Here is a 72089-nt window from a genome sequence, read left to right as displayed (position 1 = left end):
CAATGAAGAGGAAGTTCAAAATTCCTCCAGGGCTTCTTTTGTTTCATTTTTTTTTTACAGTGGGCAATTAATGGCTTGTCTTCACATTGCACAGTTATGGACAAAAAAGCAACAGAAATGCGTAGTGAGTCTGCTTGCCCAGGTCGACAGACGAATGCATGTTCTGCAGTTTGTTTCTATGTACAGTGACTATTGCCTGATTCATTTAGGCTAGTTCCTTGCTGGATTAAACTCATCCCCTTCTTGGAGTTTATCAGTGTCATGATGTATGGCTGAGATGCCTTTTTGATTCCAGGACACTTATCCAGGACTCATCCTTTTCATAAATATTTTCTTCAGGGTGCGGATTCCAGGTATTAAAAAAACGCCCCCTGAGCCAGCTCCACACAACACTTTCCTTAGTCACCATAGATTTTTAATTGGAGGGGTTATTTACATTTTACAGGTTATACCAGCAACACTCGTCGCATTGGTTTAAAGCTGACACACTTCTCTTTAGGGAATACTGTTTGTGATGATGAATATGGACACTAACAATCCAATATTGGGGAGAATGTTTTCCAGGACAAGTAAAAAGAATAGCCAGTTTGGCGGAGTAGAAAAAGATTCGCCAATAGACCACATTTTAGGCCTGGTGTATGAAAATTCTACGAATTACAAATGGTTGCAAACTTGTTTGCGACTTCGAAATATATCCTTTTTTGATGCACAATGAGAAATAAGGATTGCTTGACTCATCACAGTATACAAACACAATAATGATAGAAATTCACAAAACGTATGAATGGATCTCTAATTTCTAAAAGTCATGACCAAGAACAGAATCTCTACTCCTATGTAGTAACGAATTCAAAATTGAAAATATTTGTAAAACCAACTTTCTGCACTTGCATTTTACCATCCAGCGTTAGCAGGCGGTAATAAAATGCAATGTAGTTAAAAAAAGAATTACATCAGAGCCTTGAAAATTTCACAACAGAAGATCACTAAGATTCACTTGCTCATTGCATTGATTTGGTCAAGCCCTCCCATTTCACTGTTTTAAGGCAAACATCCGTCATCCCTAGCAATATGAGTGTTGAAGATTACACATTAAGAAATGAGACACGATCCAGGGCGTCGTCCTGAGGACAGTACCATTTTCTAAAATAATGTATGTCTCGCATCCTTGGTTACCTAGAGGTCCACATAGTGCACATTAGCTAGTACTCCAGCTTAATGTTGAATGGAACTAATTAATTCATTCTACACACATAGGTAATATAATCACACCATCGTGTATTGTGCCAGGGAGCATGCATAGCAAAGTAAAATCACAGCAAGGTGTCTATCTCAACTTTGGTGAACTGTACATGGTATTGTGGTATACCAATGTCACATGTAATAATGCACAGCTCTATTTCCGTGAGGGGCTGCCACCTGTAACATGCAACGATTAACCAAGTGAGGAGCACCCTGCCGCAGGAACCAGTTTCCAGAAGAGAATCCGTGACTACAAAGCTCGTCTGATTTGACTGAAACACACGGGCTCATATTTATACTTTTTTAGCGCCGCCTTTGCGTCACTTTTTGACGCAAAAGCGGCGCAAACTTACAAAATACAACTGTATTTTGTACGTTTGTACCGCTTTTGCATCAAAAAGTGATGCAAATACGGCGCTAAAAAAGTATAAATGTGGGCCATGGAGTCCAAATAAATGAACAGGGACAAACGCTTGAAAGGTTGTAGTTATGTTTTCTGTTTATTCGCAGAGTGTGAAAACAAACATTTTACCATCACTACAAGCCAGGAATAAGACTTAACAACTTAAAACAGAAAAGAACCTTGCCATTGAAGTACAGAACAAATTGATGCACAATGGATATAATGGATTTTCCGATCTCCTCCCTCTAGGGATCTCAGTGCACACCTCGGTCGGTCGTTGTTGCTGCATATCCCTCAGAATGACTTCTGGTGTGGTGTCCCCTCCACAACTGAAGTGCTGCTTAGGCTTGAAGCCTACTCACTCTCCTCAAGTGCAATTGCCAACTTAATTGTGGAATTAGAAATCTGGAGTTTTTCTGAAAGAACTTACCTGAACTATCCCATTAGAAACATCTCTAGGACAGCGGACAATCTCAAATTGTGTATTTAGATTGAGTCTGCACAGATTAGTCGTTGGGCCTGCTAGCATGTCTACTGATTAGCAAAAGGTCTGAAAACTGGTTTCAACATGGCGTTGGTGATGTCTGTGCACAGTAGAGGCATCATGCACAACCGCACATACACAAATGACAGCCTCAGACATTTCACTGTCAGTGTTACCCTCTCTGATATTTCACTGCCAGAACGTCTCAGTGACTCAGGTCCATCACTAATACTATTGTTCACATCAAACACTGTTCTGCACATTGATTGAATAGCTCTCATTTATCTCTACTGGACTCTCAGCACTGAGCGTTCAAGTTTCCTGAATTGCAAGGCACTACTGGTTGCCTGATGGTTAGCTTGGGCCTCCTAGTTGAAGGTTGTTGTTAGGGAGTTGACATGATTGGAGGCTCTGTAGCTTGAGTAACTGTAGGTGATGTTACAGCTGAGGTGACTGGGGTATCCTGGACAGTTTGCACTGTTGCTTCTGATGAACTTATTTTGAAGTAGGCAGTCGCCTCATTTTCACTTCGAACTAAAGCGTCCGTGTACTCCTCTTCAGTCTGCGTTTCCACTGCGTCCTAGGGTTTTAATACCATGCTTCGAACTATGAGAAGGTAGAGAGGAAAAAGTCTAAGGCAGTTCAGGCAGTACAATCCCCCTTTTATCTCTGCTCCTGTTAGTTCAAGTAGGACTTCCTGGCATGTCTCTATGCATATCTCTCAAATCTTCATAAAGCATGTCAGGGGTGATATTGGTATTGATGCTATTGAACGTAATGAGGAATGAAACATTTTTTTTTACAGAAAGAGCAAAATATTCAGGGCGAAGGATTGCACTGAAATTTATCCAGGGCATATATACTACAAGAAGCAGTTAGGCTGACAAATGATTTACTCAGTAGTTGTCTGCGCCACTAGAAATAGTTTGCACTTGTCTACAGGTGTACTGCCCTTGTCTACAAGAGAGGATGCATTTTCAAATGACTCATGTATAACTCTAACTTGGTATACATTGAAAACTATGAGCCGAAGGATGCAGTAGGTCTGTGTGTTGCATGCTCATTTTGAAGGCTTGCTCTGCATGACCTGCAGTTTAGTGCCTGCCTGATGTATGGTGAGTGTACCTTTCTTGTCCACATCATAAGCATACCTAACCAGCATTGGCATAGCCAATAGGGCTTAACTTTGAGACCTATTGGCTTTGATAAAGGCTTTTCCGATGCTATACAGCATCAGCAAGATTCTGTGCATCATGGCCAAAAGTATTTTTTTTTTTAAAGAAGAAGACAGGGCTGCATCTCTGTTAGAAATTGGGTCTCTAGTTGGCAGAGGTATACATCCATCCTAGGGGCCACAATCCTAGTCAGGGTAAATCACAACACAATCAAAATTATCCTGTGCCCCCCTCCTCTGGTAGCTTGGCACTGAGCAGTCAGGCTTAACTTAGAAGGCAATGTGTAAAGTATTTGTGCAATAAATCATACAATAACACAGTGAAAAATAGATAATATTTATTTGAATAAAATAAGGTCAAAACGACAAAAATCCAATAAGTACAAGTTGAAATATCACTTTTAAAAGGTTTAAAAGAGTCTTAATCCTTAAAAATGAACAGTTGTTTCTTTGTTATGTACAGTACCTGGGATAAGTCAAAAATAACAACGCAAAGAGTCCGTAGAGGAGGAGATGTGTGGAAAAATAAGGTGTTGCGTCTTATTTTCTGGCACGGCACAGACAATGCGTTGTTACTTTCCACACTGCACGGGTTTGCGTTGTTTTTCAGGCATGCTGTCTTGGTTCCTCAATGTGATGCGGGACTATTTTGACGCCCAGAGATGATGAATTGAAAATACTTGACACGCTGGTAGAAGGAGCAGATGCTGTGTTGTTCTGATTGGAAGTGAGGCGATTTCCCAGGCTTTGCATCGATTTCTGCAGGTGTTGCATCATTTTTTTGACACACAAGGAGTTTCTTGAAGAGGCGAAGTCTTTATTGGCCCTGAGACTTCAGAAACAGGAGGCAAGCTTCATCCAAGCCCTTGCAAAGCACTTCAGGAAGAAGGCAGAATCCTACCAACAGAGTCAGAGGCCAGCAGGACAGCAGAACAACAAGCAGGGCAGCAGTCCTCTCAGCAAAGCAGTCCAGATGAGTCCTTTGGTCAGCCAGGCAGTTCCTCTGACAGATGCAGGTGTAGGCCCATAAGTGTCTGATTTGGTGGGGGCAAAGACCCAGTTCATATGTATAAAAAAGCTTTTGAAGTGGGGGAAACTTCAAAGAGTGGTTTTGAAGAGCAAAAGGTCCCCTTTCAGCCCAGTCTTGTCTGCCAGGATCCCTGTGGTGGGTCATCAGTCCTTTGTGTGGGGGCAGGCTAATGGCCTTTGAAATGTAAGTGTGAGCCTCTCCACCCTTCCTACCCAGGAAGACCCATTCCGTATCCAGACAAATGTAGATGTGACTGAGTGTCCTGTGTTTGTGGTTGTCTTGGTGGAATGCACAAGGGGAGCTGTCAACCAGCACAGACCAGACATGGATTGGAGACCGGCTGTAAGGCACAGATGGCAGTAAGTGCAGAGAAATGCCTACTTTCTAAAAGTGGCTTTTCTAAAATAGTAATATTAAATACAACTTCACCAGTGAGCAGGATTTTCTATTATCATTCTGGCAATACTAAACATGACAGGGCCTCTCCTTCCATATCAGAATCTACTACTCAAAAGCATATGAGGGCAGTTCTAATGCTAGTCTATGAGAGGAGCAGGCCTAACTGTAGTGGAAAACAAATGTATGTGTTTTTCACTAGCAGGACATGAAACACACATAAGTACATGTCTTGCCTTTTACCTACATAGCACCCTGCCCCATGGGTTACCTAGGGCCTACCTTAGGGGTGATGTATATGTAGAAAAAGGTGAGTTTAAGGTTTGGCAAATAGTTTTAAAATGCCAAGTGGAAGTGACAGTGAAACTGCACACACAGGCCTTGCAATGGCAGGCCTGAGGCATGGTTAAGGGGCTACTTATGTGGGTGGCACAATCAGTGCTGCAGGACTACTAGTAGCATTTAATTTACAGGCCCTGGACACATGTAGTGCACTTTACTAGGGACTTACACGTAAATTAAATATGCCATTTGGGTATGAGACAATGTTATCATGTTATTTAGGGAGAGAGCACATGCACTTTAGCACTGGTTAGCAGTGGTAAAGTGCCCAGACTCCTAAAGTCAGCAAAAATGAGGTCAGAAAAAGAAGGAGGGGAAGATAAAAAAGTTTTGGGTGACCCTTCAGAGAGGCCATTTTGCAACAATCTTTTTGTAAGTACCCGCATGTGTGATAATGTGTATGTGTTTTTTTTACTTACGGGACCAAAATGGATTGGTAAAAAAAATGAAAAAAGCGTAGCCTGAATCTGTTTTTTTAAAGTTGAGGCAGCGATTTGTTTAATCACCCTCCCTTTCCCCCCCAAAAATAAATAATTAAACAAAGATTGTGTGCAATGGAGGAGCGTGTGGGAGAAGAAGCAACAGGGAGTGGGTGGGGCTTTGGGCGGCATATGAGGGTGTGCAACATGGCAGCAGGTGGCGAAGCATATGAGCAACAAAGCAACACAGAGCACTGGAAAGGCAGAGAGTTTGGTGGGGGAGAAGGACAGAAGACAGAGATTTAAGCACAAGGGAGACTACAACATGGAGAACAGTGGGGCTGGAATTTGGCAAGAAGAGGGGCATAGGAGTAAGGGAGCTGGAAAAAACACGCACCATCATGGAGTGCTTAAGTAAAAACAAAGAGATAGAGACTAAAAGTGAGCAGTGGAAGGATAGAAGACACCAATCAGAGAAATGGAAAGCTATGCTCCCAGACAGGGACAAACACAAGTAGGATGTGCTAGGTTATTGGAATCTATTAGAAAAGAAGCAAGAAAATGTGAGTGGCAAGGAAGCCAACCAATAGTAAGGAACGGCTTGGTTTAAAACCCCTGTACTTCGTAAGCCCACAATAAGCTTTTTGCAACCCCAGAAATGTCATGCTGTCTGGTAGGCTCACTACAAAAAAGGACTGTCATCTGGCACAGTGAGAACCAGTGCAGAACTGCTAATAACATCTGTTGCTTCAGACTAGAACATTGTCTCTGTCATTTGCTCAAGGGATGTGAGTAGAGGTTTTCTACTTGTTCCACCACCTGTTACAAATGCCTCCTGTCTTCTGGTGGGCAGTTGCGCTTTCTCTTCATTTGTAGGTTGCAGCCTACCAGACGGACCAGCAGTCTGGTTTGCTAAAGACATCTTGGGGACTTTAAGAAGGTTGACCTAGGAATGCATTCTGCTCATTGATTACCATTGGTTTGGTGGTTTATAACTCTCACTTTCTGGCCTTCTGTTTACTGGCTTTCTTTGCTTCAGGCTCTCCACAGTTAGTTTGTCCCTCTGTTGTCTAAACCGTGTTTTCTGTATTCTTCCATAAACTCACTTTCTGTTAACAGGCCTTTAAATCTTGTTCTTATCTTGTCAAATTTGCTGTGCATTTAAAGACCAAGGTCAAATGTCAGGCGCTGTCTTCCAAGGGCGCCTGTTTACTTTTCTTCCTCTGACTTCAAAGTGAGAGGATTTATGTGATAATCTTGCTGGATACTGGTGGTAGGAATGATTTTTTATAGCTCATGACGACATTTCAATGAACTGTGTAAGTATTTCTGAATATATTAGAATTATGAACTCACAAATGAAGCACATTTTTTGTTATTTCTGAAGTGTGTTGGAAACAAATACTTTAATATAATCAAAACACAGAAGTATCCCAGTAGGCAGACAGTACCACCATGGCTAACGTAGTAGTGTGCCCCATTCCACCCTCGGGTGTGACTTCTGTTCTCAACCCAATGGCAAATCTGCCCACAAGGACAGCAGCCCACATTGACCACTGACAGCTGTCAGTGATGAGAGCCAGGCCTCAGCCCTCCCAGGGCTCTCTAACATTTGTGGTTTCTCGGAGTGGGGGCTGTAGCCCCAAGTGACTGGCACCCTTTGACACTCTCCCTCCCATCATTCAGCGGTGGTATCCTGAGACTGGTATTCCAGCCCAGACAGGAGTCAGGGATGAATCCTTCGACCCCCTCTCCTCCTTCCCAGGGCTCTGTACCCTCCTTTTGGGCGTGGTAACCTCAGACTCCAGGACTGTTAGGGTGCTTGTGGCAGCTGTCCTGTGCAACTCTCCCACCAGTTCAGAGGTACTAACCTGCAACTGGTCCCCCACCCCAATGGGGACTGTCTCTCGTTCTCACCATCCCATCTGGACTGCTGCACCCTCCCCTCCCCTCCGGAATGGTGCTGTCAGACAACAGAACTGGTGGGACTCTTCCGACTGCCACCCCCACCTCAAGTTCTCCTAACACTATGTGACTCCTAACAGTGGACTTGCCTGTGCCCCCTCTGAGAGCAATCCAAGCACTGGGGCTGGAGATAGGGCACCCGGGGACTCTGCCCACTCCCACCCCTTCTCCTACTCTTGGAAAGGTCTTGGGCACCTCCCCCCCCCCCCCACTACACTGGGACCTGTCTGGGTCACTGCAGCCCTCCCCCTTACTCCGGTGGAGGTAATACCGAGCCATCCTCCTTGCGATCACTTTCAAATGCCATCCCAGACACTCTGGCTCAGATGTCTTCCTCCAGTGTAAGCTCTCTGGGGTCAGAGAACTCACACTCCTCCAGGTGTTGGCGTGGCTCTGGAAAACTGTGACTAAACATATGCTCTCCAGCAATCAAATTGTACAGCATGTACACATGTGTTAACCATACTACCCTTCACCCAACCACCCAGTGCCTTCAAAAAGTACCCCACATCTTCCCCCTCTGGTGATACAGTATTTGACTGCCCTTCAAACTAAACCTACCCTTCTCTGGGGTGACTCCATACTCCCTAACTAGGGATTCCTCTGTGGGGGTACACCTCTCCCTGTCACTCCCTTCTAATACCAGTAGAGTGTCTGCCCATCACCAGGAATGACTCCCGTGCCAGTTCCCCAGTTCTCCTCAGGGAACCTGGCACCTCTGGGGTGACCTGATATGCCTGATCCTACTGGTGCATGTCACCGCCTCCTTAGAAACAAAGTCTCTGGGTATGTGAACCTTTTCTTCATTAATGGACATGGTACTTTCGCTGCCACCATCTGAGCTGGAGTCAGTCCTCCTGGCTTTCAGATCCAGCTCTCTCACTTTCAGCTCATCAGCTAAGATCATTTTCCTTTCATCCATGGCCAGTTTCTTTGCCTCTGTTTCCAGCCTGGCTAGTTCAAACTGGACCTTCCTAGCTCTCCACCTGTTCTCCAGCTCCTCTGGGATCGGACTCTTTAAAAACACTGCTGCCTGCCCTGGAGTGTGCCTTTCCCCAGACACATCCTGGGTATCCATAAAATCATCATTCAGGCTCCACTCCACTCTATCCACAAAAGCGTTTTCTTTCTCTGTGTACTCACCAGTCTCCTTTGCTGCCAACCAGGCCCTCAGCGCCTTTTGAAGCTCCTCCCTTTTTAGTGGAGGCTTTTAAAGGACATTTGAGCTCCTTGCAGAAGTTTTTGAGCTGAAGCACTGAATAGGTCTCAAACCTGTCCTGCTCAAACACCAAATCTGCAGCTCCAACTAATGGCTCACCAGACTGAGACATGATTGTGAATAAAACCCTAAAGTTGCAAAGTTTCCAAAAGGCAAAAAGGCCCAAAAAGAAAAAGGAAAAACAGTATGTGGTCACATAGTGGTCTACGATATGGAAGTAGTGTACACCAATCACTGTGTGTCAAGTACAAATGCAAGTCCTATACTCACCGCTGATCACCAATGTTAAAAATGGGGTCTCTAGTTGGCAGTGTTTTGCCCCCTTTCCAAGCGGCGACCCTCACTCTAGTCAGGATGTGAGAGTCACACAGCTAAGATAATCCCTACTCACCCCCTTGGTAGCTTGGCTCAAGCAGTCAGGCTTATCTCAGAGGCAATATGTAAAGTACGCACACACAATACCACATTGAAAACACCAAAAAAGTACTCCACACCAGTTTAGCAAAGTAGCCAATATTTATCTGAGTAAAACAATACCAAAACAGCAAAAATCCAACAAGTAAAGTTGTGAATTTTCAAAGATTAAATCTTAGTATAGCACTTAGAAACACTACAGCTCCAACTGAGGCTATCACAGCTTCTTGGCGAAGTCATCTCCAATAGTCCGATGCCACTCACGAGGGAGTGCGGGCCGGTTACGGAATCGTACAGACCCTGGTTACAGTACCTTGGAAAACAATGAGTAAACAAAGACGCTGCATGGAGTCTAGGAGGCGAGGAGGCGCTGGAGCAGGTGTGGCGTCAGTTCCTTACTGCCATTGGGGAGGTGAGGACTCGGTTCCTTACTGCTAAGCAGGGGAGGTGAGACTTTGGCTCGTTACAGTTGCAGGGGAGGTGAAGCGGCGTTGGCAGCAAGGTGTTGGTTCCTTACGACAAGGACGGGTCGATGGATCTAGCAGGTCAAGACGTGAGTTGTCAACTTGGTGGTGTCACAATCACACCACGGGGCCACAGGTAGTGTGTTGGAGTAGGGTGACACGGACGTCAGTGACACAGTACTCTGGACTCGCACTATTCCGGGACTTTGGGAGCGCTGTGGCAGTGTTGGGCCTGCAGCGCTGGTCGTGGTTGTTGCTCTCAGTGGGGACCATGGCTTTGCGACAGGCAGCGGAACATGGTCGGAGAACTGCACCAGTTCTGAAGTCGTTCTGGAGGTCGATGCAATTGTTTCTTCCTTGTTAAACCAGAACTCACACCCAAGGGCCCAGGAACTGGATTTGGCACCACTTGGCAGGTCAAGACACTCAGCAAGAGAGCCCAAGCGCTGGCAGGTGAAGTCTTTGATGTCCCTGAGACTTCTTAACAGGAGGCTAGCTCAGTCCAAGCCCTTGGAGAACCTTTGGAAGCAGGATGTAGAAAGCAAGGTTCAGTCCTCTCACTCCCAGGACAGAAGCAGGAAGCAGCAGGCAGCAGGCCAGCACAGCAAAGCAACTGGCAGAGTGGCAGTCCCTCCTACAGCATCCAGCTCTTCTTCCTGGCAGAATGTACTTAGTCCAGAAGGATTCTAACTATGTGGTGTCAGAGGTCACGTACTTAAAACCATTTCTGTCTTTGAAGTAGGCATACTTCAAAGAGAAGTCTTTGTAGTGCACAAGACCCTGCCCAGGCACCAGACACAGTCTAGGGGGTTGAAGACTGCATTGTGTGAGGGCAGGCACAGCCCTATTCAGGTGCAGGTGTTAGCTCCTCCCACCGCTCTAGCTCAGGAAGACCCATCAGCGTGGTGATGGGCCATCAGGATATGCAGGGCACACCTCAACTCCCTTTGTGTGACTGTCTAGAGTGAATATGCAAACAACCCAACTGTCATTTTGACCCAGATGTGTATTCAGCAAACAGGAAGAGGAACAAAATGGTTTAGCAAGAAAATGCCCACTTTCTAAAAGTGGCATTTTCAAACTTAGAATCAAAAAACCAACATCACCAAAAGATGTATTTTTAAATTGTGAGTTCAGAGACCCCAAACTCAATGGGACCTATTTACAAAGGTAAACTTAGACCATAAATCTTTTAGTTTAGGCCAAAAGTCCAAGTTTAGAACTAAAGTCTATCTTTACTAGTAGTAAATTTAGACTTTTTTTTATAAGTTTAGACTTTTGGTCCAAGTTTAGACCAAAAGTCTAAACTTAGACCTAAAGTGTAACTTTTCTATTAGTAAAGTTAGACTTTAGGTCTATGTTTAGACTTTTGATCTAAGTTTAGACCAACAGTTTAAACTGAGACCAAAAGTGTAACTTTACCACTTGTCTAGACTACTCCACTACATAACACACCACAACACAAAATAACATTTCACATGATTACACTCCATGACACACAATCCCACTCCTCATAATTCCAGTACACTCAATTCCACATAATTACTATCCACATAATTCAACTGCATAGTTCCACTGCACATCACACAATTCCACAACTAACAATTACTATCCAACCCACATAATTCCACTCCACACCACATACATTCACTCCATTCCATAATACGCGGGTAAAAGAAAATGTCATTTCCAACGCCAGTAGCTCTAACTCTCCCAAAAGCGAGACCTATTGGCTTTGCCAATGCTTGTTTTCAGGGGGCCATCAAGCATACATAACAGTACCGTTATGTAACCGATATGGTATGGCATGCTGCAAACCAGAAGGCCTCTTTTTCACTTCAAGACTTTGATACATTTTTATTTGTGTATTTCTCAAATTAATTTACCCAAAACATCGCCTATGAACCCAAGCCTAACAACCGTCAGGATTGTCTTTGTTTTGAACTTCTTATAAGAATATAAAATCTCTACATTATCAGACGTGAGATAAAGCCATTGTATAAACCTAATGAGCTAGATATTTGGATTATTAAAATTCTTTACAAATTGAGACTGACTTTGGAGGAATGCGGATTTTGCTTGGATGTCGTACGAAAGCACAGTTGTGCCTCAAGTACCCTGTCTACGCCTAGAAACATTCAGATGCAATACAGAGTCGCCTATTGAGAAACCTTGCCTATAATCGACCTTTTCTTGTCAAGGCTCAGAAGGTAACCCCCAGGCGTGCCCTGTGCAGTTGGTTGCATGATGTGTAAAAGTAGCAGCGAAATTGCAAACTTCCCTTCAACTCACAAAGGGTTCTGAGGCTTAGGGCTGCAACCAGCGTAATGAAAGAGCCCAAAAAGGTCTGTCGGTCCTGCAATGGGAAGGTTAAGGGACAGAGCGGATGCAATCTGCGGTCTTTTATGCCATAAATGTTTCTAATTCAGCCCAAAGCAGGAGTTCATGATTGGGATGCATCGCTCAGGTAACTTAGGTGGACAGCGCTCACTCTTTTTCCTGTGACTATATTTACTGAATGTGTGAATCGTTACCACATGTCAAAAAACTCTGAAGTGCCAAGGCACCGAAATGGTGCTTTATCAAAACCTGAGTAAATCACTTACCTTGAAAGGAGTTTGGATGCCACTGCGGCTCTCAAAACCCAACTCCTCCTTCAACCACTCGATGACTGTGTCTTTGCCTATGTCCTGTTCTGCGCTCCCCTGCCTTATGGGTGGGTTTGTGCCATACAAATACCCCATACACACATTCATACGTACATAAAAACTCAGAAGAAAGTTTTCTGTCACATCCAGAAGAATATTTGAACAACTCATGCCAGGTTTATTCCAGTTTATTAAGAGCTTTTCTGAAAGACAATACATGTTTGTATAGAGCAAGTGACAGAGTTTATTTAGAACAATAAAGCAAGATGCAATAAGTGGCTTTTCTTTATCAGACCTCATCAAAAAAGCTGCATTCAGGTTTAGACAGATAGGTCAACGAGAGCAGTCAAAGATCAACTGAGCACCTTAACTTTGTCATAAATGTAAGCAGTTGACATGCCTTTATTTTTTTCAAGACAAACTTTCTTGGTGAAAATGATGGCCTCAGATTAATAGATAAAGTAAAGCGATTTAGAGGTCAGGGGAAAAAGCCAGAAGAGCGAGTGCAGAGTGACCCCAGCAACATATCAGTTTCCAGAACATGTAGTTGGGATATTTTCCACGTAACAAATGAGACACTATAAAGGGACTGATAGATTGAAAGATTAAAAATCTTTACAAACAGCACATTACTAACATTGAACAAGCTTTTATTAAGAAAGAAAGGGTTGTATATTTTTTTCCCTCACACAATTTACTGTTTGTGGAATTCTGTTATTTCTTATACATAGATGTAAGGCTTTGATACCTGGTATTTTATTATTTCATTTACAGCTGCCTGTTATTTAAGCTAGTTTACAATCCTCTTTGGTGTGATAGAAATCTGATAGAGGAATGGATGGCACAGGTATTGGATTACCCTGCCAATGGCTGACACAAACACCATCGTTTTATCACTTAATTCATCTAATTGTACAAGAGAAAGGGGATTATTATGGACCCTGCTGGTTCCTGATGTTTTTCCTACAGTGTGTGAACTGCTGCCCGCTCATCTTAGCAATGATGATTTTGGAAATTCAGCTCAAAATTTTAATACTTTCTGGAGCTTTGTGAGGACGAGGTTGTTGATATGATTTTGACGTTTGAGCTTCCACTGCCTCCAGTGCTGTACCCCCCGGAACTGTAACCACCGCCGGAACTGTATCCTCCTCCAAATCTTCCACTTCCGGAGCTGAAATTTCCGACTCCAACACCAAGCCCGCCTCCAAATCCATGGCCGACCCCAAGACCGCCTCCAACACCTTGTGCGTGTCCGCCTCCTAGTCCACCGCCGACTCCGTATGCACCTCCACTGCTAGAGCTGACCACAGCTGCAAAAAAAGATTTGTGATTAGATCGAAAAACGAAAACGGTGTACAGCTGAAGTAGCAACTAGAGAGCACACAAGCAATTCACAAATGACAAGGAACAGCACTTACAGATGTTCACAGCCCCAACACCTTCTCCTGCGAACCTGTTAAGAAAACATAAAAAGTGATTTGAGACACTGACGTTCAAACATTTATTTTATCTATGTGTATATGACTTTACTATCATGAGTGCAAACGATTAATAATGAAATATAGACATTTCTACAAAGTGTTTTGCACCTAGGAAAGAGGCACACGTCTGGAAAAGCAAATGGATGGGGTGAAGGCAGGTGTTAGAAAGACATAAAGAACTGGCTTATGAAAGAATGTTGAGAGAGACAAAAAGGTGTCTTAAAGACTGAGCACGGCTGGACTAATGAATAGGTACCAATGCGCAGTTTTCTGACATAAATGAGTCTATTTCTACAGGCAATATAACATGGTAAACTAAAATAAAGTGAGTTCCTTCGATTTCCGAATAATCTGGGTTTGTTCTGAAGTAACAAAATAAAGTGAGCAAGATAAAAGAAACAAATTGGTAGTATCAGAACTAGCAAATTTTCTATATAAATGTTTGAAAACTGTCCTAGAATGGGGATGGCACGTGGAATGTAAACATATGATGTTTCTTCATCATTACTGACCTCTGGAAATACAGTATAGTTTAAAGTTTTGTGAATAGGAGGCATTGTCCTACTTTGTAAAGATGCAAGGGATTTCAGTTCACATGCCCCTATAGACAGTCGTATCTGGTGGAGGAATTTATTTCTGATCCTATGTCAAGAATTATATTGTTAAACTGAAATCATTTATTAGAATTTAAGTAATAAGGTAATTATGGAACACAAGCCAGATATTTTAGTTTTTATTAGATGAACTAATGTTTCAACGAAGGAGACCTAGATATTGCCCAATTATCCAGTAGAGGAAAAGTGTTATTACATATATAGTTTATGGAGTTAGTTGATGTCATAAGGACACCTTACAATTAAGGTTGTCCTGGTGGGCTAGAAGTACGTGAGGTGTTTGAATGGTTTTGCCTGGCCCACTTGATGCTCCCAGGGTATCACTATGAATCTATTTTGGTGATTCTACGTAGACATCTGCTTACTCTTTCTTACACACTGTAAGGGAATTCTTAAGATAAGGTATATTTAGGATATGTGCTACCACCTCAAATTAAATAGGTAGATCTCCCTCTTTCTTTAATATATAATTGAGATGTGTGCAAGTATGTCTTGTTTGCACAGTGAGACTGATACAGGGTGTCACTTTGTGACATAGTGGTGTAAATGAGAGTGACCCCGTTGACTATTTCCCTCACACGTTACTCAAGTGTTCCAGTGAAGGGAGACAGAGCTTTGATTTAGGTCCAACTTTCATAAGTGTTTGCACAGATTTGCTAATACCAACGGTTGACTGTATGGTGATTTGAAAGCAACAAATGCAAGACATAAACTATTTTGTGTTTTCTTGTTGTAACCATTTAATTTGCCAAAGTTCTTCTGTCAAAGTTTAAAATATGAGTTACCATGAAGAGCTGTTTTCAAGGAAATTCCCTAGAGCCCATACTTGGTAGCTTCTTATTAGATACGTATTACCCATTTTGCAAAGGGTAGATATTGATGAGGAATTGGACTTGGAAACAGTTTTATATTTTTTCTTGGGTCTATATTGAGGTTATTCATTTTGGTTATGAACATTTGCAGAAATAACAACAGTTACATAGTATAGTTTTTGCATGAGAAAGGGCAGCTGACATGCAAAGTGCAGTAAGGCTCCTTACTGTGTGACTTGAGCATAACATTTCTGTGCCTTTATATGCAACTTGGTTGACTCTTTTGGGGAGATTTAGTTTTGCAAATGGCATTGAGCTTTAAAACATATTTATCATTTCAGAGGTAGAGAAATACAGTTTAAAAAAATCTTGAAGTGCCAAAAGGAAGCTCCCTCTATCTAGAGTGATAAATAGGAAGGATTATAATTTCTTCAGTAATTATCCAGCTTTGAATATTCCAGGACGTCTCTTTTAGTCTCTTCTACTTCTGCTTAACCCTTTAGCCACTGTGCTACTTTTGAATCACCTTGGTCATAGTTTCAACCACACAGAAAGAAAGATAACCTAAAGTAACCACTGATCTCTTTCATGTGTCTGAAACTACATTGCCTTTGTGACAGCCAGGTTTCTCTAATTTATTTGGAAAAGTGTATAAAAGCAAAATTAATCATAGGAGTTTGTTAGTAGTCGACTAATGCCAGCATTATTTTTTTAAAGTACACAATCTATTGCTATGCCATAACTTCTTTATTTTATTGAGTTTTCAGACTACAGCTTCATACATTTTTGAAAAGAATAGATTTCAGACTTCAACTTCTCCTGGTTTTCTTACGATGCATGTTATCATTACCTTACGCATTTTTACACTCATAATTGTGTGCGTATGTCGGTTGTTTTAGGCTGTCTTATTAGGTGCAGTGAAGTTTGTTGGTGAAGTAAAATTTGTATGAGTCTAACAATATAAAAGGTAGTCCTTTCCTCACCTATTCTCCTCTCCCTCCAGGAGTTTCCTGTAGGTGGCGATCTCAATATCCAAGGCCAGCTTGACGTTCATCAATTCCTGATAATCCCGTGCCTGGCGAGCCATGTCCTCTTTGGCCTTCTGCAGAGCAGCTTCCAATTCGGTCAGTTTTTTCCGCGCATCATTCACAGCGAGCTCTCCTTTCTCTTCGGCCTCAGCTATGGCGCTTTGTAATTTTCCACACTGCAATTGCATAATACAATTATCAATGAGATTTACCATACATAAACTTGTTTCTGTGATCAAAATGATCCCCCGTCATTTAGTTCAGTTTAAGTTTGGTTTACCCCAATCCTGTTAAACAACTAAAATGTTTCTGTGCTACAATTGATTTTAAAAAGAATGTGGGGTCTACCAGACTACTCTTAATGTGCAGTAAATGGGTTATTTTTCAATATATGCTTGAACTCAGATTCCATCATCACAGCTAGGCTAATTTCCAACCCATCTTCAGCAACTCCTTAGTTAAACTCTCTGAATCTTTCAGAGCTGCTGTGCACATAGTGAGTATAGTACATTAGAAAGGGATTTTTTTTTTACCCAGGTACTTTTAGTTGTTTCTTATTTATAGGTCAAAACCTCAATATTAGAATATCTGTGATTAGAGTTGGATAATTTTATAATCAAGTCATTCAACAGAATCAAGGACGAAACGCCTCTCTTTTATTTGGCAACAGAATGTTCATGCTCAATATGTGTCCTCTATCATATGGAGTAAGAAGTATGAGCCTGATTTAGACCTTGGATCATTTATTCCTAACCAACGGTGAAGGATATCCCGTCCGCCAAAATATAAATCCCAATTTTATCCTATAGGGTTTATATTTCGGCGGACGGGATGTTGTAAAAATCATGATAAGAAGTCCAACTACGTGTTCACCTGGGTGGTATTCTGAGAATGGTTTTACAAAGTGAAAAACTTTCAGAGATAGCTGTTCAGCTCAAACATGCACACACATAGGCAGACATTTCTGAAATGACTTTGTGAATCTTAACTACCAAAAACATTGCAATATGGCTTCACTGTTGTGTGCATGAATCAGTGGCCATTTTTGTTATGATTTTTTGTAAAAAATTTTTACAAAAACTGTAACAAAAAGCAAGCACTGGCAAAGCCAAAAGATTGCCAGCTAACGACAGTTGATGACACCTTAAATGGAAGCAAAGCCCTGTAACAATATTTTAGAAAGCATCCAAAGCTAGGCCAGCTTTGCGGAGAGGACAGAATAGGCTAATGAGATTGCTCAGTCAATGGAACCCCCAACCCCACGGCTACATGAACCTAGTGACTTCGGTTCTAGCCTTCTCATACGGTCTACTTCCACTCTTCTAATTTATATTGAAATCAGACCAATTCTCTTGGGTTACAGTAATCATTGTCTGAAGTCATACCTACAAAGCACATTGAATACTCCGTTTTAATGAACTGCTCTTTGAATGTTACATTTCATCTTAACTTCTCTGCCTCACTTTGGTAAACTTATTAATGTCAGTTTTACGAAGAGCAGAGAATCTGTCCACTCTACGCTGCTGCATTCACGGGCATTGTGTAGCAGAAGCATATACATTACCTGTTTCTTCACGTTTTCGATTTCAGACTTCAGCCTCTGGATCATACGATTCAGCTCTGAAATCTCGGTCTTAGTACTGCGCAGGTCCTCCCCATGTCTGCCTGCAGAAACCTGGAGCTCTTCATACTTTTAGCCAAAAGTGAAAAACAGAGGGATTAGACTCACTCACTTTGCCTGGTTTTACATTCGGTGGGTATCAGACAACACCAAATGATGATTTCTTCCTTATTCTTTGTGAGGTTGTGCATGCTAATCACTGCATGACATAATCTAAACAGCAATGCATCATTTATAAATGATAGCACAAAACATACTTTTTCCAAAGTTACATGTATCATGTATCTTTAATTTGAGTTCTAAAAAAAGTATGCATTGTGTCTCATTCTTTCATAAGCCCACCATTTTCCCTGTCAACAACATGAGTTTAAAAGTGAAAGTCTAACAAAGACATTGCTCATATCTTGTAAATAAGTTGCTGATCAACCATCTCCCAGACATTTCATTGCTGCTCCCAATTTTATGAAGAGTACCTTTCAGCTAGTACTGCTGCCCTCACATTGCGGCTCTCAGGTTTCTACTTCTGACTTTGTAGGGATGACATACCAAGGTATGTGCACTTGTGCACTACACTGTCCTGTTAACCACCAGCAATGCTCCTTATGCAATACTATTGTAATTCACTTTCAACAGAATCAAATGAGGCTTTCAAATCCGACATACCAAATACAGAATCATGACTCCTGTCCTTAGGTTATGATAAGATACCACTATATCACACTAGAAATGCCATTGTTGCATCGCTGGCTACTGGCAAGCACATGCTTTTCCCTTAAACTGTTCCAATGAGCCATGTTAGTGGTGAAGAATACACTCTACAAGTCCACTGGACATACATATGTGTGTGACACACACACACACACACACAAACATATATATATATATTCATATATATATATTTATATATATATTAAATCTTCTGACAAACTTTCAGACAAATGATGGGTTACTTCAAAATGAACATCTAATGCTGGCATATTGGGCAGCAGTTTCACAGTTTCCATTTTAATGCTCAAGTGTGGTTGTGTTTTCCAAAACAGTGAAGTTAAGGGGTTGAGCAGGGCTTCTTTAAGGCCCTTTTTAAGGGAAATCCTTTGATTAGACTTGTTTGGTGAAGCTTATGAGATTTCGGATAGCCACAATGTATATGAGGTATTTGTTTGTGTCGTGCTCTTATTTGGATGTTCCAGGTTGGTACAGGAACAACATTCTTTGAACTTGCCTATAGAGTCGGGGAGGAGGGGAGTGATCTACGTTTAGTGAAGATGTACTGCAGCAAGAGTGCTAAACAAACTTTAAATTCAATAACTTTTTCCTCTGAAAAAAATAGATTTGTATGCTGACTTCTGACTTTATTATTAAATGCTTTCAGCTGTGTAGAGGTTCATCATTCCGCATGGATTCTTTGTGAACACTGACTGTGTTGATGTGACTTTGTGAAGAATTAGGTATTGGAATCAATTCTGATAACTTACCTTAGTTTGGTACCATGATTCAGCTTCAATGCGACTTCTGTTTGCAATGTCCTCATACTGAGCCTTGACTTCAGCGATGATGCTGTTAAGGTCCAAAGATCGGTTGTTGTCCATGGAGAGAATAACAGAGGTGTCTGTAATCTGGGATTGCATTGAAGCAAGTTCCTGTAATATTTTAAAAGGTATGTTAGATGCGTGATTCTTCAGTGACTAATTGCCCTTTTTTCAAAATTAAGGTCCCCATGTTCACATTCCTACTGCAGACACTCTTATTTCCCATAGTTATTAAAAAAAAGAAATTCCTTATCGCACTACAGTGAGGTATGGATGATTGAGACACTTAAATGTTTTGAAGATCACATTCTGTTCCCCCAAACAACTGTAACAGGTCGTTAAGGGACAACTGGAATAGGAAATTATCAAGTCATGTTGTCTTTGTCTACAGTTGAAACTTGAGGTTTCATTTTCAGTTCTTCCATTATAAATTCACATCTGCTGACAAATGTGTTTGTGGCCATCCAGCCCCAAATGATGGCAGTTAGGGCTCATACCTTCTGTAATCATGGTTTGTGAAGTGCTTGGAACATCAGATAATTGGTCCTAGAACTCCGTTAAAAGCCAAAGAGAAGCTGATCAGCTGGGATCAGCGGATTTACTTAGATTTATTTAGGTTTAGTAGAACTGGTAGGTCAGGGGTATTTCTGGTCCAGAGGAAAATCATAGCCCTTCCTACGTATATCACGGAATGGATAAAAAATAAAGAAGTCTTTCTTGAGTCATTGTATGCTGTCTGTTATGGGAATTAACATTATGCTGAAATAGACAAAACCCAGAAAATGTGTACAATTTATGGACTCAATCGAAACAGCAATCATGTGCACTTTGGTCTACTTTGGGGTGTGTGTTTGTCTGCGTGTGTTTCCATTGCCAAATTGACAACGTTGAAGCCTTTGCATCCCTCATGTCGCATGTGTGTTACCTAGCTGTTTAAATGTTAGAGAACATTTCTTTTGGCACGGCGCTGGATAGATGTCTCAGTTAGTCAAACACTCGCTACTGACATCTGCTGGGGTCTGCTACAGGGCAAGAATCGCACTTCCGACCAGGCAAACTAACCATATTTATACTTTTTTAGTGCCGGATTTGCACCGCTTTTTGACGCAAAAACGGCGCAAACGTACAAAATACAATTGGGCCGTATTTATACTTTTTGGCGCACAACTGCGCCAACGCAGTTGTGCGTCTAAAAATTTAACGCCGGCTAACGCCATTCCAAAGCGCCATGCGGGCGCCGTATTTATGGAATGACGTTAGCCGGCAGAGCTGCCTGGTGTGCGTCAAAAATATTACTTACACCAGGCAGCGCCGGCGTAGGGGAAAATGGAGCTTGGGCGCCAAAAAATATGGCAAGTCAGGCTGAGGCAAAATTTTCGCCTCAACCCGATTAGCGCCATTTTTTTTGACTCCCAACCCCCATTGAAATGACTCCTGTCTTAGCAAAGACAGGAGTCATGCCCCCTTGCCCAATGGCCATGCCCAGGGGACTTCTGTCCCCTGGGCATGGTCATTGGGCATAGTGGCATGTAGGGGGGCACAAATCTGGCCCCCCTATGCCACAATTTTTTTTAAAAAAAAATACTTACCTGAACTTACCTTAAGTTCCCTGGGATGGGTCCCTCCATCCTTGGGTGTCCTCCTGGGGTGGGCAAGGGTGGCAGGGGGTGTCCCTGGGGGCATGGGAGGGCACCCCTGGGCTCCTTCCGAGCCCACAGGTCCCTTAACGCCTGCCCTGACCAGGCGTTAAAAAATGACGCTAAAACGGCTGAACGTCATTTTTTTTACCCGCCCACTCCCGGGCGTCATTTTTGCCCAGGAGTGTAAATACGGCGCACATGCCTCGGAGTCATTTTTTAGACGGGAACGCCTACCTTGCATATCATTAACGCAAGGTAGGTGTCCACGCTAAAAAATGACGCAAACTCCAAGATCTTTGGCGCTAGACGGGTCTAACGCCAAAGTATAAATATGGAGTTAGTTTTGCATAGGAATTGCGTAAAAAAAAACAACGCAATTCCGGCGCAAACAGAGTATAAATATGCCCCAATTGTATTTTGCATGTCTGCGCCGCTTTTGCGTAAAAAAATGACGCAAATGCGGCGCTAAGCCTCTCATCCTTCTGAGGTTTCGAAATTAAATACCATCTGTTATTTAAACCACTGAGAAACGGGTTACATGGTATAAGCACAAAATAAAAGCAAGTTATTTTGTATCGAGTGAGGATTTTTAGTGCTACAGGCAAAATAGCATTTTTGTCTGCTGAAGCATTCCCGTACTATGGGAAAAGGCCTTTTATAGGTCGAGCATAGCAGGGCGCAAGCGCTGCTTTTCCGACGTGTTATCTGGTCTGTTCTAACGGTTATTTGGGGACAGCAATAGATGTTGCTGTAAAGCTGCTGCCTTACCAAAGTCAAACTGATCGCCCTGTACCGCATAGGGTTTACATGATTACTCTCAGAAAACATACAGTTCTCTTCGAAAAAGTGAAAGAGAATTTGCGAACTACTTGAGGAGGGGAGGAACCATCTTCCAAGTGGTATTTTTGATTTAAAAGTTAATTTACCTCTTCATAGAGAGCGTGGAGGAATTTTAGCTCATCAATAAGAGCATCCACTTTGCTCTCCAACTCCACTTTATTCATGTAGGCCGCGTCCACATCCTACAAATACAAATGCACGTATTAACACACAATACCATAAAACAAGCCCAATTTAGCCTCAGTAGCGCCCATTACAAATGCCTACTTAAAAAACCATTTTTCATCAGCTTTAAACGTATTAAAACCTCTGAATCATTATGCATATTTTTAAGTGCAGTGGTACTGATGGAATTCTTCACTGTGTCAATTGTTTAATCTTCATGTTTGTGCATGTTGGTAATGATATCACTCACTTTCTTGAGAACCACAAAGTCATTCTCAGCCGCTGTGCGTTTGTTGATTTCATCTTCATACCTGTGAAAGAGAAATGTCATTAGTGGTTTTCACTTTATGTAATGTAGGCTATTCATGTGGTTATTACGTTAAAAGCCAATACTCTTTGTGTGACCTTATTTAACCCTAGAAACTGGAAAATACTTAATTGAGGCTTATGGTCCATTGTCTTCCAGAAAGAACTATACCTTTGGGCTAACAGACCTGTTTTGATGGCTGTGCTAAAATAACATTCATATCACAGCAATGTGTCACTTTTCATCTCCTCTTCATGTTGTGTGACTTACCCTCATTCTCAAAGCGACAACAGTATTCACAGTTTTCCAAATGCAACTTTATTTTGGGATCCAAGAAAATTTGCAACAGGGTGTTACCCTCACTGAGTTCATTGTGTGTCATGTGTGCAACTGCTTCTAGTTACTTATCGATTGCTACCCTCAACTTTGAAACCATAGCATTATTGCTAATTGCAGCATCCTGCACCAGTACTAGAGCTCTGCCCAGACAACTCTTACGCACACCTAGATACTGTAGGCCTGTTTTCTACTGACCACCAACCCTTCTATCACGGTGAATAGAAAGCCTTCCGCAATCTCGGTTTCTTACCGGAGATTTACAGTCGTGCTGCTCTTGTGCTACTCTCATAAAAGGCCAACTCCTTTTACCAATTTTTCAGGTCATCAGTTTTCATATCTTTCGCAACTTTCAGGGTCCAAGCTCGTTAACCTCTAGTATTGAGCTAAAGGTGCAGATTCTCTTACCATCTACAGGGCTACTTGATCTGTATTCTACCAAAGGACCACATTCTCTTTGCATGTCTCCCACCACAGTGAAAGAACACTTTCCAGTGCCAGTCACCCTACATCTATTGATCAACCTTACTGCTCATCTACAAGAGCAAGATGAGTAGATCGCTCCCAGTTTCCTCTGATTAAGAGATTAAATTAATAAACAAATTCAGAATCAATGCTCAGGGTATGAATAAACAGTGTAGACTAAAACATGATAGGTTTGTAAACATTTAGGGCCTGAGTACTACCTTGGCAGAGGGGATTACTCTGTCCCAAATGTGACGGATATCCCTCCTGCCGCATTACAAGTTCCATTATATCCTGTGGAACTTGTAACACGGGGGATGGGAAATCCGTGTCATTTGGGATTGAGTAATTCCCTCCGCCAAGGTCGTAATCCGGCCTTTAATCTGTGATAGGCTAATGGCTCCGTTTTCCAACCACATTCTCGGCTCTTAACACTCTACTCTGTGGCCAGTCCTGTAGCTTTCCAAGTCAACTCTTTAGCCATCTACAGTCACATCCTGCTGAGATAAAGGGACAACTTCCATAACCACTCTGCTCTGTGGCAAAGCAGCATCTCTTAGGAGCATCCCTCAGGCTACCAATTATACTTTACAATAGGCTAGAAGATTAATGTAGTGATTAATCCCCTGGCTACTCCTCGAAACAGGGGTTAATTATCTTAAAGAAAATAGCCTTTACCATTTCTCTAGGCTCGCGGATTTTGTTGAACGAAGATAAATATACAGCTTTTCCAGGGATTATTCAGGCTGGTAACTGATTGGAGAGCTGCTGCACTAATCGGTGCTCAGTGTATTCACAACGATGACGTTTCTGAGTTGAAGGATCACATATTTAATGGCTAAACGTCTAAATACCCTTTAGTTTAAAATTGTGTACACACGGAGCTGTATGGACCTTGAAAACACACACACGTGCACACACACACACATGCATACCCTATTTGAATGTAATCAATCTACACAGACATATAATTAATATGAAAGACATTCTTAATCTGAACAATGAATCTAGACCATAGTTCTAAGGAGTGGCACTCCTTAATACCCATGCTCCAAACTACCACTGAGGTGCCAGTGAAGAATCTGAACAATTAGTATTGCATTTGATGAAGGGTAAACTTGGCTGTTTCATACACGGTCTCTATAAAAAAACAGCAGTGAACAAGAAACAGGTCTCACAATGAATTTTCACTCATATGAAGTATCTGCTCACTAATGAGCAGGGCCTTTGAACATCTACCTGGCTCATTGTCATTAGCCCTAAACATGTGGTTGAAGAGCTGCTTGTATTGGTTTCTGGATTCTCATTAACTGTTTAATTAATCACCGCTCATCTACGTTTTTAGTCGTGCATGAAAATAAATGCACATAGCAATTGGCACACATTTACCTGCATGTTCATTTTGTTGCTTCACAGTCTCTATAAAGGAGTTTTGGAAGTAGCATAGTTTTTTGCATACAACTGACATTGCTTCTGCATAATTACTTTAAAATGTGGTGCACATATCTGATATTAAATGAAGAATATACAACATGCACTTTTGTGTTACATTTAATGTCTTACTTGTTTTTGAAATCTTCAACCATGTCTTGCATGTTTCTTAGTTCTGCATCCAGTTTATGTCGCTCATTGCCCAAACCATCAAGCTGTCTTCTTAAGTTGGTAATGTAAGCTTCAAACATGGGCTCAATGGTACTCCTGGTCTTCTGGTGACCTTGCTCTTGTAATAGTCTCCACTTTGTCTCCAATACTTTGTTCTGTTGCTCCAGAAATCGTACCTGTAACCCAAAGGACAGAAATAATTTGCTTCATCATGCCACTTTTACTTACTGGTTGCAAAGCATCTGTACCCATCACCACATCATAATGACAAGTAAAGGACAACTCATGTGGTACCTATCGCAGTTGTGTGATGGCTCAATACACACCACCATCCTGACATATGAGTGCACTGAAGCTGCTCTTGGCCCTAACCTGCACTATTTAAGGAACGAGTGAACCAATGGCCAAAAATGGTTTTCTTCCTCAAACACTATCATTCACTGTCTGGTAAATGTAAGTGCCCAGTGTCACAGGCTAAGTTCCAGCACAGTAGATCACATGTGGTACTCATCTAAGATGCCTGATGACTCACGTCTCACAATCAACCTAGTGGACTATCCTGAAACTGCTCGTGGAAACACATTTAACTATGCAAATACCCGATGACATAACTCTGGGGCTGGTTACAGTTGATAATTTCATCTAAAGACTACTAATGTGTGCAGAGAGTTGATGGAGTTAATATGCAGAGTGGTTAGTCATAGAATCTTGAACAATGCGAACAAATATTGTAAAGATTGATATGCCCACATTCCATCAACTGATAAACTGCACTCTCTACTGTTTATCAGGAACCTTTGCGATCACCATTAATAGATTTTAGTTAAGAAAGAGCAATGCCTGTCAATACCGATCTCTTCAATAAAATATTTGTTTTCAAGTATAACAGTAAAAGCTTACCTTATCAATGAAGGAGGCAAATTTGTTGTTGAGTGTCTTGATCTGCTCCCTTTCTTCAGTTCGTACTTTCTGGATGGTGGGATCCATCTCCAGGTTGAGGGGTGAGAGAAGGCTTTGGTTGATGGTCACCTCTTGGATTCCACCGGGTGGGCACACTGGGAATCCAGCACCACCACCCATCCCAAAGGATCCTCCACCAAACCCATAGCCACTCCCTGCACCGAATGAACCACCAGCACCTCCAAAAGATCCATATCGCTGACTGCTGCCACCTCCAAATGAAATTCTTTTACTCCCACCTAGATTGTGCAGGCTTCTGCTGCCAAAGCCCCCACCACCGGCACGTGCAGACCCTCCAACCCCGGCTCCAGACCGAGACACAGAGACTGAACTGAAAGAGTGGGCTGGCGGAATAATAGCAGAAGAAGCACTGAAGCCACTTCTCCTGCCAACAGACTGCACGCTGCTTTGCTGTTTAAATGCCATGATGTCTGGGAAAGGAGAGAAATTGTTGTCAAGCTGTGATGGTGCAAGTGTGAGCGGAAAAGAGGAGTGCATCTGCCGTCGCTGGAGCTGTCCCTTTTATGTGCTTGAATTAGTGGGTTTGGTCAAGGAGGGGAAGAGATATCATCTTACTTCATCATGGGCTCGGCATGCCTGGCAGCAGTTTACAGAAACACTGAGTTCATCAACACACCTACAATGAAATAGGAAATGCAAAAATGTGCATTCTTGGCAGCCTGCAGTGATTTGGAAATTACTGTAGACTTCGCTCATGTTTTTATAGAGATTGCTCGATATTAAAACTTCCATGGCTTTACGGTTCGTGGTAATTCCTTTGACAAAGCAAACAAGTTTCTGCAATATGTGTTTATACAACATACATAATTGCTCGTTGCAGAAAGCCAATCCTTTTTTCCCTCATGAATAGCTCCGACAATCTTAGAGAAACCTAGTAGGTTTATTTTTATTTAAATAAATGTTATGGGCCACTCTCGGATTGTTCGAGAGAATCAAGGGATTTAGGAGAGGCTGAGATTTTTATCAGGCTTTCTTGCTAATTGTGCAGCTTGAGCTTCATTAGAAGGCCAACTTGTCACATATCTGTTCCTACACGTGTATAAGTTCCCCAGATGGGACTGGTAGACCTAAGGCATATTACCTCTGTTTTGCAAAAGGTCAGTGGGCATGGCTAAATATGAAGATGGCCTAGACGCTGGGTGGGATATCAGTTTTTGCTAGAACAGTAGCTTCTCTTTGACGAGAAACGGACCAACTGATATAAACATTTAGCTTCCTTCATTAGTAGGTGGGGTTATGGCCGGACTGGAACACAGAGTTCGTCCTGCTGGCAGTGCTGCAGGTCGTTTATCCAAAATAAGGCAGGGTGTGGGAATTAATGCTTATAAAAACCCACTAAACTAGAAACTAAGCAACAAAACGCTCTATATTCAGTATTGTCACAAGAGGACAGAATAACAGGCTAATCAACCTACAAAGTAGGTATGATTAAAAGCCAACCACAGAGAGTCCAAAAAGACAGAAAAGAAAACTGTATATACATGGAGACACATGAACCTTGAACATACTTAATCAAGCCGCTTAAACATTTACATAATACAAAAAGTGTACATATTGGACATACCACTAAGCGCATATCATCAGAGCGCGATAAATCAAAGACAGAAGTAACAACATTACTAAATTTCTTGTTAAAAACAAGGTCCCTCTCTTGCGCAAACAGTTCAAATCAGGGGGAAGGCATCAGTGCAAATATGATTTCTTCCTGTATAGGCCAAATAGTGAACAGCAGAAGGCAGGGGACACATGTTACAGTGAAGTTCCACAATTTAGTGCACCACCTTCACCAGGACTGTACAATCTTAAGTGAGGATGAAAGAACAGAAAATCATGGATTCTGACAAATGTAAGAGGGGTCCAAACTCGCTGGAGCAGAAACAATCTACGGTCAGCTACTGATCAAACTACAACAATTTCAAATCTGTATTGGCAACTCTAGGGAACACCAAGATATGATATGTTGAAAGCAATTTGTGTATCAATTGAGAGATCGCTCGCTTGTGTGGTCACTTACTGATCTGAGAAGCCTCAAAACCCAACCATTATTTTCACAAAGACATATAGATTATGAATATCAATTAGTTGGCAGACAATATTGCTACCAGAAAAGAGATGAACATGAGGGCAACCTAATTCTCCAAATAGAACCAGCAGAACAATCTGGTGCTGACTGACCTCATACTGTTCTCAGATGTCAGCAGGTCCTGGTCCTTTTAGACCCTATTTCAACAGTTGACATAATTGGCTGTGCCATCCTGTTAAGCCATCTCAAGGAATCTGGGCTGATCGAAGGGCTTCCTCACTGTCAGTGTACAAAATGTGTCTATGCCCCTTTCTCCTGCCAGCCTAAACAGCTCTCCGCTAGTATCCCTCTCGAGTCCCTGCTGTCTGCTAGCCTGTTCCAACATTTAGCTTGATTTATTTACAGGCTCATTTAGTCACAGGGATTTCAATTCTGCATATAGACAAATGATGTCCAGGTCCTCTTCTACTTGGAAGTCATGCCACCAGCTTTTGAGGCTTCATGTTAATGGTATGACACTGTATGGGCCACAGTGCTTAGACTCGTCTCAAACAAGACAGAGGTGATGACCCTGAGGACTTGTGAGAATTTTATTTCTGATTGCAGGGGATGAAAGTGTTGGAACAGTTTTCCAGGGCTGTAGCAATTGCATTTCGAGTTCAATACCATACCCTTGTACCCCGGTTCTTGGTGGTATCCTTATTATGCTTATATCAACTTAAGGTTAGTGGTGTGTTGGTTACATTTTCCCCTCATAAAAGAAGAAACTGTGAACAAAATGTTTTGTATGAAAAAACTCATTAAAAATCTGCAAATTTTCTCAAGCACTGCAAATCTGGGTGAAGTTTGAAACTCGGAAACTCGCCAAACATAAATGAAATGCAAAGTTGTCCAGCTTCTCAAGTGAAGTGTAAACTTTGTAAACCCCTACGTAAAATATTCTCCCGTACTGTATCATGCCCGACTCCTTTATTTCAGGTGTCTGCTATTTCAGGCCTGTTGTCATCCAGACCTTGGCGGATCTGATACTCTGCCACAAATGTGACGGATATTCCGACCGCCGTATTACAAGTTCCATTATATTCTATGGAACTTGTAAAACGGCAGGCGGGATATCCATCACATTTGTTGCGGAGATTCCCATCCACCAAGGTCGTAATCAGTCCCTAAGCAATGACACTGTGATTAGCAATATTTGCTCTCATTCTGGTTTTACGCTCAAGTTTAAATGAAGTTTTGAACTAGTGTTGAAAACAAGCATTAAACACTAAAAATATGATAAAAAGCACAACTCTGGCAGAATGTGGCTGTGACTAATGCTTCCCATTTTAGTGACAATTGCTATATGAAGCAAAATTAGAGCGGCATAGTCAGAAAGGTACCAATGTCCTTCTTTGCCTGAAAAATTCAGTAAAAGAACACTGCAGTTCCATACTATTTGATAGCTTAGCCACCTTCATGTATTCCTGAGTAAATTCACAGAATGTGGCAGTTCCTGTTGAAAGTGCGTGCTTTGCACTGCTTTTTTAATGTTGTTTAATCAATCTTCATCTTGCAGTAGAGCCCAAGTGCGTAATTGTGAGACACGCGAAGGAGTAGAGACCCTGTTCTTTCTCGGATTAGGCTTCCAGGAGTGGAAAAGAAAGCAAAGACCCACTACTGTGTCCTGAAGTTCTACCACGTCGAACTGGCTTCTAGGGCATTCAGGCAGTGCCAGGCAGTCAGGTCAGTGTGCAGGCTGTTTTTGTTTGGCTGGCTGTTGGTGTTTTATGGTCTCCCGGGAGGTTTTTAGTGTTGACATCACTGATATTAATACAAACATTGCCTGCAGCAAGCTCATGTCAATGCAGTCTTCCAAATTTTGGAAAACACTTTAACTGCCGCACTTGCCCACACCAACCCCTTCCAACATAACATATTTCTTCCATCACCAGACATGACATGAGGCATGTGTTCTGTTGGGATCATAGTTTTTATTTCGACTCTGTGCTCAACTGCTCTTTGGTTTCAACGACCGTGCGGCACGTTTGCCCAGTATTGTACTCTCTCGCCCGCTGGCTAGAATCGCCTCTGCCCCTGGAGCCACCCGTTAAGGGTTGTGCCAAATACCCCCCCCCCCCCCCGTTAAGGGTTGTGCCAAATACCCCCCCCCCCCCCCCCCCCCCGCCTCCATGCGAGCAGCTCGGCCTTTGTTCTGCATGCGGGTTCATCCATTATTCAGAGCAAAGCTTGCCGTACCGTTCACGTGCATTCAGCCCGCGTGCTGTGCGTACGTCCCGCCGCCGAGGCCTCTGCGACGAAATACGTCGGTGTACCTGTTCCAGGGTTGCACGGGTCCCTTACATGAGAAATTCAAACTCAGGTCTAGTTTATCAGACTGTGCTACAGTCAAAACCTTAATTTAACCTTATATCTCAAGCGTGTTTTACTTTCATAACTGTGTGAGAGAGGACAGTAGCACGTACTGAAGTGCCCTGAACCTGCGTCGAGTGCTTTGTTAGCTGTTGTGTAAAAATCCCGACCAAATGCAGAAAGAAAGTAATATGCAACTCGCAAACAAAGGAGCAAAACTACATTTTGTGATTAAAAAAATACCTCGGGCGGGGATTGTAGACTAATTACCAAACTGGACAAAATTGCAGCTCCAGCACCTCCCTGTACTTGTACAAAGACACGTTCCTTGTGACTAATGATGATCGCACAAGTCGCCTCCCTGGATGCTTACCGAAACACTTCCGAAGCAGTGTGGGGTGTATCGTGTCATCAACAATAGAATAGCTATTTGTTACCTATTAACACGATCAGGTAAATTTTCCGTTTGGGACTTGCCTTTGGGTGTGTCTGTCTACACTAACTATTAATCATTCTGGAATTCCAAAAAAAACAAGCCCTCTATTGTTGGTTTGGAGCCAGCCATAGCATCTGCAATATCTGGAACACCTTCTGACAGTCTTGGATTTCATGAACCGAAAGAATATAAAAGAATATAATATTAAAGATTTAAATTTTTTTTTCCATAGCTAGCATTGAGTGGCAGATTTATGAGCCCCTTGTGCCACTTTAACGCCGCATTAACGTCAATTCTTTGACACTAAGGCAGTGCTAAAGTGGCCTTTTTCCCGCACCATACTTACAAAGTGGCACAATGCATGAATTGAGCCACTTTGTAACCTCTTTCGCCACTTTATGCCTGCTGCAGGGATTCCACTGCGCCGTTTTTTACAGCTATTTTTAATGCCTGCACAATGCAGGTGTTAAAGGGGGCATACAATTGTTTTCATTTGGCCTCTATGTACTCTGCAGGATCAGCACCAAAAGTTTGGCGCTAATGCTGCACAAGACATCAGTAGCATCAAAAATGTTGACGATAATGCCCCTACGCTGCGCCATGGTGCGCCGTAATTAAATATGGCGCACATATTGTGGCGGTAGGGAGGGTGCTCAGGGTTGCAAGAAAAGTGGCGCTGCATTGGATGCAACACCACCTTTCTTAAATTTGAGCCAGAATGTGCTAGAAAATTGCAATATCTATTGTGATGGTTCAAGAGTTATAAATGTTGACTATATCCAAGGACGCTTGAATTATGCAGCAGCAGAGGAGGACATTGTGCAACCACTGTGACTAAAGTATGTGGCAAGAAATGGGAAATTATACAGAGTAACAGCACGTAATGTTGCACTTTTTGTTTGTTATTTGGTCATTTCTCTCAGGGCAAACGCTTTACCTCATTGGTACCAGATTAACATTTTACTCCTCCTCCTAGCAATTGAATAGTGTCTAGTTATCTCTACAGAGGGGGTACCACTGCGTGCACCACATGTAGTGCTTTTTGATCCTTCTAATATTTGTTTTATTCAAATCTGCAAATCATAAGCAGGTGGATTATGTGGAAGGTGCTGTGCATCCATAACTACGCAGAAAATGCAGTGGGTGTAGAGTTCCATAATATCAGTGGCTCTAATTGCATCCTCTCATACTACTTCCATATGGACCAAATGGCAAGCTCGGTACGCTTGTGACCTGAAACCTCACTACGGAAGACAGCACATGTTCCGCTATGTGCATGTGCCTTTCTACTACTTCACACCGCAGCGCAGAGATTTGTTGACGTGATTAGGGGTGTGAAGAGCCATAATAAAATATTATGGAATCAGTTAACTATGTATAAATCGCTCAGCTCAGGCCGGCACACGTTCCCTACTCTGGTTGGGAACCCCATGACATCAAGTGGATTAGGAAAGGATCGGAGATCTGTAGCAGGTTTTTGCTGGCAGTATTGAGGTGCCGCTATCTATACGTCAGTAACCAAGGAGGGAAAACATTGCTTAGCCCATCAGTGTCCTGAATTTGCTTCTTGCTTCTGACTGCCACAGTCCCTTTAATTTCGCAGCATGCTGGCGCCGAGGACGAACTTCTCCACGCTTGGAGCCTAATAGTAAAAAAAAGAGAAGAATCTGCCAGAAGTGGAAGGGCGCCTCTTTAGTGAATGGGTGCCCCTCCCCTCACGTGCTAAGAGAGATCCTAACCACCCCCTAACTTCGACCCAAGGCGTGGGAAAGATCTGCAGGCGCGAGTAACATTATTAAGAATCAAGATGAAGAGATCACAATCAAAAAGTTTACTAGTGTACATTTCGCGATGTTAATACGTGGTAGGTAATTCCAACAGAGTATTTCGAGTGTCCTTTGCACATGGTTCCTAATAATGTGACGCACAAACTTTGTGATCATGCACGCTTCAGAAAGAATAGGGTCTCTCTTACACAAGGGGACCCGAACATACGCAAGGAAGACGCTTCATCTTATTTCTCCAGGCAGCTATATCCAATGTAGTTTTTTTAAACAAACAGCGAGGCATTAAGAACTGCTCAGTTTCAAATCCTTCTAGTTCCCAGCACACTTGATAGTCTCCTCCTCTTCAATACATACCCCTTTTCAATTGTGAGCACGAGACCCCTTCTGATTCATGTTACCATTATTGCCTCCAGTGCTTAATTTGTAAATAAAAAGGTTCTGGTGCCCAAAGCCCTCCTCTTAAACATGCGGCTTCTGCAATTAAATGTTCGAACACGGAATACTGAGGCAGTAATCCTGAAGCCACCCCCGGGCCTCTTCAATACATTTAATGCCACTCCCTGCTCCTTAAACTCACTCTTGCAGCTTTCTGCTTTCGCCCATTGTGACGCTTGTTTTCTCTCCCTCCGTCTCTCCCACATGTCTTTTGCTCGCAGTAAATGCTTGAGGCAGAAAAGGGCTGGTCCTAAGTAATAAGTGTCGGTGCTCCGCACTGGAAACAACAAGCACAAATTAAGCACTGATTGCCTCTTGTAATCTCTTTATGTACCTACAACTTCAGTTGGTAAAAGCGATACAAAATAGTCACTTAGCAAATCAAAGGCATGGCACAGGATTGTAATGGCTGGGCACTCGATGCAATGCCCATCCCCCGGCTCTGATACCTATGGCACATAAGATGCTGATTACAGTACAGTTCTCTTGTAGGTTGGCCACCTTAGATGCCTGCCAGGAGTTTAATTAGGCTGGGCTTCAGACCTGCTATTCCTTAAATACGGACATTAACCCCTTCGCTGCCAGGCCTTTTCCACCTCAGGTACCAAGCCTTTTTCTTGGCTATTTGGGGCGGTTCGTGCTTAGACTGTCACAAGTTTTTGTCCACATAAGCTACCCATGCCAAATTTGTGTCCTTTTTTCCAACATTCTGGGGATTATAGAGATACCCATAGTTTGTGGGTTCCCCTGGAGGAGACCAAGAAATTAGCCAAAATACAGCAAAAATATTTTTTTCCAAAAAATGGGGAAAAAGGGCTACAGAAGAAAACTTGTGGTTTTCCCCCTGAAAATGACATCAACAAAGAGTTTGTGGTGCTAAAATTACAATCTTCCCAGCTTTCAGGAACAGGCAGACTTGAATCAGAAAACCACAATTTTGGCATTTTACTGGAACATACCCCATTTTTACTATATTTTGGGCTTTTAGCCTCCTTACAGTTAGTGACAGAAATGGGTATGAAACCAATGCTGGACCTTGGAAAGCTAAACATTTCTGAAAAGTAGACACAATTCTGAATTCACCAAGGGGTAATTTGTGTTGTACTGACAAGGTTTTCCTACAGAAAATAACAGCTAAAATATATATGTTTTTTTTAAATTGAGGTAAAGAAAACAGCCATTTCTCTCCACGTTTTACAATGTAACTGTTTCCTGCGATGTCAGATTTTTTAAAGAAATATACTGTTACGTCCGCTGGACTCTTCTGGTTGCAGGGATATATAGGGCTTGTGGGTTCATCAAGAACCCTAGGCACCCAGAGCCAATAAATGAGCTGCAGCTTGCAATGGGTTTTCATTCTATACCGGGTATACAGCAATTCATTTGCTGAAATATAAAGAGTGAAAAATAGGTATCAAGGAAACCTTTGTATTTCCAAAATGGGCACAAGCTAAGGTGTTGAAAAGCAGTGGTTATCTGCACATCTCTGAATTCCAGGGTCCCCATACTAGCATGTGAATTACAGTTTATTTCTCAAATAAATGTATTTTTTACACACTGTCTTACATTTGGAAGGCAAAAATGTAGAGAAAGAAAAAGGGGAAATAACACTTGTTCTTCTAGTTTGTGTTACCCTAGGTCTCCCGATAAAAATGGTACCTCACTTGCATGGGTAGGCCTATTGCCCGCGACAGGAAATGCAGCATGGACACATCACATTTTTACATTGAAATCTGACGTGTGTATTGCAAAGTGCCTAGCTATGGATTTTGGTCTCCAGCTCAGCGGGCACCTAGGGAAACCTACCAAACCTGTGCATTTTTTAAAACTAGATACCTAGGGGAATCCAGGATGGGGTGACGTGTGGGGCTCTCACCAGGTTCTGGTACCCAGAATCCTTTGCAAATCTCAAAATTTGACCAAAAAAAACCCTTTTCCTCACATTTTGGTGACAGAAAGTTCTGTAATCTGAGAGGAGCCACAAAGTTCCATCCACCCAGCATTCCCCAAAGTCTCCCGATAAAAACAGTACCACACTTCTGTGGGTAGGCCTAGTGCCGGCGAAAGGAAATGCCCCAAAACACTATGTGGACATATCAAAATTATCAAATACAAAACTACCTGTTTTTGCAGGGGGAGGCCCCTGCGTTTTTGGTCCTGGGCTCAGCAACTATATGAGGAAACCTACCAAACCCAAACATTTCTGAAAACTAGACACCCAAAGGAGTCCAGAGAGTTGTCACTTGTGTGGATCCCCCAGGGTTTTCTTACCCAGAATCCTCAACAAACCTCAAACTTAGCTAAAAAATTACATTTTCCCCACATTTCTGAGTGGGATCACCTCAACGGGACAAATTTCCTATCACCCAACGTTCCCCTCAGTCTCCTGGTAAAAATGATACCTCACTTGTGTAGGTTGGCCATGTGCCTGTGACAGGGAAGAGCCAAAAACATGTTGAAATTGAGAGGAAACCAAAACGGGTCCAAAAGGGCAGCTTGAGAAAAAACATTTTCAGGCTGACAAATGGGGCAGAATTTTTATCGGTATAGATGAGACAATGCTGGGTGGTAGGCATCTTGTGGATTCCTGCAGATTCCGGACGGTCCCATCACAAAAATGTGGGAAAAATGTGTGATTTCCAGCAAAGTTGGAGGTTTGCAGGGCAATGTGGGTAAGAAAATGGAGTGGGTGCATGTGAAGTACACCACCCTGGACTCACCCAGCTGTTTAGTTTTCAGATGTATCTAGGTCTTGTGGATTTTTCTAAATTGCAGCGTCCCAAAGTCCAAAAAGTGCAGCCCTCACCATTACAATTGGGACGATTTTGAGAGTTAGACCAGCTCTCATGGCCTAAATGTAGAACCAAAACACAAAATAATCAAAGGTCCTCTTGCTTGCCGTGGGATAAGATGTTTTAGTGTGTGGGGGGAGAGCTGAAAGACTGTTATCTCCTACAGTTGGGGTGGGACCATAACCATGCCCATACTGTTTGATAGCCACCACCCCACTGTTTTTTGTTTGTTTTAAATCCCCGACATCTAGTAGGTTTTCTGCCCTCCCGGGAGTGATTCAGGGTTTTTTGCCCTATCTGCCCACCGGTGGGCAGAAAAACTTTGGCCCCATTTATTTGGGGTGGGAGTATGGTCATACCCCACCCTCTTTTTTGAAAAAGAAATCTTCCCTGGTCTCTGGTGGGCTTTCTGCCCCCCTTGGGCCTTCCAAAATTAGACAGACCTGCCCCCAAAGGGGGCAGATATGGCCAACTGTAAAGTGTCCCCGGGGGGAGTGACCGTTGCCCAAGGTGCTGCCCCCCCCAAACAAAACACACACTCCTATCCCTGGTGCCTAAGTGGTTTCTGCCCCCCTGAGGGCAGATCGGCCTATTAGAAATAGGCCAATCTGCCCCCAAGGGGAGCAGAAATGGCCTAAAATAAATTTGCCCCCAGGGGCGCGACCCTTACCCAAGGGGTCACATCCCATCTGGACATCTGGAAAAAAAGAAAAAAAATCCCTGGTGCCAAGTAGTTTCTGCCCCCTTTGGGGGCAGATCGGCCTAATAAAAATAGGCCGATCTGCCCCCAAGGGGGGCAGAAATGGCCTAAAATAATTTTGCCCCGGGGGGGAGCGACCCTTGCCTAAGGGGTCACTCCCCATCTGTAAAACAATAAAAAAAAATCCCTGGTGCCTCTTGGTTTCTGCCCCCCTTGGGAGCAGATCGGCCAATTGAAATAGGCCGATCTGCCCCCAAAGGCGGCAGAAATGGGCTAAAATAATTTTGCCCCAGGGGGGAGCGACCCTTGCCTAAGGGGTAGCTCCCCATCTGTAAAACAATAAAAAAATCCCTTGTGCCTCTTGGTTTCTGCCCCCCTTGGGAGCAGATCGGCCAATTGAAATAGGCCAATCTGCCCCCAGAGGGGGCAGAAATGGCCTAAAATACATTTGACCCCCCTGTGGAGCGATCCTTGTCTAAGGGGTCGGTCCCCTTGCGTGAAATTGACCTTAAAAAAAAAAAACTCCCTGGTGTCTAGTGGTCTCTGCCCCACTTGGGGGCAGATTGGCCTAATAAAAATAGGCAGATGGCAGAAATGGGCTAAATATAATTTGCCCCCCCTAGGGGAGCAACCCTTGCCTAAGGGGTTGCAGACCACCTCTAAAAAAAAAAAGAAAAAAAAAAAAGAAAATTATCCCTGGTGCCTAGATGTTTCTGCCCCCCACTCCCCCGGGGGGCAGATCAGCCTAATAATAATAGACCGATCTGCTCCAAAGGAGGGGGGGGGGATAAAAGGCCTTGAAAATAATTGACCCCCAGGAGAGCAACCCTTGCCCAAGGGGTCGCTCACCTCATGCAAATTTCCATTAAAAAAATAATCCCTGGTGTCTAGTGGGCATTTCAGCACCCGGATCACTTCACAATCCAGCTGCTGAAATGCTCTGAGAGACATCAAAGGGAAGGAAATTCCTTTCCTTCCCTTTGATGCCTCTCAGGCCCCCATCACATGATCGGAAGAGAAATGCTTGGTGGGGGTGACTCTGATGTCATCAGACGTCACAGGGGTCAAGGGGGTCGTGTGGAAGGTGAATCGATTCCACTTCCGGTCCTGCAATGGGGGGTGGGGGGGTGGGGGCACAGCCCTCGGGGGGAGCACTAGTGCTTCCCCTGAGCTCTAGTACAAGGACATAATGGTTACGTCCTTGGCGCCCAAGGGGCTAAAACGGGTCCCTAATGGGCCCTTTGTTTATGTGCTTAACCGTACTACTAAAACACTGATTGATTTCTAAACAATGAATGTAAACAAGCATTAGCAAAGCCAATAGCTCTCGCCCATGCAGGATCTATAGGCTTTGCCAGTGTGTTTTAGCTATGTTGTACACCAGCGTGGCTGCTGTTCAGCATGGCTAAAAGTTAGTGGTGCGGAGGAGAGTGGCGTAGAGTGTCATAGAGCATAGAGTAGAATGGCAAAGAGTGGAGGGGAGTATTGGAGGCTGGAGTGGCAGAGAGTGCCGTGTTGTGGAATGGCATAGTGTGGAGTTGCGATGAGAGGCATACAGTGGAGTGGAGTAAAGAAGAGTGGACTGGTGAATAGTGCCTCGACATAGAGTGTTGCGGAGTATAGTGGCACAGAATGCAGTGTAATTGGGTGCAGTGGCATTGAATTCAACAGCATACAATGCAACGTCATAGAATGCAGTGGCATAGATTAGAGTGGTGCGTAGTACAGTGCAGTGGTGCAGAGTGGAGCGGTGCAGAGTGGAGTGGCACAGAGTTGAGTGGAGAAGAGTAGAGTGGAACAGTGTAAAGTAGAGAGGCATAGAGTGCAGTGGTGTAAAGTGACACAGAGGGTTAAAGAGGGGAGTGTCTTAGAGTTGAGTGATGCAGAGTGCAGTGGCATGGAGTGCAGAGTGCAGTTGAGTGCCATAGAGCAGCAGTTCCCAACCTGTCTTCATCAGCCCCCTAGGGGTCCGTGACACATTCCCAAAGGGTCGACAGTCCTGATCCGGCAGGGAGGCACTTCTCCAGCTGGGGTTTCTCCACAGAAATATATGCATGCTTTTACATTTGTGACTTCCTTTGTGCAGCAGTTTTAAAAGCACTGCAAAGTTCCTTGTACACCCAACAGGTTTTTGACAAAAATAAAAGTGTCAAGATAATCCTGGTGATTAATGTAACTGCTTGAGAGAAATGGGAGTTTAGTCTAGTGGCAGTTTTGACTCATCTAAAGTAGTGCACATGGTTAATATGCCTGCTGCAAAGAGCATGCAAAGAACAGTACTATATGTGCATAGCACAGTGGATTACAGTTTTGTCTCAGAGATTCTTTTGTTACCCTGCAGTTACAGTGAGCTATGAACTGCCACCAAAGAGCTGCATGCAAACTGAATGGCACAAATTAGAAAGTTATGTTTTTTTTCCCCGTCTTTTATTTTCCTTATGCTGCTAAAAAAAAGGCATGCTTGCGTAAAAATACATCCTTATTATTAAAGACAATGCTAACCAGTGTGTTATGTTCTGAATCCCAAGTTTGTGCTTCTCTAGACCAAGCAGCCTTAGAAAATGCCTACCAGTGTGGCGCCATGTGAATCCTATACCTTGTAGTCCTCTGTAAAGTGCTCCAACACCCTACACTGGTATGAGAGGTGCTATAAAACAAATGAATTACATGTGACAGAGAGGCTATTGAATGATGACAGGCCGTTATGGTTTTTCTTCCTTTCCCCACCACATATTTATGTGAAAAGTTTTCTCAGATCTTATGTACGTAAAAAACAAAAACAGAATTCGCTTGGGAAATGTAGAATCTTACCCGATTTTTGCATATTTTTCAATATAAAATACAAACATCTTTAGTAATTTCAGTATTTGTTTTTTGCGTTTTACAAATTACTGTTTTATTGTTTGAAATTTAACTCATACAAATTGCTTGGGGGTCCCCGGTTTGCAGTAGTGGTTCAGTGGGGGTCCTCAGGAGTCAAACGGCTGGGAACCACTGGCATAAAGTTCAATGTCATAGAGTGTTGCATAGTAGAGTAGCATAGATTGGTGCAGAGTAGGGGGTGTGGCCTGGGACCAATGGAGCTGCACGCGTAGTGCGGCGCTCTCGGACCACAATCCAGGCCTGAAGCTTAAATCCTGCCATAATAACGACCGGAGGTCTTAAAAATTGAAGAGAAGTGATTGGAGAATATACAGCACGAGTAGAGACCGCGGCGATCCACTTTGGGGCAGAGTTTACCCGGAAAACTCCCCCCGACAACTTCGCGGCTGCCGCGACCCAAAATGGCGGCAGCGACAGAGCAGTGAACCCGTTGCAACCGCGGCCCGCGGCTGAGAGGATACGAAGGTCCCGTGGAGGTGAGGACCCACAAACAATCCATTGATTGGCACAAGGGGCACAGACACCTTCGCCACTAACAGAGAGAGCAACAGTACGAAGTGTAACATCAGCGAATGCGGCGTAGTGCGGCGCCCTCGGGCCACAATCCAGGCCCGAAGCTTAAATCCTGCCATAATAACGACCAGAGGTCTTAAAAATTGAAGAAAAGCGATCAGAGAATATACAGCACAAGTAGGAACCGTGGTGCCCCACCTTGGGGCGGAGATCGCCCGGAAAACTTTCCCCGACAACTTCGCGGCTACCGCGACCCAAAATGGCGGCTGCGACAGAGCAGTGAACCCCCTGCAACCGCGGCCCTCAGCTGAGAGGATACGAAGGTCCCGTGGAGGTGAGGACCCCCACACCATCCATCGAAGGGCGCAAGGGGCTCAAACACCTTCGCCACCAATGGCGAGAGCAACAGTACGAAGCGGAACATCAGCAGAGAATCGCAAACGGGGCACGAACAACAAGAAACTACTCTGGACACTGAGCTGCTGGCCATTAAAGATTCCCGAGAAGCGCTTGAGCGTAAAATCGATAACCTCACTGCAGATCTTTCCCTTTTACGAGACGACCACCGTAAATTAAAGGAAACTGTGGGTTTGCACGAGACTACGCTGACAGGGGTATTAGCGGCACACAATGACTCATCCTCAGAAATTAAAGACCTAACCACCCGGCTGAAAACATTGGAGGCAAGAGCGGAGGATGCTGAAAACCGAGCCCGACGGAACAACATTAGATTGGTGGGGGTCCCGGAGGGGGCGGAGACCACCGCAGCTAATACAGAAATATTCCTGGAACAGTGGCTTAGAGACACAATAGCATCAGAGGGCTTTTCACCATTTTTTGCGGTGGAACGAGCCCACAGGGTCCCTGGCGGACCACCCCCACCGGGAGTCAGGCCACAGCCAATAATCGCTAGATTACTCCACCACAAAGATAGAGACTACGTACTGTCACAATCCCGCCAGCAAGGAGAGATTCAATTGGATGGCCAAAAGGTCATGATATTCCCAGACTTTACGAGAGAAACACAGGCACAAAGGGCATCCTACATCGCAGTAAAACGAGCCATGCGTGAGCATGGTATAAAATATGCCATGCTCTTTCTGGCAAAACTCCGAGTGGAATACGATAACAGGACCCATTTTTTTCTCACACCTCAGCTGGCGATGGAATGGCTTGGATCGCTGAACATCCACTGCAGAGCAACCCACGACCGAACATTCCGAAACCCCGGGAAGAAACATAGCAGATCCCGGAAGAAGACCACAGAAGCGGCTCCATCGAAACGTCAGTCACAACAGGAGATGCGTGATGTGGTGGAAACAGCGGCAGCGTTAAGTGGGGGAGACTTCCATACACGCCGGACCCCAGATGCTGCATCAGACGTTGATTCAAATTGTGAACATTCCTCAATATCCTCCCAGGACACTCTCATCGGCTTACCTTTGATCACCCCAAGAACGGCGGACGAGATTATTTGACCTCGTGGAAAGAACAAGTTGACAAGTGAGCTGACAATTGTGGGGGAACCTCACTCCGTTTAGGGACATTGCTGGGACCCAAGCGTGAATATAGAGCGATAGGAACCTGGATGTCATTTCTTAACTGGCACCTTACACATGATCGGGCCTGGGGAAGGGTCCGGGGCGCGGCCTCTTGGTCGCTGGCACGCCTCCCTCCAATAGGTTGATAATTAAAATTACAGTAGTTGTAATGGTTTGGACGGGGAGAGTTGTAGGTACCGGTCCTGGGGAGAGGGAGTTACAAAGGGGGTTTGATTTTGGTTGTGTTGTTTTCAGGGGTTATCAGACACATCTATCTCGCAGCCCAAACGGTTCACACCTTAGATTACGAAACTCAATAGGTTTGTCCAGTGGTAGTAATAGAGCGGTGTTAGTAGGCTGCCACTACATTCCTCCTTAAATTATGACCACAGAATACAAGATAATCACATGGAATGTCAGGGGCCTAAATAACATGTCCAAGAGGTACAAGGTTCACAGTTTTCTTAAATGAAGGGGAGTGCACATAGCTATCTTACAAGAAACTCACTTGTTGGAACAGGAGATCAAGGCCTTGAAAAAGCGCTGGAGGGGACAAATATTCGCCACTACCCACTCAGAGTTTGCGAGGGGAGTGCTGATACGGATCAGACCAGGCGTCCCATTACAGGTTCTTCATACCTTGATCGACACTGAGGGGAGATACGTAGTGATTTCTGGTAGATTGGACGGGAGAGAGGTAACTCTTGCGGGACTATACGCCCCAAATCACGAACAGGGAAGATTCCTAGACAGACTATCACTGGTCATGAGCACACTTCTCACTAGCACTACCTTAATAGGAGGAGACTTTAATTGTGTAATGGATACCGCAATGGATAGATCACACCCACCATTGTCACAATCCGTAACCCATAAAACAGCACTGCACTTCCAGCAGTGGCAAAAACACTGCCAACTAATGGATTGTTGGCGCAAACTTAATTCCCCCAATAGAGAGTACTCTTTCTATTCAGCAGTTCATGACCTGCATGTAGGACTGGACACCTTTTTGGCGTCTCCAGAGGTGCAATCTGTGGTGGCGAAGGCCGAGTATCTTGGCCGCACCATCTCAGATCATAATCCCTTATTGATTTCTTTGGCCTGGTGCGGCGAGAGACCTTTGATTCCCACTTGGCATCTGAGAGCAGAGTCACTTGAAGATGAGGCTTTCAGAGCTCAACTGGGCACGCAGATCACGGAATTCTTCGAGAACAATGCTGGAACTGCTTCGTCTAGATCTGTCGAATGGAAATCCTTTAAAACAGTGATAAGGGAATATTGTATTAGCACAACTGTGGGAGTACGGAAGGTGTTAGAGATAGAACTAGGCGATCTCGAGAACTCACTTAGGGATCTTGAACGTAAGCACCCAACACAACCCGACCTTTCAACACAACTAGAAGAGACAAGGGCTAGAATAACAGAAACTAACACTAGATTGTCTTGTTTCGATTACAAGCAATTCTTGCAGAAGCAACATACAGAGGGCGACAGAGCAGGTGCCCTACTGGCCTGGCTGGCCAAACCACCCCAACATCAAACCATGGTGGTGGAGTTAGAGACCACCCCGGGTATTAAAGTATATGGACAGAAGGAGATCAATGCCACCTTTCTTAAATATTACTCAGAGCTATATGCCCCTCCCACTGAAGTAATCAGTGACGCTCAATTACAAGATCTGGGGAGCCTCAACCTCCCGGCATTGAAAGGGGAAGATAGAATAGCCCTGGTGACTCCCATATCGCTTACAGAAATAAAGACTGCAATCCAGAGTATGGCAAGGGGCAAGGTACCAGGAGCAGATGGTCTCCCCTTGGAGTTCTATCTTACGTATCAGGATTCATTAACCTCCCAGCTCAGCATATTATATGCAGAGGCATGGAATAACAACAGCTTGCCTCCTTCCATTGCAGAAGCCATAATGATTCCCCTTCTGAAACCCACCAAATCCCCCACAGAAGTTCGATCATATCGCCCACTATCAATGTTGAACTTAGATTATAAAATACTAAGCAGGGTACTAGCTAACAGACTTTTACCATACATGTCCTCATTAATCCATCAGGACCATTCGGGATTCATCCCACAGCGAAGCACTGCCCAAAATATCCGTCGATTGATTTCACTCTTTCATGGTCTGCCCTCTGACGCAACTAGAGCAGTAATCATCTCGATAGATGTCGAGAAGGCTTTTGATAGCCTACGATGGGACTACCTAGAATGAGTGACGCTGCAGCTAGGACTAGGAGAAGGGTTTGTCAAATGGACAAGGCTTCTCTATACAAACCCCACAGCGAGAGTACGCACTGGCCGTACAATATCCCCTTCCTTTGTCATAGCTAGGGGTAAAAGACAGGGCTGTCCGCTATCACCTTTGTTTTTTGCGTTGCCAGTTGAGCCTCTCGCCCAATCAGCTAGGTCACAGAGGCTCTACGAAGGCATTACAATCAATGCCTGGACACATCATATTGCTCTTTACGCGGATGACATGTTACTCTTCCTCCGGAACGCAGAGGCCGATCTACCAGGAGCAGTGACAATGTTAGACAACTTTGGGGCTGCATCTGGGCTCTGGATAAACTGGGGGAAGTCGTCCATTTTTCCAGCTACTAGGGGTATCGAAGAACCAATGGACAATCGGGGTCTCCCGTGGTCCCCATCCACATTCAAATACTTAGGGGTTAATATCTATCACTCCGCTGAAGAGCTACTAGAAGGGAACATTCAGAGCACGATTAGGAGTATCAAAAACAGCATGGTATTCTGGCAGACACTTCCACTAGCGGTCACTGGGAGAGTTGCACTGATTAAGATGATAGTATTACCTAGAGTGTTATATTACTTCGCAACCATCCCACTCATTATACCGAGGGTGGTATTTAAAACAATTTCGTCCTTGATTACAGGATTTATATGGGGAACCAACAGACAAAGGATAGCATTGCGCACCCTCCAGAGAACAACAGCAGAGGGTGGTTTGGCGGTTCCTGACTTTGAATTATACTATTGGGCGAGCCAACTCCAATGGCTGGCACGATTCATCAGAGCACTCCCAGTGGGGGAAGCACTGAGAGCCCCTCTCCACTGCTCCTGTGATAGAATTCTGGGCATTTTACTAAACCCCAAGAAACAGAATAAACCGATTCCGATAGAATGGTGGGAACAATACCTAAAACGAACACACACCAGAACAACGTACTCGCCAGAGGCCCCCCTGATCTGTATAGGAACCGTCGCAGGAAATCACGTGATAAGGGGTATCACCCAATTCATGGCACTTCAGATCGACACCATAGGGGCTCTATATAATAATGGGAAACTGGGCTCTTATGCAGAACTGCAGGAAAGGTTCCAGCTACCACCAGGGCTGTTCCTAACCTTTAACGCAATTGCCAGAACTCTTCGTAGACAATGGGGCACAGGACTAGAAGAACCCCCCAGACATACTACCTGTGACCAAATATGCACCATGGGAGACCAAGGGAGGTTGATATCAGGGATATATACATCTCTACTAACCAGCATATATCTTCCCTTAAATAAACTTAAGTCCAAATGGCAGGGGGAACTAGATATTACAATAGATGACACACAGTGGACCAGAATAACCTCACACATATATACAGTTTCCAGAAACGCCAGGTTGAAATTAATAAACATATATGTCTTTCACAGGGCTTACCTAACCCCCTATATGATATCAAAGATTTATGGTGTAGGAAATGCCAGCTGCCCTCGATGAGCAGAACTAGCAGCAGAGCTGCTGCACATGCTCTGCAGTTGCCCACTAATCGGGGAATACTGGACGGGGATATTTGAGGCACTCTCCACTTGCACTGGCAGAACATTATAACGATCAGCCATGGTGGCGGTTTTGGGAGATTTCCCTCGCCCTAGCAAGCATAAAATCACAAACTGATTCATAGACCAGGCCATGATACTAGCAAGGAGAGAAATAACTTCACACTGGAAAGATCTGAAGGGCCCACAGATAAATCGTTGGAGAAATGCATTAATTAGGTGGGCGTAAATTGAAGGGACAGTACTACTAAGGGAAACACTCAGGGGCCTAGGAACCAGAGACAATGCTCAGCATTGGAACACAATACTGGACAATTTTAGAACACCCGACACTTCTAACTCTGATGCAGAGGCAAATTTATCAGAACCAGATCATGTATAGCTGACTAAGATATTCCTGTTGAAGATTGCACAAGAGACCAAATAAGTAACTCATTTGTGAACCGAACAAACACCTCTGTATAATCGATGGAAAGTGCGAAAGGGAAGAGGGAAGGGGAGGGGGGTCACAAAAAGATGGGAAGTTATTTTGTTCTGTATGCGTTTTCATGCAATTATAAAGCAATAAAAGAGATCTTAAAAAAAAAGAGTGATGCAGAGTAAAGCATAGTGCTGTAGAGTTCAGTGACATAGACTGCAGTGGCACAAAGTGGAGTAGCATAGAGTGGAGTAGTGCAGGGTAGAGTAGCATAGAGTTCAGTGACCAAGAGTGCAGTGCTGCAGAGCAGAGTTTCAGAGTGCAGTGGTGTAGAGTGGAGTAGAGTGGCATTGAGAGCAATGGCATAGAGTACAGAGAGGTAGAGTAGGTGGGCAGTTTCCTAGAGTGCTGCTGTGTAGAGTTCACTTGCGTAAAGTGCAGTGGTTAGGAGTAGAGTGGCGTGGCATACAGTAAAGTGCACAGAGTGGCATAAAGTGCAGTGACATAGGGTAGTTTGTTTCAGAGTAGGGTGAACTGGCATAGAGTGGAGTGGTGCAGGGTACAGTGCAGTTCAAAAAGTGGCATTGAGTGTAATGGCAAAGTGGTGTAGAGTGCAGTGGTGCAGACTGGGTAAGAGCGACGTACAGTGGATTGCAGTAGAGTGCAGGGGCAAAGAGTTGAGTGTTACAGAGTAAAGTGCATTGGCGTAGAGTGCATTGGCATTGAGTGTGGTGGCCCAGAGTGTAGTGTTGCAGAGTGGCTTAGAGTACAGTGGAGAAGAGTACAGTGGCAGAGAGTGAAGTTGTGCAGAGTAGATTGGTGTGGCCTAGACTGGAGTGGTGTAGAGTGCAGTGGAAAAGAGTGCAGTGGTGTACAGTACATTGGCGAAGAGTGCATTGTCATAGAGTAGAGTTGTACAGAGTAGAGTAGAGAGGCGTAGATTGACGTGTCATAGAGTGCAGTGGCGTAGAGTGGAGAGCTACATAGTGTAGAGGCATGGAGTGGTGCAGAGGTGTTGATTAGTGCAGAATAGAGTGATGTAGAGCAGAGTATTCATGGTGTTGAGGCACACTGCCATGACAGACAACAGATTCTCAAATGAAATTCCCATTACAGTTGAACAGGCATACAGTTTTACTAAAAAAAACGATATGGTGCACATACAAAAATGTGTGGAAATTGCATCACCTAGTGTAATGATGTGTTTTGATCATGTTAAAGTATTTGATCCCAAAACACTTCAGAATTAACAAAAGATGTGCTTCATATGTGCTCCTACTTCTGATATATTATGAAATACATACACAGTTCTTTTAAATGTTGTCTTGTCCTACCCCTAGTATCCAACAAGCTTACCACATAAATACTCTCACTTTGAAGTCAGAGAAAGTAAAGTAAACAAGTGCCCTCAGAAGACAGTGCCTTTGATCTCCGTCTTTGAATGCGCAGCAAATGTGATGAGATGCGAATAAGATTTACAGGCCTGTTTACAGAAAGGGAGCACTCGGAAGGATACTGTAAATAAGGTTTGGGCAAGGGAAGGTACAAACTCAAACTGGACAGCCTAAAATAAATAAAGTCAGCAAATGGAAAGCAAGAAAATGTAAGTTACAAACCACAAAGTCAATGGCAAGCAACAGGCAGAATGCATTCCTATGTCAGCTTTCTGACCTTCCCCAAGATTTCTTTAGCAAACCAGACATCTCTGGTGAACAATGAGGTAAACTATGCCAGCGATTTAGTTCCTGTTTCTATTTCACATGTTTTACTTAATCTTGTTTCTCCATAAGAGTGTTTGCTATTTCCAGCATGTTGTGTTTCTGTATGTGTTTTCATGCAGCATTTTACTCTTTTTTGTGACTACTTTGAATTGAAGCCACCTCTAGGTGTTTATAATTGTGCACTTTGGTAGTTGTGGCTGAAGGCAACACCAGTTTCTCACAGTGCCTGTCAGCAGGGGAGTAGCTTCCATTGTTAAAGTAGGTACAGTGGCATCGTGGCTCAGAGGGGTCCACTGAACCCTAATACTTCTGTCATTTACAGTTCAAACAGCGGTCAGGGCCTCCATGTCCTTCCTTGTACTAGGGCCCACAACAAGCTGGCTGAGCTGCTGCCTGTCAGTGGGTGAAAAAGGTGTTCAGAACATTTGGTCATCAAACTCCAGCAGATTAAACAGAGCAATGGTCATGTGTGCTAGTTGCATGTGTGATTATATGCAAATGTGTATGAATGAGCTACACAGTTGTAATAATATTGACAGCGCAAAAGGAAGGCTTCTCTGAAAGGGGTACATAAGATGACAAAGTCAGTGCTCAGAAGAGCTGTATGCTAGACGTGATCAAGGCAAGGGTAATCATCTTTTAGGACACAAGAGATTCGGAAGACATGGGTGTGATCGACTGAGCATGATGACTGGGCAGATGAGATGCCCATTTAGTTAAACATTTATGGATATCAGGTCCAGTCTTAAGAATGAAAAACCTGCGTGTCTGCCCTGGGCAGCAAATCACAGAGGACACATGAAGCTGCCGATACATTAGAGCTAGGCTGACTGAACAAAATGAAAACCTCCAAATCTGTGCCATGCTGTTGTCCTAACTGAAACAAAGTAGCTTACATTTTTTTAACCATATTGTCCGTTTTAAACTGAAATGTCATTCGCTACTTTTAATGAAAGTGGAAGTTGCCTGGGAGGAATTGCGGAGGGGCAAGAGGATGCCTCATGTAAATTAGAAAGAGCAACCATGTCTAGAATATAAGAAAAGTATTGGGTTTACATTCAGAGGTGAAGACTGTAGGGTAGCACTGGTAGGGTGATAAACTCTTATGTTGTCAGGGCATCAACCTATCAAGGGCTTCACCTTTCACCCTTACCAGTCTGGCTATAGTCTGACAATGCCCTGACAAAGACCTTTGGGGCCATGAGGGGGGCTTGGGGCATGAGCATCTGCTCTAAGGAGTGATCTTGTTTACTTTAGCAGCAGTAGATGTATTCTGGATCTAATGAATACTGTACAGTTTCTGCTCAGATAGGTCAACCTTGTTTGCTCTTTCACTTGTTCATAAGATGTGTTTCTACAGCAGTAGGCAGCATTCCTGCTTTTAAAAAAGGTGCATGGCAATTTCTCATATCACCAATTTCCATTCCTGTCCATTTGGTATCATTTACTCATTTGACAAAACATTCTGCCATGCATGTGTTGCTGTAAGGATTATTGCACCTTCTGTGTTTGCTCAAATCTTTGGGCAGTGCACTCTGCCACTGTGTGTAGGTTGATTCTGTGTAGCTGTCTATATATTTTAGTCTTAATTAAGATTACAATTTGCACACATTTTTCTCACACCTCCTCCTCTGTCACTCTACTAAGTGCTCCTAGGCAAGATAAGAGCAACTCTTGTGTCACTCACATAAGACACCAAAATGCTTTCCGAATTGGATGACAAACACAACACTCTGCTAACCATGCACAGACACCCGGAGTAGGATGCTATCCATGTGAAAATGTACGGTGGTGCTCCACACAGGGGTATTAAGCTCTCCATAAATGCTACAGTGTCATGCAGCAGTCTCTCTGCTATTCCTATTTGAAAGAAAATCTTATCAGACATTGGTAGTAGACCACATTTTGTAATTCCTGTGCACAGACAGTCACAGATTTACAATGTATAGAAGGGCAGGGCTAAACACAACAATGGGAAAGACTTAGATTAAGACTCACGAAAAATAAAATAATGATGCACTTTTTAAATTATTAAATGGTAAAGTAAATGGGGGTTGTCTCTTAAAAACGTATCCTCAGTTTAAGACCTTATTTCGAGATATTTTTTACCACAATACTCCATCTCAAACGTGACAGATATCCCAGCCATTGTATTACTAGCACATTATGGCGTAATGGCACTCGCAATGTGGCAGACGGGACATCTGTTACACTGTGAGGATCTGTTGTGTTTTAAGCTCCATCGTAGGTGTTCTGCTGTTGCTGCGTACCCTGCATGTTCTATATGGAATGTAGAACATGAGCAGACAACAGCTGACACCAGACAGGAGCGGACGTGTATACTGCAGAGGCTTCAGATATTAAAGTTGTGTACTTTTCTAAGTATTGTGTGGTCTTTTACACAACCGTATCCCATTCACCAAACTCTGAATAAGGTAGGCAGTTCCTTAATGGAGTGGGTGATTGGGGGTTCCCATGTGGTGCGTGGATGAACACTTGCTTGACCCGAGGAGAGAGAGCGAGGATAGGGAGAGAGAGAGATAAAAAAACTAGATATCTGAACAGCTAGGGCGGTCCTGTGCACTGTGGGACACCCCTGCCATTTCTGGCATAGACCTTTGGTATTTAGACTTGGCACGCCGGCAGTGCCTGCATTGAACCAGTCCACTTCGGATTGCATTTCTTGCCATGAATCAGTTCAGGGCTTATGGTAACATGTTATGTTTAATTATTAGTATTATTTTAAGTGGCAGTGCACCTTTATGGAAGGTTGCCTTCTATGTATTCTGGTGACCTCAGCAGCATTCCATCGGTGTCAGTTGAGATGTCGATCCTCCGGTGGATGGCTGCTGAGGACGTTGGTGTTGACATAAGGAAATAAACTCCGCTTTCAGGAACCGTTTGTCTGCGGCTTTTCTTCTTCACTTCGGATACAACATAATTTGGCGACGAGGAGGAGTTGAATCAACACCAACAGAACAACGGAACCTACGCATGTACAAGTGTTTTCAGCTGTCCTCGCAGCTGTTTCTTTTTCTGGTTCCTGTAAGGTAATAATGTTTACGTTCGGAAGTGAAAAGCAAGTTTATTCAGAGGACGTTTCCATCTGTGCATTGTGAATTCGGTGGAGACTCGTGCTTAAGACTTTGCTTAAAGAATGTTATGGTTCTATCGATCGACTTCTTCCAGCGCTGTTTATGTAAAGGCTCATATCTTAATGTATGGCAACGCGTATGTCTCGCTAGTGACTTGATTTATGGCAACGCGTATATTTTGCTAGTGACACAGTTAAGAAATTTCTACCTGCATTTTTCAATCTGAGCCCGTGCGCTTTATTCCTGCGTGACATAGCTACCATAGTAACTGTTGCTATACTTCCTCACTCCGTGCATTCTGGACCTGGGCCCGGTTTCTTCGCAGCACAGTTGCCATAGTTACTGTCCCGATAGGCTTCGAAAGAGATTCAAAGAGTCGTGAATGTTTCTCTGTGCAAGCTTCGCGTTTAGAAGTTTTGCATCTCGCATTCTGCTTAATTTTCAAGAACCTTTATACACTTTCCTATAGTCTGATGAGTCATTGAACTTTGCGGCTGGATAATTCTTCAGTGACAGTTGGAGTGTTACTGCGAGTTTTCAGTGATTCGCACACTTTAATTCAAGCATCTTATGGAAGATAATAGGATCGTATGCAGTTGGAGTGTTTCGTATGCAGTTGGAGTGTTCCTGCAAGTCTTCAGTGATTCGCACAGTTTATTTCAAGCATCTTAAGGATTGCAGTTGGGGTTTCTCTGCAAATTTTCAGTAATTTGTACACTGTTAGTTGAACTGTTGTTTTGTGAGTCAATGGTTGTGGTGCAAGTTAATTTCACGGTAACGCTCACAGTTCGTTAATTTTACCATGCAAACAGCAAATTTGCCGGTGGCATTTTTACCTGAACCTGGCATTCCCACACTGAAATGGCACCACTGGTTTAAATCTTTTGAAAGGTATTTGGTAGCGATTGATGGATCAAATTTTTCTGCTATTCGGAAGAAAGCGATTTTGTACAATTGCCTGGGAACAGAAGGACAAATAAATTTTGACCACCTACCCCAAGTTATACCTTTGTCCACTGATCAGTGGGATGTTTTCACGGAAGCTGTCAATAGGCTAGAAAATCATTTTAAAGACGATCTTAGCATCATTGTTGAGAGACACAAATGTTTTACTCGGAAGCAACTTCAAAATGAGTCGGTTGACAATTTTATAGCTGAGCTCAGGGTATTGGCTTCCACTTGTGAATTTATAGGCCCCTTAGATCAATACCTTCGGGATCAATTAGTAGTGAACTGTTTTGATATTAGAATTCAAGAAAAAAATGTATGTTGTAGGAACCCTTCTCTGAATGAAACATTAGAAATAGCCAGAGGTATTGAGCATTCTGTATTAGCTTCTAAAGAACTGTGTTAAACAAAAATGAACGTAGTAGAAAATGTGAACATGGTTTTCCCAAAATCCAAAACAATTGTGTCTACTACAACGGAGTCTAAGAAAAGTAATACTACGGGTTTACTTTGTTATAGGTGTGGCTCTAAGTCACTTGTAGCCAATGCAGTTAATTGTCCTGCATTAGGGAAAGTATGTATGAAGTGCAAGAAAACAGGCCATTTTGCACGAGTCTGTAAACAATCGCAAAAAGTCATGATGGTTGAGCAGCAACACTCCTCATGGCAGACAGAGGATAATGAAGTTGACCTTATGAAAAGGTGTGTTTTGATTGTTGATACTATGCATGACCGTAACACTAGTTGCAAGCCTTCGAAAGATCCTGTGTGTGAAATCAAAATAGGTGATGCAATGTTAGATGTTACGGTAGATTCCGGTTCACCCATAACCATCGTTTCGGATGTGAATTACCATTTGAATTGGAGTGATCTCACCTTACTACCGCCTGATATAAAAATTGTAGCATTTGATGGTCAAGAAATAGATATGATGGGGTATTTTGTTGAGAAGGTTTGTTACCAACATAAAACCATTAAAACTAAAGTTAACGTGGCAAAGAGAGGGTACAACATTTTGGGGTGGAGAGACCAAGGGCAGTTTGGAATGGTTCTCAGACCAGGTACAGACCAACCAATCACTTTGGTTGAGAAAACTGACTTGAAGTTAGATTCTCTTCAAGATGTTCTTGATAAACATTCAATTATTTTCGGAGACAGACTTGGTTTAGTAAAGGGGTATGAACATAAAATTGTTCTTAAACCTGGTGCTGTACCTGTGGTGCATAAAGTGCGGAATGTACCTTTGAGTATTAGAGGGAAGTTGAAAGATCACCTGTGTGAATTATGCACAGAAGGGGTTGTTGAGCCAGCTGATTCATCTCAATGGGTGTCTTCGATTGTAGTGGCGGTTAAGAAATCAGGAGACATGAGATTATGTGTGGACTTGAGGTCTCTGAACAAGAACATTTTGGTAGATTGTTTCCCGTTGCCTAAAATTCAGGATTTGTTGGCGCAACTGGGGGGAATGAGAGTATTTTCCTCGATTGACCTCAAGTCCGCCTATCATCAGGTTGAGCTGAGTAAAGAATCTCGTAGTCTCACGACATTTATTACACCGTTTGGCGTTTATCGGTTTCTGCGAATGCCATTTGGTTTAGCGTCTGCAGCATCTGTATTTCAGAAACTCATGTATCAACTGTTTGGTGAGGAGCATGGTGTGTTGGCGTACCAGGATGATATTTTGATAGGTTCAGAGACAGTTCAGGAACATATACACAAACTTGACATGGTTATTGGAATTTTGGAGACTCATGGGATCACGGTAAGAAAAGAGAAGTGTAAATTTATGGTTGATTCGGTCGATTATTTAGGACAGAGGATTTCGGCTCAAGGAATTTTACCCAAGAAGGATTTGTTAGATGCAATTGAAAATTCTCCGTCCCCTAAAGATAAAGACCAATTGAAATCATTTCTGGGTCTCTGTGAATATTACTCACGGTTTGTGCAGAACTTTGCTTATCAGACTGAACCTTTGAGGAAAATGTTGAGGAAAGGAGAGAAATTTCAGTGGCAAGAAGAGCAAATGCAAGCGTTTTCAATTCTCAAAGATCTTATAATGAAGGCTCCTGCCCTTCAACCTTTCAGTGAGGGTGTACCTTCTATTATTACTGTGGATGCGAGCGGAATTGGCCTGGGAGCTGTTTTGAGTCAAATGGTGGAGGGTGAGGAGCATACCATCGCGTTTGTGTCCAGGCGTCTCTCTAAGGCTGAGATGAATTACAGCACCATTGAGAGGGAGGCGTTGGCTTGTGTTTGGGGTGCTAACCATTTTTCAACATATGTGTGGGGGAGAGAATTTACTGTAGTCACGGATCAAAAGCCTTTGGTTTATTTGTGGAATGATAAAGTTTTTAATAAAACGAGTCCTAGATTGACCAGGTTATTACCTAAGTTATATGAATTCAACATGAAAATGAAACATATTTCAGGGGGAAATAACAGCAGGGCAGATTTTCTTTCAAGGTGTCCTGTTAGTGTTCCAATTGAGAATAAGCCAACTGAAGATGAAGATGTCGTAGTTGGTATGATTGATGGTATGTTTGTTTCGGGAGAGGTTATTTCTAGACAAGCTTGGAAGGAGGCTGTGGACAAGGATAATTCTCTTTTACTAATTAAACAGTATATTTGTGAGGGTTGGCCTGGAGGAAATCGCGTTCCTGAAGCGATGAGACCTTTTGACAAAGTCAAAGATGAGTTGAATGTGGAAGATGGTTTTGTTTTGAGGGGGGGGGCGTCTAGTATCTCCTAGCGAATTAAGGTATAAATTAGTTCAATTGGCTCATGAGGAACATGTGGGAATTACCGGCACAAGGAAACGGTTGCGAATATACTATTGGTGGCCGGGTATGGACTCGGAAGTGGAGGTAGCAGTTAGGAATTGCTGTGACTGTAGGGGGGCAGATAAGAGTTTGCATACAAGGGAGGTGCTGTTATGTCCTGTACCTTTTCCTGATAAACCCTGGCAAAAGCTTGGTTTGGATTTTATTGGTCCAATAGAGGGTATGAATGGAGGCAAGAGGTACATGTTAGTTGCCGTAGATTATCATTCCAAATGGATTTCGTACACATTTTTGAGAGAACCTAATACTACCAGTGTCATTGGATTCTTGAAAGAAATTTTTCATTGGGAGGGAATTCCTAAGTGTTTGGTTACGGATAACGGTGTACAGTTTGTATCACACCAAATGATTGAATTTTTGAAGGGTCTTAATATTAAGCATCTTACTACTGCTTTATATAGTCCCCAGGGTAAGGGTCTGGTTGAGAGAGTAAACAGAATATTTAAGGAAACTATACAATTGGCCATTCGTGCTGGGAAGAGTGTGCAGGATGTGGTTGCAGAAAGGATTTGGTGTTATCACAATACACCACATTCTTCTACAGGGGTAACTCCTTTTGTATTATTAAAGGGTAGACACTCTTGTAATGAACTGTCTCCTGATTGGGTTGTACAACAAACCATGACAGGGGATGCCACTCCTGGTATTAAACAGGTGAAGGATAGAGTGGAGAAATTGCAAGTTAAAAGTAAATTGAGATATGATAAGCTCAAAAGTGTGTGTGATATACAATTTTGTGTTGGAGATAAAGTTAGAGTGAAGAGACCTCATGGCAAAAAAAGTGGGGAGTCGAATTTTTATCCTACCACTAAGGTCATCAGGGTATCAAGGCATTCTGTCATGGTGGAAAATGGTAAGTGGTGTAACAAGAGGAGTGTGGTGAAGGTTTGTGATGGGCAAGGAGTTTTGCCTGACATTCAACATTCAGGTGTGCGTGTCGGAGGTGATTTTAGTTTTGGTGGGGGTGTTGGTTATGCTCAGGAGGTGGGATCAGGTGAAAAGATGCAGAGGAGTGGGACGCAACATGAATATAGAAATTGGAGTATGCAAGGTGCAAATGATCAGGAGGTGGGTTCAGGTGAAAATGTCCAGGGAAGCACAGCGCAACATGGACGCAACAGTGGAAATCTGTGATTGGAATGTGCAAGTGAACCAAGTGATGCTGGATGTTTCGGGAGGCGGAGGGTAATAGACCCAAAAGGATTATTGGTTAACCTAAATATCTAGGTCAATATGTTTTGTGTTAAGGGATGTTCATGCGGCTTGTGGGAAACATCTTGAGTTCATGTTCGATCAATGTAATGTAGATTTATAGATTTTGTTCCAAGTTGGGGGGATTGTCGTTATATCTATGTCATCTGTTTTGTTGTTTTGTTAAGGGGAAAGATGTGTTATGTTTAATTATTAGTATTATTTTAAGTGGCAGTGCACCTTTATGGAAGGTTGACTTCTATGTATTCTGCTGACCTCAGCAGCATTCCATCGGTGTCAGTTGAGATGTCGATCCTCCGGTGGATGGCTGCTGAGGACGTTGGTGTTGACATAAGGAAATAAACTCCGCTTTCAGGAACCGTTTGTCTGCGGCTTTTCTTCTTCACTTCGGATACAACATAACACCAATACTTACTGATTTTAGCTACAAAATTTAAATGAGGCAAACAATACACCTGTTGCTTTCTTGCTTTCTCTATTAACATCAACACTAACAAATAGCTCTGTGTCATCCTGAAACAGAGCTGAGACTAGTGAGTTGTGGTAAAGAGATGGGATATATACCTATGTTGCCGACCACACAAAAGACTGCAAGTGACAATTTATTGGAGCTATTAATGGGGAGAGGGGCAGGGGGTAAGGCAGAGAAATGATTCAGAGGGAGGTGGGGGGAATGCACCCGATGTTTCAGTTCTGAACTTTACCATCACCCTAGATCCAAGTAGGGAAAACTTCAAAGAGCTCACCCACCGTACTTCGTTCCTGAATTACAAGATCCACTACTCGCTAATAAAACCCTCACAGCACACCTGAAAGTGAGTGCAGCTTAAAACATTAGATGGGAGGGAAAATGCCTTGCATGGTTATAGACATGTGCCCTTGTCCTGAATGCCCTAGCTGGAGTGATATCTGTATGCTTTATAATGATTTTTGGTCATGAGTGAACATGGATTATGCTTTTGTGCTATTACCTAGGTCTGTCGTATGAACTGCGGTGTACATAGCTGGAAAGGGGTGCCCAAAACACTACTATCAAGTGATGGAAAGCCACTGCCTTCACCAGGAGTTAAGTAGCATGAGTGTGGCAGTGGCAGGATACAGTGTTTTTTTTTTTAGTGATCAGTAGAGTGAATAGACCTTTTTACCTGAGTCGCTAAATGACACCTGGCCCACTCCGGTAAAGTTCCACTGCAATCTCCTTAACTCACTCTTGGCCTTCATTAGTTTGTGTGTAGCACTGGGAAGATACAGTGCATCACAGGAAATAGTGCATGCGGTTGCATGTGCGCTCTGGGAAAGTACAGTACGTCAGGAAATAGCGTGGATGTTTACAAGTGTGCAAGGGGATATATGTGGGCCTGTAAGCAAGTTCTGCATGTGAGCATGCTAGGATGAATGGATGCCTGTGCAAGGGTACAATACATTAGAGGCTGCGTGAGTGTGTATGTGTGTGTGCAGAAGTGTTAGAAACGGGGTCTCTAGTTGGCAGAGGTATACACTCTTGTCCAAGTAGGGACCACAATCCTAGTCAGGGTAAGTCACAACACAGTCCAAATTATCCTGTGCCCAACCTCCGGTAGCTTGGCACTGAGCAGTCAGGCTTAAATTAGAAGGCAATTTAAAAGTATTTGTGCAGAACCTATACCATAACACAGTGAAGATGTAAAAAAAAAGACACCATACAGGTTACAAAAAGATACAGAATATGTATCTGAATAAAATACTGTTAAAATTAGGAAAATCCAATGTACACAAGCAAAGTTAGGTTTTTTAAAAGATTAAATCCACCTAAAGTGCCTGGAAAAACAATAGCTCCAACTGGGGTTATAACGGCATCATTGACGGAGTCGTTCCCAACAATCTGACACCATCGGTACCGGTCATGGAGTCACATGGACACCTCAGGGCTTGATGGAAGTGCAGAGGGAGAGGTAGATGTTTCCCTAAATCAGATTTATTTGGACGCAGAAAGAGCACTGAGTTTCTACATCGACCATACCATGGAAAACCGATCATCTCTTTGTAGGTTTTTGTAGACAAAGCAGGGTAATACGGGGCAAAAAATTACCATCTTCTAATGGATTGGTCTCTACATCAAAATTGGCTATGCACTGGGTAGGAAGCAGCTTCCAGAAGGTTTGGGGGCTCACTCCACAAAGGCAAAAGTTGCTACCACTGTGCTTGCAAGTCAAGTACCTGTCCTGGACGTCTGTCAGGCAGCCATTTGAGCTTCAGCACGTTTATGAAGCACTATTAGCTGGACAGTCAGGTATGTCAAAAGGGGCATTTTGCCCACTCAGCCCTACAAAATGTTTTGTTCTGAGCCAGTTCACCGACCCACCATCATGGAAGATCCTGCTTTGATATCCACTCACAAGATGAGGAATCTATGGTCATAAGTAGCCACTCTATCTAACCACAGGATGCTCAGTGACCCTTCCTCCTAAATGCTCTATGAACTGGACTCTTGTAAGCAAACAAGGTCTGATTCTAGATGTCTGTACACTGATCATAGCAATTTGCTGATGGTCCATGTACCTTAGGGCACTGAATGCCTAGAAAGCAATTGATGTCAGAGCGGATAGGTGGTGATTATATGCAGCTCTGCACATTACTTCCAAAGCAGAATAACATTGGCGCAGAACCGCACTATTCCACCTACCAGCGTGCAGAGGTACTGCTGAAAAGGTTTCTGATCCAGTCTAAGGCCTGGGGAGGTATTCACAAGATGATGAATCAGCGGTTAGATAAGAGTATCCACTAAAAAGCCGGTAACCTAAGACTTAAGGCTTCTTGAGTGGAACGTTTCTGAAAGGACATTTTGATATTAAGCAAGGTTCACTCATCCTTGAGTTTTGGGCCCTGTGTTTTGTCCACGTATCCATAGATTTGTCTTCTGCCAAAAACACTGTTCCACAATGTTTACACTTAGTTGAAGAAAATGTTTACACTTTGTGGAAATAAGATTTTAGAAGGCAATGTAGAATTACTTAAAACAGAGGTTTTGGAAAATCCATTAATTTATGACATGTTACACTTTTTGTAGAGCACAGTATTTGCTAATTATGTGACATCTTAGCACTTCTTTTCTAATCATGTGTCTGGGGTTGTAAGTTTATGTACACACACAGGCTTCGCAGGTGTAGGACACCCGACCCTTAGCTCCAATTGCCCTTTTTAACCTTTATTTGTCTAATTCAATTTTGAACCATTGTTTCTATTAATACCTCTACAAAGATTTCACTGTTGTCCCTAAATATCTAATCGTGTTAACATTAGTTTTGCCTCTTTTTCCATTGTTCATGTTATACCATGAATGTTGAAAAACGTGAGAGATCAGAGAATCAAGTGACCATACTGTTAGACAAAACACAATTCTCAACAACTCAGAGATGTTTTGCACTATCGCAATCACATTTAAATCTTTCTAAACTCTTGCTCAAACAATACATTAAAAAAGGAGGTGACTGGATATTTTGGAGATGGTGTTATTAGAATGCCATTGTTACAATGTTATCATGACAAGTGATTATACAGATACACTTGTCCTGTTCCCCAGGTATTGATAAAAGGGGAGGTAACGGATTAAAAAAGATGCATTTTAGCACCTCATATAACAAACCTGGGTGAGCCTATCAGGAGATCACACTGTAGAGAAGATGTCCCACTGCAAAGTTTTATCAAAAATGTTTTTAAGCTCTTAGTTAGAAGGCATGTGGCCATTGCATCCAGCTATTGACGCAAGTCAGAACTTTTCAAGTTCTGCTCTGTTTTAGCCGCCGTGTGTGCAGTAGAACACAATTTTGAAATCTGCCCATTCCTCTCCTTTTGTGTTATTTTCTTGATCTGTCACGGACGGCAGAGTTGGGATTATGGCAGCACATACTTAAAATTCTAGTACATTTACATTTATGGTGCCCCTGGGTGTTCGCAGAAATATTTTCAGGGAGGCATCCCAGACTGTTTTTGGTGGGGCTGCAGCTGTACTATTGCAGCTGTAGTGGTACACTGCACTGTGAGCCTGCACACCAGGCTGTACCTAAACCTGAGGTGTAAGCAGTGGTTTAGCGTTTGATTGTCAGTGTAGTGAAGTCATGCAGTCCAGGGCTTACTCAATGACGTGGTGTGTGCTTAAATTCTTAATATTAAGGTGACAATAAATCAAGGACCAGCCAGTACTTTACTCTTAACAAATAAGTACCTTAATGCTGACACACACAGAAAAATTTTGTATGTAACAAACAGAGGGCTTTTGTTCTGGTGCCAATGAAAATCCTACCCAGAGTAGTGTGTGCACAGTCTCTTGTGGTAACGTGCATCAGCTCTTTGCCCTATGTAGGAATCTCAGCAGGACTGTTGCACAGTCTTCCCACCCTTATCAGGTACAGTGTGTTGTAGAATTTATGAAGTCCTTCCGAAGCAGGCTTCTTCAGAAGGCTGATCCTGAAGATGTCACTGGCAATGGAAGCAGAACCACTCCTGTTGGTGTGTGCATTGCATGGCTTACCAGGTGTTTTTTCTTTTGCTATCCTTGCTCTGGTCAGGCAGATGGGATGGTGTCTTATGTGAGGGAGCGCTGGGGCTTGAAATCTCATGTAATTTGCGGCAGAAGGTTGTGCTGGGATTGGTCTGCTCAAGGTTCTAGAGATCTTGTAAATTGAGTCTTACTCATCTCCAATCACAACCCCCCCCACCTAAGAAGCTATGCGGCTGCCCCAGGTTGCAGCATGGAACACATATTGTAGGTGCATTGTTCTTCATGTTTGTCTTTTTTAGGCACTTGATGTTTCTTCACAGCTGGACTGTGGTCGGTAGTTGTGAGTCCTACAGCACTTCAGATGTTTCTAATAGGGGCAACAGAGCTCATCCCTTCAACCTCTGCAACACCCTCATTCTCAAGTGTCAGTAAAATAGTCTATGCTGTATGGACAATTGTGGGCCCTTGGATGTCACTCCTAGCAGTGCAGTGCAGGTGCCAGTGTGGCAGCGGTTGTGTTGATTTGTCTCGCCTGGGCTGCTTCACTGCCCCCTATCCTTCAGAGCAGTATCTTCTTCACTACCAATCCCCCTCATGAGCAGTCAGCTTTCTCCTTCAAAGCTGGGTCCAGGAAACCTCTGCTGGTAGACTAATGGAGTCCTTCACAGGTTGCTGGTTCCAAATCTGACAAGGGAGTTGGGCTGTGCTGTTCTGTGCTATTTCTAAACCTACTGGTCCAGCCATGGTCCTCTCCAGGACAACCCAAATCACAAACATAAATGCAAGTAAGGCTGCCCCTCTTAATTACCTGTAAACCTGCTGGGGTACCCTCTCACAAACAACAATGGTCCAGAGATAAGCTGCCAAGCTTCAAAGGCATTCTTTGTCCCCTTCCTTGAAACTCCTCTATCTGATCCACTACAACAGATCCCTGTAATGTTCTGTGGGGGGAGCTCTGCAATTTACATCTGCTATCTGGAGCTCTCCATCCAATCCTCCATCTTAGGTACAACTATATTATAGCCAATATAAACTGGAATCTAGTGTGGCCACATGTGTCCTATGGACGCAATATGCTCTATACATAGAAGGGATGTAAACGCTCACAGCATCCATGTCTCACACAGATGGGTGAAGGATCTTATTGCAGGGGACTTGTAGAATAATATGTAAAACATGGGAGACCTTGGGAGGCTGCTCTCCCTAGTAGGCAAAGGGTTAAAAGGCCTGTCCTGTTCATATAATCATTTGGCCGCCACCACTGTCAGCCCTCTACAGTCAGGTGAGATTAAAGGAGCTAAGAGCACATTACTGCTCTGTAGTTATGTTTAATTTGGCTTGTGAAACTGAAACCTGTTTTATGGGATACAATTCCACATAACAAGTAATCCTTGCCAAAAGCAGGGAATGCTTCTTTGTTTTAAAATCTCCTCACTGTCCTTTCTGTTTTTTAGGTTTCCCCTGCACAGCACTTGTGTTATGCTTGCAAAACCTCTTGAGTAAAACAAAAAAAATCTTAAAAGGGGTTTAGAACCAGCCTAGTACTGACCTAAATTTCCCATTCATTCATTCCAATATCTCTTTAATTTCCAAGCTTCTGATTGGTCAGCAAATTATCACTTTGTCACTTCCTGCTCTGCTTTCCTATCCATGGCATGGCATGGAGCTTGGCCCAAGTACAGCCTCCAGTCACTGGCCATAGGCTACGACTCAGTGTCCTTCCACTGGCTATTACTCTGAAGGTACTTATTTTCATTGCCCATCAAGCACTCCATGCAAGAGCACCTGTAGGCTGTCTTCTCTTCTCCCACCTTGTTGTTGCTGGTCATTCACCTTGTCCCCTTTGTCCCCATCGCTGTTCCTTCCTTGCTTTTTGCAGTGAAACTTCAGAAAGGTCAGATTAAATATACAGCCCACTTCAAAAGAGCCCTTCCCTCGCTTCCAACCTGCTCCTTCCCTCATCGCCAATGTAATCTGTTTCCCCTCCATGGCTTCACAAAGAACACTCAATTACCTGGGTGCATAGATACACCAGATTGCAAATAGCACAATGCAACATAGTTAACTTGTTTAGCTTTTTTTTTTTTTTTGCTCAAGCACTAGGCATACTGGGACTCGTAGTTTCCAAAGTTACTTTTTGGTGCTGCTGTGAACAAGACTGTTGTTTTTTTTGTTTCTGCTGGAATTGGGAAAGCACTAGGCATTATGGGTATCATAGTTTCCAAAGTTACTCTTTGGTGCCCTTGTGAATGAGACGGTTGTGTTTTTGTTTGTGCTGGAATTAGGAGCTCCCCAAGTCTTGTGGAAAGCTTGCAGGACCGATTAGTTGGGGCTCCCGGCACAGATGTGGGCGTGCCATGTGATCTAGCATTTCTCCTCACACCAATGATCCTGTTCTATTTCCCCTCTGAGGTGCGTATCCCTTTCTTCCTACTTGTAATGCTTTTTTCAATAAAATCCGAAAACAGCTAAAAAATGACAGCCTTGCCAGATTGATGCAAGTGATGCTTACTGGTACTTATTCCCCTGTGTTCGTTTTGTTTTTAATTCACATTCTGGCACTCCATAAGAGTGCATCTGATTGCAGGTCGTCTTCCCTACTTTCTCGCGGGACCCCTTCTGTGTGGCTGCTTACTCTGAACCTCATCGGCTCTGGGAAAGTTGAACTGGTGTAAGGCCGTTGCTGTGTTCAGCAAGGAATGCATGTTTCACATGATTTGATGTTCTCTGATAAAAAGCTTGTGACTCTCTAAGGATCAGTTCCTAAATTGTGATGTTTTTCCCAGTGCGTGTTTTAATCCTGTAATAAAATGACTGGTGCATGAAGAGGGTAAATCAACCACTTGGTTGTGCTTCACAGAGGGCCTTTGTGTGTTCAAACTCAAATATCGCTGATTTAAACTCATTTTAAAAACTGCATCACTACTAGAGTACAACTAATAGCGTGGTAGGTAGAAAAACAATGTAAAGCTCTTGACAGGTGAATGGATTTCAGATAATTTTGTACACATGCATAGGTACTCTTGGTACATCTGTCACTACTGTAAATCAGCACCCTAATGTAGGTCTGCAATGTACTTCTAAGCACAGCCAATTTTGTAATCCGAAGCAATCTTGCACAAACCATTTTCTTGTATTTTTTTGCCATTGCATTGCTTTTATATTCTTGCTTCCAGCAATGGCCGCCTAATAGCACCATTACTTCCTTCACTTTCAGCCATGTTGCACAGCAGCCCATGCCAGCCCAGCCCATGCCATTTATTTTCAAGATCCAGCGTTGACAACCCTTTTCCCCACAGTTCTTGAGGTAGCTTAAAATCACCATTGCCATCTGCTGCTTCCATTATCAGCCAGTATCACGTGGCTACCTCTTTTCTTCTTTTGGTGGTTTCTTGTAATTCCAGTTAAATTCTGCTGGCCTGCTTCCCTATGTGATCTCTTGTGTTGCATCTTTTGATAATACTTATAGTTCAGTAATCTTCCCGAAATTTTCAGTTACCAGGTCCTCCCTGGCACGCAGTTTGCCCCTCGTACTAACTGCCCAACTATCTCAGAGGGACTGTACGTTTGTCTTTCATACACTCCGGGGTGCCTGGTGAGTTCCAAACTGGAGTTAGTTCATCAGAAGCTGTTCTAATATTAAACCACTACTTAGTTGCCGCTTTAACAATCTTTAGAGTTATTTTCCTAAAAACATTGGCAATCCATGTATATAAACACATTGAGCCTCCTTGCTTTGCATCCTTTAATATTATTGGCATCAAACATTCTATTTCTGACTGGCTCGGTCCTCAACATTCCACAATTCTTCAACTGTAATGCCTAACAGTAACTTTGAAAATCAGGTACCATTATACCGCCTTTATCTCTTCGCAATTTCTACCAAGATGTTCTTGCTCCTTTTGAGGCCCATATAACGGTGTTGATTTCCCCAAGTAATTTCTTACTTAAATCTTTAATGAAGCTCAAAGGAATACAATTGTTATTATATCAAATTGGCTTTAACTGTCAATGGGCGGATCGGCCATTTTCTCAAACGTTAGTCAGTACTGGCTATAGCGTTTTTAAAGTTTAAATCCGCTACCCTTGTTTTAATTTTGTTGTAGCCTAATACCCAAATGTCTCATCTCTTCCTTAATTAGAGCACTAACCAGACTCATGTTCCTCTTCATTATTTCTCTGTTGGCTTTATTTACTGTGTATCCTGACATTTTTCCAAAGTTCTGCACCACCAGTGCTATGGCAGGCATGGAATTCTCCATATCTTATGTTTATAGGTTAAAATTGGCTGCATATAGGGCTATTTTCTTTGTCCATCCTCGACAAGAAGGCGGCATTATATTATTCTTATTTCTCAACTTTCTTGATAATAGCTGTATGTATAAACTGAAAAGCAATGGAGATAGTGGACACCCCGTCTCATTCCCATAGCTATATGCACATTCTCAGTAAGTCTGCCATTAAGTAGAACTCTTGTTTTTGGGGAGCCACAAATTAATTTTATTACCCCACAAAAACTCTCTCCTAGTTGATAATGTACAAGGCATAATATTAGATGTCGCCAAGTCTATTGTGCCATTTAATCTATGGGCCAATTCATACATATATCTCCCTGGGGGGAAAGCTTTTGTGATGCTTATGAATCAAGGTCCCCACTACTTTGCTTAATCTCTTTGCTAAAATGATTGTGAAGATCTTGTAATCGCAATTACACGACGAGATAGGTCTATACGAATAGCATTCTCTGGTGTTCTTATCTGGTTTTAATATCATGCTTATTATGGCTTCCGCTTAAGAAGGAGGCAGCAGGATTTTTTTCTTATATATGGAACTTAATTATTAGAACCAAACTGCCTAATCTCCTCAGCTAGTAATGGGTTCACTTTGGTTGGTATACCATTCGGGCCGACGCTTTACACTTTTACACTTTTTCCCATATTTTTCCCATATTTCACCTATCCCAGTGTATTGATTTAGCTCTGACTCATGACTTGATTCTAATTTCAGTAGGGCGTTGATGTTAAACCTTCTATTCATTTCCACTTCATCTCCTTCTCGTTCTTCTGTATATAGCTCTTGGTAATATCCCCAAAACACGCCTCCTATACCCTCACTTTTACCAAGCACCCTACCTCAGCCTTCCTCAGTTATGTTTTTATGATGTTCCGAGTCTGGTCTAGCTTCGTTTTCCATGCTAGGAGTTTGCCACGATTCTCCCCAGAGTCAAAGTGAACTTATGTGCTACATTCTAATTTCTTACGAATTATGGCTTCCAATATACTAATTAACTCTTATTTCATGCCCGGTAACGACTTTGGCAATGATTCACTCTCATGATCTGCTATCATCTAACTTTTCTGTACCTGCTCCACCTCTTTCATTTTCTTTTCCACTGAGAGAGCCTTCCCAGATGCTCTCTCTTGCAACTAATACAACCAGTGTTCCCCCTTATAAAGGCTTCAAAAGAATCCCAGACTATATTAATAGGTGCTCTATCCCTATTCCGTTTAAAGTATTATTTCCTTTTGTAACACATCCAACACTCCTTGATGTAATAATATTTTTCTCTCCACAGTCCATCTCCCGATCCTCAATTTGTGCTGGCATATGTCTAATCCCAATCACCTCTTGAATAGTGGCCCCAATTTTTATTTTGAAATGTGTAATCGCTTGACAAACCCACTTTCTTCCTCCAGATGTCACGTAAACCCCAATCTTTTACTATTGATTTTAGATATACTTGCATTTTTGGGGCATTAACCCTCCTACTTTTGTAGGTTTTCTAACTCATTATCCAATAGAGCATTACAATCCCCCACTATATCTCACTAATTATATTCCAGAGTTTGCTCTAACTAGTAATCCCAATCTTTTAGAGTGGCGTAATTGTGCACACAGATTTCAGAACCCATCTCTGGATTTTTAAAAGGTAATTACATCCCTTCCTTAATAAGTGAGTCTTCAGAAGTAGTATAATGTGTGCTGCTCTTTCTTCCAGGTATTCTATTATCTTATGCTGCTTGCGACTCAGTCTTAACCCATTTGTGTTCCAAGGTAAAACTGATATTGTATGATCCTTGCCTGTGTCCTTCTTAATCGCCGTTCTTGTCTCACCTTCCCAATATGCACTGTCTTTGCTCTGATTTGAGGTTCCCCCTCCCCCACTCTGCTCCCCACATAGTGATCTAGCAGCACTCCATCCCTAAAACCTGTCCTGGGATCTCTACCCTGTCTCTGAATGGGCATGATTTGTTTGTCCTTACAGATTACCCCTCAGGATGTGCTCCTGTCCCTACAAACTTTAAATTTTTCTGCCATTTAGCATAAGTGTACCTTGATCTGACTTTTTACATTATCTATCTCTCTCTGGCCTCTTAAATGGTGCATTTTTTGTTGTCCCACATCACACAGAGCATTTCAGGGAATTGTAATTGTACATTTGTGCCTAGCCTTTTAAGTTCATCCATTCTCTTCCCCAACTCCCATTGTCTATTTTGTGTCACACAAGATGTCTTAGATCTAATAGTGAACGTTGAATCTTTTCCCTGTAGACATTTCTCTTTTAGTGCAACAGGTAAGATTTGTTATTTTATTCCATGTGTCTGAAAGTTCACAAGGATATTCCTTGTCTTCTTCCTATTAGGACTTCTCTTGAAATGATCTCCATGTGCTGTTTGGATCTCAGACATATAATCCACTGGACCTCTTTCTCTCTCTGGCAGAGTCTAGATATTTCCTCCTTATGAGCATCTACTGTTCCCTTCAACTCCAGCACGGTGGTTTTCGGTACCTGTGTCCACTGAGTTAAACTAACTAGTTTTTTCTCCAAAGCCTCACATGCTCCTTGTATGTCCTTCATATTTGACTCTGATATTGAGAAGCCAGTTTTCACCTCTTTGGTCAATGCCAACAGCATTTTCCGAATATCCTTGCTTGCAGAGTTCCTCATCTCTTCTTTTCCTAGCTTGCAGCCCTGATTGCCTGCTTCCTGATAGCCTTTGACCCTGCCCTTGCGTTCTTGTTCTTCATTTGCTGCCACTTCTTGATTCCTTAACTCTTCACTAACTTCAGCTCCTTCCAACATGAGCACTGTATATCTATTTTTCGTCAGCATGTTCCCACGCACAACTTCCTCTGTTAGTCTCACCAACATATAGTAGAGATTCCTATCCAGACCCCCCCTGTCTGGCAAAGCCAATCCAGCTTCATAAATCCCACTTCCTGGGCTGTTAGGGGGGCATGGGATCCCTAACGAGGGAATAGTTAGAAAATTAAAATATACCCCACTTTCAACCAAACTTCTAATGACCCTGAATGAGTGAAGCAAGTAAGCCCACTTACTAGATTAGTTCTGTTCACTTGGACAGCGTCTATCTATCTATTTTTCCTCCCATCCATCCATTCATTCCTTTCTTCTCACCCTATCATCATTGTTCCAACAATTCATTTACATTCAATCCATCCATGAATCCACGTATTTGTTCATCGCTCCTTTCATTCATCTGTTCACTTTCACCATTCCACCCATCTGTCCATCTAGCCTTTCATCATTCCATCCACTCAGTGACCAATATGCTCATACATTGAGCCATTCATCCTTTTACTCTTCCGTCAATTTCTCTTAATACACTTTGGACCATCCTTTCATTCACCCCTTCATTCTCCGTTTCCAATCTTTCACAAATTGATTCTTTTTGGCCCTCCATTCAACAATTCATCCTTTCTCCCTATCGTTCTTGTTTTCACCTTTTGCGCTGGCGCCACCCACATATTGAGGAGGGGCACTATTAGTTGCACCATGGGCAGTAGCCCCTCCCCGACACTGGAGAAGCAGAACATTGGACGGGCATCGACAGTGTCATTAGAAGGTTTGGGGAGGGCCTCAGGGGGGCACTTAAACCGGCTCTCCCCTGGACCTTATCTCTTCATCCCTTCCCACATGCCCAGGACAGATCGACTAAATGATTGTCATCCACCCACCGGTCCCTTGTTTTGGTGGGGTCCGTGGCAGCAGGATAGCGGTGAATAACAAGAATTCAGACTCTAACTGGACTGACCACTACGCAGGGAGCTAATTGTGGGGTCAGGGGGCTGGCGGTAGGGGGGACCGACCTCCCTGTGGTTATGGACTTTCTTAAACTACCTGCGATGCCTGGTTTTGAACTTTGGGGGCTATTCCTGTGATCAGGTACCCCGTCAGTGTTGACGTGCTATGCGGTGCCCTGGGATCAATAGTACCCTCCGGGATGGAGGGATGGGAAGGTTGGTAACAATGTTTTGTTTGACAAATGCCTTCTACTAGCCTGTGCATGGATGCCTGGGACGGAAACGGGGGGATGGTGCAAGCAGGGGGCTCATGGCACAATGCGCACTGTAGGCCTCATGACAATGAGTTCTCAAGGATTATGGTTGTTAACAATGTAATGTGTCCCTCCCGCTTCTGGTTTTGTATTTCTTGTTGTTAACGCTTAAGCAATTATTTTGTAAGGACTTTTGTTTCATGTTGGATTTTGTACAGATATAAGTGACATAAAGTTTAATGTGAGGATTGTAAATAAAGGGCTATGCGTGGGTAACCCACAAACTTGCTCTGATTCTTGATGGGGGAGAGTTGCACGTTGTGCGCACACTGTCTTCTTTTCGCTTTTCTTTTCCAGGTTCGAACATCATTTTTTCTTATCTCATATTATTTTTCTATCAGATTATTCTTCCTTGCATTCACTCTTTTTGGTTCACTCTCTGTTCTTTTTGGATATGTTCATCAATTATTTTTCTCTCTCTGCTTCCCTGAACTTTGCTCACATAGCACGTCTTATCCCTCACCTCTTAGCAATGCACTGCTGCTTTTCCTTTAGACAGTTTTATGAGTCTTTGGTGGTCATTCTGACCCTGGCGGTCTTTGACCGCCAGGGCGGAGGACCGCGGGAGCACCGCCGACAGGCCGGCGGTGCTCCAATGGGGATTCCGACCGCGGCGGTAAAGCCGCGGTCGGACCGGCACCACTGGCGGGGTCCCGCCAGTGTACCGCCGCCCCATTGAATCCTCCGCGGCGGCGCAGCTTGCTGCACCGCCGCGGGGATTCCGACCCCCCCTACCGCCATCCAGATCCCGGCGGTCGGACCGCCGGGATCCGGATGGCGGTAGGGGGGGTCGCGGGGCCCCTGGGGGCCCCTGCAGTGCCCATGCCACTGTCATGGGCATTGCAGGGGCCCCCGTAAGAGGGCCCCTACATGTATTTCACTGTCTGCTGCGCAGACAGTGAAATACGCGACGGGTGCAACTGCACCCGTCGCACAGCTTCCACTCCGCCGGCTCGATTCCGAGCCGGCTTCATCGTGGAAGCCTCTTTCCCGCTGGGCTGGCGGGCGGTCTGAAGGCGACCGCCCGCCAGCCCAGCGGGAAAGTCAGAATTACTGCCGCGGTCTTTCGACCGCGGAACGGTAATCTGACGGCGGGACTTTGGCGGGCGGCCTCCGCCGCCCGCCAAGGTCAGAATGAGGGCCTTTGTTTGCAGGCGTGCAGAGAAAATAGGCGAAATGTAAAACTAATCAGTTGTCAGTGGAACCCAGATTATAAGAGCTCTGGCAGGGGCGTAGGAGACAATACATTTCTGGGGGGGACAGCCTTGGGGACTTTCAATCAACCCTATACAAATCGCTCGTTGTTTACGAACTGCAGGCTCCGATAAATATACACAATCATATATATTAGAAGTGAAATAGGGAGAAAGGAAGGCATGTTTTCACAGTCTGAAAGTATCTTTAATTGTTAATTACATTCACAAAGTAATTAGCTCAAATGTGAAAATAACATGTTGATTAACCTTGCATCTTCATGCACCAAGCAAATAAAGGTAGGAGGGTAAAAAGGAAGAACATACCCTTTGCGCCCCACACCCACCATGCCCTTCACCTCATGTCAATTGGAACCGCACTGGAGATATCAAAAGCGATTAGGTACAACAGCTGTAAACTGTGCTCGGAAACCATAGTTCTAATAACACTTCTACTCCTGTGTGTGATCTTGGGCAGCTCAGCTCCACATCAGTCATAACTAGAAGCATTTCAACTGAAGAAGCTCTTGCAGTTACAGGCTATAAAAACTTGGATTCTCTAATCTCTGTATAAACTGCAGTCATGCATTTCTTTAGAAACAGCTGTTTGTGATGCACCAAGTCACTGCGTATAAAGAAAAGACATTCACTGATTATAAAGAAAAGACATCGGAAAATGACTATGATAGTGTTATTACAGTAGAGTTCTGACATTACAGTGCCTTCTGCCAGAGCTAGCAGCCAAGGTAAAAGGTAGATCAGGTCACAGAGCATAATTAATGCAGCTGTTTAAAGCAAAAAATTGAATGTTGCTTTTCTTTCTTCTGCTCTACTTTAATAGCTTGGAATGACAGAAGCTATGCACTAAGGTTTTAAGTGGTTTGTGGGAAAGTTGTAGGTGTGACCATTGTATTATGTGAGGTAAAATACTCCTGGCGTACATAAGGATATTGCAAGTCACCTTGAAGTTCATACCTCATAAACAAGCATTGGCAAAGCCAATAGGTCTCGCCTATGCAAGGTCTATTGCCTTTGCCAATGTTTTTTAGCCATGCTGTACACTAGTGAGACTACTATTCAGCATGGCTCAAAGTTAATGGCATAAAGGAGAATGATGTGTCATCGACTGGTGTGGCGTAGTGTCATGGAGTAAGTAGAGTGTCCTAAAATGGAGCAGTAAACTAACGTTAAAGGAACAGGGGTCCTTTGAATAAAATGCATCACCATTCCCATAAACAATGATATTAAAGTAGTATGCAAATGGAATGGTTTACACATTTATTCAATCAAAATATAAAAGATCAAATGTAGTGGGAAAACATCAACAGGGGAAATCGAGAAAGACTGGTATTCGGGCATTACACAAGTTATCTGGATGACCCAATGTCACCGATCACAATAAAAATGTAAAAAGTAACCTATATAGTACAGTGGTTTAGAGGAGGCTGGCCTGGATTGTATTGGGTACCTATGGTACTTACACCTTATACCAGGTCCAGTTATCCCTTATTAGTGAAATGTAGGCAGTGTCTAGAAGCCAGGCTCTCTAGGGGTAGCTGTAGCCAAGGCTTATCTAGGAGACATGCAAAGCTCATGCAATACCACTGTAGTCACACAGCACTCACACACATGAAAGAAAATACTCAGTGTTACAAAAATAAAGGTACTTTATTTTAGTGACAAAAATGCCAAAAATACCATAGAGACTATACTCCCTTAGAAGGTAAGTAATACACCAATTATATACACTAGTATGCAGCAATATCAATAAAAACAGTTAGAAAAGTGCAATTAGTGAAAATCACAAAGGTTAGAAATGGGCCTAGGGGAAACCCAAACCATATACTAAGAAAGTAGAATGCGAATGTCGGTTTCCCACCTAGGCAAGTGTGGTGTGTAGAGGGGCGCTGGGAGTATTAGAAAACACCAAAGGTAAGTAATAGAACCCACCTCAGAGCCCAGGAAAGCAGGAGTAAATCACAGTAACTTTCCTAGAACACACAAGAACATGAGAAAGAAGATAATGCAAGAACCAGAAGATACTTCAAGACACAAAGGGTGGATTCCTGGACCTAAAGACCTGTGGAAGAATGGGACTAGGTCCAAGAAGCACAGAAGAGTCCAGGGAGGACAGGAGCCCCTGCTAACCCGAATCAAGGTGCAAAAGAAGAACCACTGGTGAACAACAGCAGTCAGTACTGCACCCAAGAAGATGGATGCGGGTTCCTGGTTGGTGCAGATGATATCCCACACCGGATGGATGATGGCAGTCTGGTTTGCGTCACTGGATTCCGCCAACAAACCTTGGCACACGAAAAACTCACGGTTAGCGGAAAATGGCACTGCCTGGGACCAGGAGGGCCCTGGTGGACTCTACCCAGGAGGAGGAGTCAGAGGGGGCTCTCAGCAACTCAGAGAGCCCACAGAAGACCAGCCAGTGCACACAGGAGTCCTTCAGTACCTAAGTACCATATACTAGGGAGTTATAAGGGGGCACCAGTATGCCAATTTTGGGTGAAATACTGTGTTACCATTATGCAACAATCATAATTTAAGGGAGAGAGCATAACTACTGGCGCCCTGATTAGCAGGATCCCAGCAGACACACTCAAACACACTGGCAAACAGGCCAAATGTGGGGGTAACCAAGGTAGAAAGAGGCTACTTTCCTACAAGTTTAGCATCCACAATAATGATTTACAAGCTTTTATACACCGACTTTTACATGAATGACTCAAATAGTGAATCAAGAAGACATTATCTCATAGTACCTATGCTTATGCCAACTTATGTACAATATCACAAATTCAAGTCAAGGTACTTTGGCCGACGATATTTCGATCCCGTAGACAAGTATCAGGATCATCCTAAGCCTTCGTTAAGCTTGAGTTAAAAGGGTTACAGAGTGCTTGTAACCAAAACGGCAAAGATAAATCGGACT

The 72089-nt window shown here is 43.3% G+C and overlaps 1 protein-coding gene across 1 annotated transcript; it reads right to left on the bottom strand.

Moving 5' to 3' along the window:
* Nucleotides 1-12372: 12372 nt before the first annotated feature.
* Nucleotides 12373-26110, bottom strand: LOC138292216 (keratin, type II cytoskeletal cochleal-like). Its single transcript, XM_069230661.1, has 9 exons — nucleotides 25541-26110; nucleotides 24602-24816; nucleotides 22181-22241; nucleotides 21852-21947; nucleotides 19232-19396; nucleotides 17700-17825; nucleotides 16091-16311; nucleotides 13619-13653; nucleotides 12373-13510 (listed from the first exon to the last, which is right to left on the bottom strand). Exons 1-9 carry the CDS (start codon nucleotides 26096-26098, stop codon nucleotides 13230-13232), a joined length of 1758 nt encoding a protein of 585 aa, XP_069086762.1. The 5' UTR covers nucleotides 26099-26110; the 3' UTR covers nucleotides 12373-13229.
* Nucleotides 26111-72089: the final 45979 nt, after the last annotated feature.

This window comes from Pleurodeles waltl, chromosome 4_2 (genome assembly GCF_031143425.1).
Source record: "Pleurodeles waltl isolate 20211129_DDA chromosome 4_2, aPleWal1.hap1.20221129, whole genome shotgun sequence".
Lineage (NCBI taxonomy): Eukaryota > Metazoa > Chordata > Amphibia > Caudata > Salamandridae > Pleurodeles > Pleurodeles waltl.
The sequence above is the reverse complement of the archived record's forward strand: the minus strand, read 5'-3'. Positions and strand labels throughout refer to the sequence as shown.

Bases quoted from the DNA above. Each gene is read 5' to 3' on its own strand.
- LOC138292216 (XM_069230661.1), bottom strand. From the start codon at position 26,098: ATGCACTCCTCTTTTCCGCTCACACTTGCACCATCACAGCTTGACAAC. The intron at 16,312-17,699 runs GTAATGTATATG...ATGCAATTGCAG, and splicing joins TCGAAAACGTGAAGAAACAG to TGTGGAAAATTACAAAGCGC. The intron at 13,654-16,090 runs GTGAGGAAAGGA...TTTTCTTAACAG, and splicing joins CTGGAGGGAGAGGAGAATAG to GTTCGCAGGAGAAGGTGTTG.